Below are 60948 nucleotides of genomic sequence, written 5' to 3'. Positions count from 1 at the left end.
TCCATCATGCCCCATTGCCTATTTGTCTCTCCCCCTCCATCACCCACCATCATTCACTCACTCCCCCTCCTATTATTTTCTTATGCATTCTCTTGGCTTGTCTCCAAATTTCAAAAAAAAAAAAAAAAATCATTATCGTCTTATATTTATAAGATGGTTCTCTTCTTATTTATTTGGATTTGAAAATCCTATTCAAAATGACTGAAATTGAGATCTTATACTGAATTAATTTAAGGGTAGCTTGAACTGATTTTCTAAAGGGTAAAAAGTAAGCTATTTAAGAAAAACAAACACAGGAGATAGGGGAGGAAGGAACAAAAAGTTTATTTTCTACTCTGGGAAAGAGTCCAGGAGTTTGAAAAGGGCGAAGTGGGTGCAGAGAAATCACCTCATCATCATAGCAACCTATGAATTTATATCATCCAATAAATTTGACATTTTCAGGTTTCACTTCACCGAATCAGATTATAAATTTGATATATACTTTCATATCAATCAATACATCATGTCACAAAAATAAACACTGCCCTTATTTTCCTTTTCCTTTCCCTTTGAAACCAAAAAGTTCACATCAATACATTATGTCACAAAAACAAAATCAAATAATTAGAGAGAGAGAGAGAGAGAGAGAGAGGAGTGAAGAGTGGTTGCAATGGAGGTGTGTTCCACCACATGCTATCTTATAAATGGAGGCCAGATTAGCATCATACTCCGAATGATGAATCAAGTTGGCCTCTGAAATATTTTTTCCTTTCCAGCTCCCAGAGACTATGAGCTGTAATCATCACTCTTTGACCATTCACTTTGTTGGGGACTGGGGGTGGCTGTGAGTGCCTTTTCTCGTATCACTTCTACATTATTATAATTGGAGGGGGAGAAATTCGTATATTTTGAACAGAATAAAGAGGACAAAAAAGGGGTCTGGTGGGGTGGACCCCAAACTTGAAGACCACTTGCCCAAAACTCAACCTATTCCCCACCTGGATGCATGATCCAAGTGGAGCCCGTATTAGAAATTTCTAAGCATTTGCAGATTCTGAAAATGAGATAATGACAGCAATTCCACTACAAAAGCAGTGAGAAATTGAAACAAACCAAATCCCAAGCTTACTTGCGGGCAGTCTGGAAAACAAACTGGTGGCCAAAGCAGACTCTTTTGGTTCCATTTGAATTACAATTCCAAATATTTGAGATCCAGCCCATGTACCTGCCAGCAGAAGAATGCATGGATAATAACCAAAAAAACATAAACCATGTTCAGAAAATGTCTGGGCTAATTATCCGTACAATGGAGATGTTTTCATAACAAAGAATATATAATATAACAGTGTTGGAAAAATGTGGTCGACTCTTCCTTTCTAAGAAAAGTTTCCTCTACAGTAACACAAGCCCCTTCATGTGGCTCCATACAAATAGTTTACACACCAAATTGGCATCCATTACAACAAGCAGAGCCTCAGAAAGGAATTTGAACTTCCAAGAGGCTGAAGGTGAACATAGTTTACAGCCAAGTGAATTTCTGCCATCTGCTGCTACTTGACCTGGCTTCTTTTTTAAGGTCGACAGTGTGCTGTGATACTGACACACCTCTACGACTTCAGAATATACTCACTGTTCACGATTTGGCGAAGAATTTGCTATGAAGTTTATTTGCTGAACATGACGTCATTTGGATGCAGGGCCCACTTTGCACACCTCTACATTGAAGCCATAGTCCATTAAAAGCAGCAGCCATGCTCGCTGCTGTTCAGACAGTCGGTCTCTGGGGCCTTTGACTTCAACTAGCTTGGCTTCACCTTTGTAATCTTCATGGAAGCGCCATAGCAACAGGTCTGGCATTCCACTGGACCAGCTCCGATAATCTTGAGCCAAATGTCGGCAGATGGAGGCCAAACAAGGGCCCCCAATGCAAGTAACAGCTGCACGAAGCTCAGACAAGGAATGACGATCCCAATTGACTCCTCTGCAAGCTACTCCAACATGCGATTCCCATGAAGTGATGAGGATTTCCTCAGCCATGTCGCTATTAATTTTCTCCAGGTGGGATTCTATGAGACTCTTCCTCATTACATAAAAGTTCTGTGTCTCCAAATCCAGTGGAGCAGTCTGCAAAACAGAACTTTTATTTTCAAACTGTATTGATAAAGGCAAAATAAAGATTAAATGCTCTACAGATGGTAATTAGAAACACAACAATACATATCAAATTAATTGAATTCAAAGAATAAAAAAAAGAATAAAGAAAAAGGTCCGTACATTTGGAAGGCTAATTCAAGGTCATACATTTAATTTCAGGGGATAAAATGTGCAGCTCCTCAAACAATCCTATGTTCATAAGAAAGTTTCTTATTTTTATTTGCAGTACGCTTCCAAACATTTAGGTTGGAAAAATCGACATTGCTATGACATTCAATTTCTACAGATGGGTTGATTTCTAAGTCAAATTTTCAATGCAAAAAGTACAAATGGAGTTTTAAGAATGGGGAAGAGCCCTTGACCAACAACAGATTCTCAATCACAGTTACTAGAATATGAATATTTTTGAAGCCTAAATCTGTACCCATGACAAGAAGCTTCACATTTTTGAAGCACCCATGTAATATAGATGTTCAGAGACATCCTACCATCCCATCAAGTCTTACAACATCTTAAAATGAAGATGATTGAAGGTGGATTAGAGCAAGATGGCATCTCCAACTCTCAGGGTTATCCTAAAGTTGAGGTCATTGCAGTATATTTGAATCGATCTGCCAAAAGAATGACATTATTAATTTTTTTAATCTATGTTTCCACTCCGTGCAGTTGTTAGCTCCTTCCTGGGTTCCATGTCAGTTAATTTGGAAATAAATTGATATGTTGAAGTATTCCAATCACTATGCTGTTGAAAAATAAGTGTTCACATGTGTGCTCATGGTTGTGTTTATTATTTGAATATGGAAATCTCTTTCTAAATTCTGTCCTATAAAATGATCTTGACCCCTACTCTTCCAAGAAGAGTTTCTAAACCTATATCTTTCCGAGCTTGCACTGCTTCACTGCGCAATAAGTCATGCCTTATATCATTTTGCAGACTAGGACCCAAGCAGCTGAAAAGCTGTGCTAAATAGGACCTTTGTCCATGAGTAACTTCTTAGCAAGTAGCTTCTGTCATTATGTTTTTCTTAGACTATTTCCTATCAGGTAACTTGCTGCCTTTTTATCCCTTAAATAGTCATGCATTCAGTTTATATACATATATATATAGCCATACCTTCTCTTTTCAAGACAATAACTGGAGAAAAATGATACCAGCCCTGTTAGTGCTTTCATTTTTCTACATATCCTATCTTGTGGTGAGACACTATAAAACCCTAAAATGTGACTTTTTGTCTTGGTCTAGCGAGGGGAAACACCTTAACCTACTGACTGACATAGGACCTTTGAGTACTTCAAAGGTGAAATGCCATGAATTACCTTGTGATAGACGCCAAAGCCTACAACTCACTCAAAGCTAGAAGGGGACTGTAAAGTCGAAAGAATTACTATTTAGGGGTATTATAAACTTTTCATCATACTTCATCATGTAGGGAGTAGGGATCACAACATGGTGGGAGTCACCTCCATCCTGACCCACCCTGATTATTTAAATTAATTCCCATACTTGTTCCGAAAAAAAAAAAAGAAAAAAAAAAACTTAAATGGGGCAAGTAAGGAAATTTCTCATACCTCCCTTCGCCCTACCCCATTAATTTCTTTTATTTTATTTTTCAAATTTATTAAATAAATGTAATTTCTAAATAAATATAATATATTTTTATAAGAAATAAATTCTTCGTATTTCATGTGTTAAAAAAGGAGAAAAATGAAAAAAATTAAATTAAATTATTTTTTATTCAATCATATATATTTGGGTTGGAGTGGGACAAAGCAATACCTGAATCCACCAAGGGTTTAAAAAATATTTCAAACCTGTCACTAATCCATTTAAGCTTCTCCTAAACCCCCACTATTAGGGGTAGGCAAGTACTTGAAAAAACTCATCCCATTATCATCCCTAGTAGAGAGTTCGGTAATAAGACCACAAAACCACAAAACCACAAAACCAATTCAACATGATAATCATACACATTATGTAAATTGATTAATGTTTTATTAAAAACAAACTCAAAACCAAAGAATGTTTCTAGTTCGTCTGTAGAATTAGAGATCAGCTTAGATGCTGTTACTAAAAATCAGCTTCCCACAATGACCTTCTCATTGAACCAAGAGTTAGTGTTAAGAAGTTCCATCCTCAGAAAATAATAATGCTTTCATTCTGGCAGGTCAATCAAATTCATTTAGTATACAATCAAATGTGCACCCGACCTAATTTACATGCATAAAATCATATTCACAATATAGCTACTACTAAGCAACACTGAGCATCAACTTTTTAACAGAAGATTCAGATAACATTTTTTTTTTGATAGGAAGAAGATTCAGATAACGTGAGAACAGCAATAATTATCTAAATAAGCCATACCTGAAACCTGGTGTGGAAGACATTTGGTACATCAGCAAAAATAATATCCCACATCAGAAGGCCAAATATGGTCAACCAAATGCCACTCTCTGTATGAACACCCTGCCAACCACCTCCTTCCCCAGCATAATACTGCAGAGCAAGTTGCTCTACTCCACATTGCTCTCCATCTTCACCATAAAAACGGCTTTTCATCCCAGTTTCACAATTCAAAGGTCTACCTTGAACATGAACCTAACTTAATAGCCAGAAAAGGGGAAAGCACAGTCATTATATAAGACAAAATTCATGTCTGAATATAATTAAACCAATATTTATGATATGCATCAAAGATCATAAAGTTTAAAAAGCATGTTAGCTCGAAAGCATCAATCAAGCAATTACTTCAACGATCTTCCTCTTGATGGCCTCTGAATAGCAAGGAGTTTTCCAGCGCCTTGGTGGTTTTCCCAAGCGAAGAACTCGCCTTTGTAGTGCCATTCTTGAACCAGCACGAACCCATGGATCTAGCAATCCATCTTCAGCAACTGAAAGGCTCTCATTGAGACGTCCTAAATGCTCCAAATCAACTGACAACCTCAAGGTCCAATATCCTCTTCTTCCATCGCAAGTAAAACCATCCAGCAGACGCTTCAGTAAATGTACTGCATCATCGTACCTTAGCACAGCAATTTGATAATTTTAGACCATAAATAACACAGCTGGCTGTACACAATGCAAAGACACATCAGTTTAAGATCTTAGCGTGTCTCAAACTACTGATCAACCACCACCTTCAAATGCTTGTCAGCTTAGACTAGCAAATGAGACTATGTTCACTGGGTACAATAATTTATTTTTTAAAGAGTAAGGCAGAAAAGAATATATTTAATGTATGATTTGGAAGTTATAAGTCTTCAAGCATATTTCAGGTCTACCAGTAAATCACACGCAGCTTTGCTCACAGTCAATTAACATCAAAGAATGAACAACATAATGCATTTTTTATGAATGCAACAAATTGGACTACACCAGAAAAGCAACATTAGCAGCATTGTCAGAAGAAAAAAATTGCAGTTTTGTTTTTTATTTTATTTTTGTACTTTTTTTTAATGAAATTGATTTTGTCATTCCAAAAACAAGCATTTCATGGATCAATTAAAAACTGCCTTCCTTGAGCGGGATAGTGGTCCTTCAAAGCTCAATGCATTTTTTTCACTTTTTAAGGAAACTGACAATGTTATAAATAGAGGAAAAGACACCAAAATGAATGAGAAAAGATCCTTGGACGAAAGCATAAAAATAAACAACAATAATTACCATGACATCAATAGACCCAACCAAAGAAACCCATTGCAGAAGCTCCCCTCTAGGACAAGAATTAGCCTCTGAATCCTGATTAGTGATCTAGGTTTCTAATGAGAAGAAACTAAAGCATTTGACAACTCCAAAAATGCATCCTATCCACTGATGGTTCTCCAATTCTCTCTCCCTAGCTTGGAAGCCCAAGAGATGACCACTAAATAATCTCCTTCTGGCATAAGGTTTCTTCATACTAGCAAACAAAGTTAACAAATTTGTTTTCATAGCCATCCCAAAAACGATGAATTCAAGAACCATATGTCTCTAAGGTTGCACCTATGCCCATTTGACCTGGTACTAGACAAACACCAGTCACAATCAAGTTTAAGGAACCTCTCAGTCAAGGAACCATTGACATCTAATTTATGCTCTCCACAAGTTTGCTGAATATGTTGCCTTCCAATCCAAAGGAATAATGCTTAAAGGTATGCTAGCAAACTCCTTGGCGATAGAACCTCAAAGAGAAGTTATGATGCGAACTCTTTTCCAAAAATTGTCAATAAGGTTCATCCTACCTTCTTAAAGATTCTGAGTTTTCTCTTCATCCAAATAACCTTCGAAGTAGCTAGCACATACTTAAATCACTTTGCTTTTAGCCAAACTGCTAAAAGTAGACAAACAAAATGGAAGGAACGTCTTTTGGAGGGGCCCAAGAAATATCATAATTGAATAAGTACTCAAAACCTGAAGAGAGTATTTGGAAAATTTTATAAAAAAATCTATCCAACGAGAGTATAAGGGTGCAACAATGGAACTAAGCCATAGTCTTGAACAGGTTCTCCATTCATCTGGCATTTTCTTAGTCTTCATAATCTTGTCAAACCATTTAGTGAACATAATACACACTAACCTTGTTCATAGGATTTCGAAGCTTGGAAAGGGATACCATTAGATCCTATAGCATCTTTTATCTTTTTAGGAGCTTTTCAGACTTCTGATACCTTTTGTAAAATACCTATAACTTCAACACAATGTAATAAAATCAAGTCAAAAATTGCAATTTTAGTGCAAGGTTTATGAAAGTGATTCTGTCATCTTATTTTAATCTCATCCTCCTTCACTAAATCTCAGATACTTGTGCTTATTATTCAACATGATTCATGCCCTTAGCCTAGGTCTAGCAAGTGCATATTCATCTTTCTCAGTATCCTTTTTAACTAATTTATCTCATGCCCTCACTGATATCTCTTTTTTACCTTGCTTTTCAAATCATTCATGTCTTTCAAGACTTCACCATTGTTACATCTTTCAAACTCTTATAATGGACTCTTTCATGCAGTAATCACTTGCCAAGGACTATTTTCTCCTTTCAAGTTCCATCACTCATTTAATGGACAGATTGTTTTTCTTTCTCTTCCATTGTGTCCCATACATTTATGGTAAAGCTCTAACTTAATGACTTCTCAAACCTAGCATTTCCATTAAGTTTGACGCAACTGTCCACATGCCAAAATCCTACTTTCTTCAAGATGTAGGATAAACAAACAATTAAACACAAATGCAAATTTTAGTGGAGAAAAAAGGTTTACTTGTACCAATCCATGAGTTTCAACGCATTTCCAGCCCTCTTGAAAAGTTTTAGTATTTCTTTGTGTGCCATGAATCCACAATATTTATCCCACTGTTAGTGATCAACATTGATATGTTGTAAGTGTTAACATGTTTGAAACATAAAACATATTAAAGGTGAAGGTAATGGGAGAAACATACCAAAACAAAAGAAAAAAAAAAGTCAAAAGATTCACACGAAGATTAGCTTGTACTTTGCAACACAAGCATCCTGAAAGGCAATGGACAGTAAACACTATTTCTTATAGGAAAATGCGCATGAAAGTATTGTAAAACATGATAAACCAATCATTATCAGTTTATCTTATTACCACCATTCATATTATTAAGATGAGATATTTGATAGCATAAGGATCTAATTGATGTTTAAACTAGCCTACAATATAGCAAGCATTGAGTTTAGGATAAAAGTGCTCTCATTCACATTCTCCTAAAATTATAACCTACATACCTGCGCTCACGCTCGAGAAAGGAAATTCCCAACAAGACCACTTTCGAGTATACCCATGATGCTGAAAGGCATGAAAGGAATGTAGCTGCTGATTCAGAAGCTGAAGATTGAGTTGACTTTGAACAGGAAATGAATAGGCGGGAGTTGGATATACTAATGCATCTTAACACCAATCCACTGTTCTTGTCATCAAGAGCTTCATCCATTATTTGTGCAACTTCAATGGCCTGTAAGAAGCAATATCCACATATGATAAAGACAATAAAGAGCACATAGTATTTCTACATAGAAACAAACCAACACCTCTTCATAAGCAAGCAGATCATTCAAGCCTGGGAAGATCTGATCAGAAATTATGCAGTTATAAGTTGGATACTTGACTATTCCCAAATCAACTAGTAGAAATGCTGATAGATCCTGCTCTCCATTAAGGAAGAAGAGCCTCTGCATTAAACAACAAAATTCACACAGTATTTTAGATGTAAATAAAATAAAAATTACATGAAAAGCAGCAGAAGCCATGATATCACCAGAGCACGCCAGACAAGGGACTCGGCTTTACAAGAAATCCGAACACACGTTCCTGTTTTGTTCAAAATTGCTCTTTGTAGGAGTGGGCTGCATGACCAATAGCAGGAAACTAAGAACAAAAGAGACAAAAGTAATAAACCAGGACTTGCAATAAATTGAATCTGCACCAGAAAATCATTTATACCATAATCCATCTTCATAAGAAGAAAGAAGTGAGGCAATAAGATCCTGCTTTCTTGTACCATGATGGCAATGCTGAAGCTTTAATAGAACATAGAAAATTGTATAGGAGGCTCATCAGATAAAAAGGAAAGAAACAAAAACCATATTGCCACTTTCAAAGAGCAGACCAAGTTCTTAATAAAAATCAATTGAACTAAAAGAAATGAAATTGCAGCTTAATGTATGAAAAAGGTACATTTAAGCTCATTATAAGTGCTTCTGCAATTCCTTAAAAAGGGGTAAGACAGAACTTTCAGTGAGATGGGCCTGTTTTGCTTATCCTGCACATGAAGGTGGGAAGATTAGGAAAACATGGATGCAGGAAGCTGACAAGCATTGTGGTGGCAACCTAGCCTTGGCAAAACCTAGGTGATGGGTATCAAGATCACTCATTTCAAGTCTATTCTAGATGTAGATGTAGAAGATGAGAAGCATTCCTATTTGCAGTCAAATTGGGATTCCTGTGTTCTTTAATTAGGATTTCTATTCATAATCAACTTTTTAATTTCATTATAACTCTTATCAATTTAGCTTAGTATTTCAACTAGGATCAAAATCCTACTTACTTTAGGATTAGTATCTTCAATTACTTATAGTAGAGTTGATTATAACAACATGGATTATTATTAGTGTTGAGAACTATTCAGAAATTGTGTCTTTTCTCTCTCTCCTTATTCCCCCATAGCCTCTCACCTAATTTCTCCTTTTCTTTTTATCTAATTCCTTTCTTAGTCAATTTCTTTTCTATATAAAAGAAAAAAGCGCTTCTTTTGTCCTACATAACTAGGCCATTGATTGGCTCACTAGGACCCTTGGAGCTTGCATCAAAGGTCACCAGCAAATGATTTCCTGTTTGTTTTCATGGAAAGGGAGAAGTTAAAAATTTATTAACAACAGTCTTGTGATCTCTTTGTATTGCTCCGACCATTGATATTGTTGGAACTGAACACAAGCCTAAATGCTAAACTTAAAATGCAAGATTAATTAAGGGGTAATTCTCTATTCCACCAATTTTTTCCAAGCATTAGACATGAAGCAGCTTTTGGATTAGCAAGTTCTCTCACACTCCTGCATATGGTCAAAGATGAATGTCCCAACTAAAGAACTCGAAATTAATATTTCTCATGGGAATCTTCAACAAAATGCAATGCACTGTTCTATCTGATAAATTAAAAAAAAAAAAAACCCACAATATAAGTGGCATGACAAAACTAATAAATATTCCCACATACGAAACAACTAATGAAGCATATCTTTGCAACTTAAAACAAGTTATATTATTCCACAAATCCAGAACTGCTATAAGAAAAAACTGTCACCCAAAATTCATGTAGTATGACTTCATTCAGTCAAGACAAAAGAGAAACCCCAACATCCCCAACAAAATTTAAATATATAAAATAGAATGATCACCCAGACTCTAGTAATCTGCTTGACTACAATCATGTTGAAACACAGAGTTCTTTGAACCTTCAATCAGTGCACTAAATGTAAAGAATCATTTCATTAAAGAAATCAAGTTCAGCTTATAAATGGCAGAATTGATGACTGCAAAAACTGAAAACTTTGCTTTCAGAGAAGAATTTTTTTTTTTAAAAAAAAAGGTATAGCATCGATTGTGAATGAAATTTCACTGATGTACATCAACAGTTTCACACAAAGAGGTACCTGATATAGAGGCCAAATGATACCTAGTCAATAGCGAACAATTGGAGAAAGAACTTCCTTAAGTTCATCATCGCACAATGAAAGTTACACGTATCTAAACGTACTTATAGAGCACTAAGAAAATGTTTGGCCCGTATCTGTCCACATAGTAGGTCTTTTACTATGTAGTCACCAGAAGCCATGTCATCATTTTAGGAGCATAAACCAAGGATGCAACCAAATTTAGAAGGAACCACCCATAATGCTCCAAAAAGTACACACAATCAGATAGTATCTATAGAAAGCATCCCAGGAACACCAATAACTTTGGTTTCTACACCAATAGGAAATCATAGATAGCATAAATAATACGCCACTCTGCTCGTGCAACCAAAAAAAAATGAAAGTTCAAGTTTCTGTAAGGCTTTGGTAAATTAATCCAAAGTACTTAAATATGCTTCCAAAAATAAAATAAAAAATGATACTACAAGAAAAATGAAAGATGGCCCTCATAAGTAAACTCATCTAGGCATTATACTAATTATTTGGGGTAAGCTGCATACATTTACTTTCACTTTCAAATTTTATTTGCTCCGGCTGATGATTCTGTGGAGGCTCCTATCCTGACATAACCATTTCTAACCAAACTTAGACAGGATATGCAAGGGAACTTCATATAAGCAAGCAACCTATGAAATGATAAAAAGTGCAAAAGAAGGGAAAAAAACTGCAGCGGCAAAATCAAAATAATAGTATTCAGAAAGAAAAAATAAACAAGACTTTAGCATTCAAGACCTACTAAGCCCTAACCTTGCAGCTGCTAGATTCTATATCTCTGCCAATTTCCTTGGAAGTAAATACACAAACTAAGCATAGAAAACTGATCTAGTATAGTAAACCTACATAATGACCCTATAGATTTTCAATAAGTCCATAAAAATATTATCCATAGGAAAACGCACTAAAAGGGAAAATGTTATTAAACATGTTGACAATGAAAAAGTTATATTTCGAAATTTATAATCACTTCATATGTGTTCAACACATTAAGTTGCTCAACACATTACTTTGATGGTAGTCTTCCAAAAATTGTTTTAAACTAGAGAAAATGGTACATTTTTAGAAAAAAAATGCAAACCTTCATGACTGCAGATGAAATTTCACGTAGCTCAGAAACAGTGAGCAAATTCAAAACCTCCTTCATGTCACCATTATCATGTAGCTCAATCATGGACTGAGAGGAACAAATATAACCTGCATCTATATCATGCCAAAAAAGTTTGGCCTTCTAAAGTCAACTAGGAAAAATTGACACAAAAAGGTACTAAAAGAACAACCAAGTAATATAATCAAATTACCAGAAAGTCCCCTGACAGCTTGTTTAGAATCCAATACTTCTGGGTAGGAAATATTACACATCCGAAACCATGGCCCTGATGCAACACAACCAATTTAATAGAACTTCTAATTGTTGATGAGCAGAACTCTGACATTATTATTAAGCTAGTGTTAGCAAATCAATATTAATCCTATTTTTCAAGCATCAAAACATACATAAACGGTGTACTCTATCTTACTTCTCTCTGGAAGATAGTTTCCTTGGATTTTAGTGGCATTCCTGTAAAGCTTGATTCTGCTTGAATTGGAAGAGGTTTGCAAAGGCAGGAAGATTCAGGTAGAGATTTTGGCAGTATGGCAACCCCCTTCATTGGGAAGACTTGTATTTACTAAGAATTCCCTTGTGGATTCCTATTCAAAGAAGATGATGTTCCTTCCACCTTTTACCAACCTTTTCACCACTACATTAGTTCTTATCAGAGCTGAACAGAGATGGCTGAGCTGAGGCATATGATTAAAGATTTGTCATGGGCTATGCAAAAGCATTGGCAAAGCAGAACTAGCAGATGCCTATTTGGGAATTACAAAAAGGCAATTGTAATCTGAAATGCCACAAAATAGACTTCAGGATGAAAAGCTGGAAAGAGATAGCTCTGTGGATTGGAGTTTTCCTCCAACAAATGATGAATGCCCTAATTTAAGCAGATAAGTTACATTCGTCTTGATCATGAAATTATCAAACGTTTGAATGCTCATTGAGCGTTTGACAAATGCCTTAAGAGTTAGGAAAAACTGTTTAAGAGTTGGTGGTCAAAATTTAATGGTCTAGTAGGAAGCCTAAGTTCACTGAATGCCCAAAGACAAGAAGTTAAACCATGATAAGTTTCTTTGTATATATGATAAATAATTTCAGAATAATGATATTCCTGTAATTCGCATGGCTGTAAGCCCTGAATAATTCCATTTCTATAAATATAAAGTGTAGTTCAACAACACTTAGAAGGATTTATAGATAGGAATTAGTTTGAAAGTAGAAGTACACTGATGTAACTCATTCAGAAAAGCTATACAACAACATAAATCATGATGCTAATTCATACTGAAACAATACTATTCACATGGCCAAGTGAAGGTGAATAACTCACAAATTTATGTTTCAATGTGCGATTCTAGCCTTGGTCAAGGAGGTTGGAATATTAGATTCTCCAGAGATTCTAATGATTGGGAGTTGGATGCTATAGGAGAGTTGTTTCATATGCTGAGGGACTTGAGGATTTCTTTAGAAGAGGACTCAGTGATATGGAAAGGAGGGGGTCACGGTTCTTTTCGGATTAGGGATGCTTATAAGCTGCTGGCAGCCCCTAGTGCCATCACCTTCCCGAAAAAGAGCATTTGGGTGGATAAGGTTCCAACCAAAGTTGCTTTTTTTGCTTGGGAGGCCACGTGGGAGAAGATCCTAACTTTGGATAGGCTCCAAAGACGGGGTTGGCACCTTCCTAATCGTTGTTTTTTGTGTGATTGTGAAGAGGAAAATGTAAATCATATTCTTTTACACTGTATAGTGATCAGGGTCCTCTGGGAGATCGTTCTTGCCTTGTTTGGGACTCATTAGGTGTTCCCAGAGACAGTCAAAGAGGTGTTACTTAGTTGGAGGGGCCCCTTTGTGGGGAAAAAGAGGAAAAAGATTTGGAATTTCATCCCGTTGTGTATTTTTTGGACGGTATGGAAGGAAAGAAATAGATTAGCCTTTAGGGGGGGCTCTTTAGCTATATAGAAGTTGAAAAATTCTTTTGTATGTAATTTGTGGAGTTGGGCTAGGGTGTATATGGGAGAGGAGTCCTCTTCGCTTTTAGGTTTTTTGGAATGGCTTGCCGTTCCTTAAGGGGTGGTGAGGTTTTTGTTCATGTGTTTTTGTTTCTAGGCTACTGTGTATACTACCTGTATGTTTTGTGACTTTCCACCCTTTAATATATTTGCGCTCATTTATCAAAAAAAAAGTGATAGATTTATCTTAAGAGAGTTAATGCTAATGCATAATAAATGTATTCATGCAGAACAGTGAAGAAAGAAAAGGTTAAAAGAATTGCTTGGAAAGTCATATAGACTCAAGATCTCTTCTAACCTTGAGAGTTTGAAGCAAGAGCATCCAAGGGACTTGCCAAGGCCAACCAAGCCAAAAAATCAACTTAGCTTTGATTTTCTTCTACTTTAGCTTTATAGAAAGCCATTGACTCATTAACAACCATCTTTTTGAGTGGGCGTGCAAGAGTCAAGTTGAATGGGTGGCTAGCACCGTAAGGCATTAGTTATATATCATTCAACAAGATTATTATTTTTTCATTCAATAAGATTATTATTTTTATTTTTAGATATCTCATGTGGATCAGGAAGATGGTGCTTTTTTTGCCTTTCTCCCACGAGTGAAAGGGTCTCTATCACCCCAAATCTCAGACAATGAGGGGACTTCCCATATTAATTCAGATGGACACGAGAATATGGATGGATCATTTTGCCTCATCCTGTTTAGAATATTGTTACAGGCAGTGAAGAATACTGAGCTCTATGGGATAGAAAAAGGGATTCGGTTGACCTAAATGGGGAGAAAAGGAGATCAGGCTTACCTTGGTACCAATGAAACAAGTGTGATCAATTGAGTGTGTTTTCTGTGGGGAAAAGGAATAAACTGAAGGGTGTAGGCCAGGCCCAGAAAAGATCAGTCAACAGAGCTAGAGATCAGCTCTATGGTTAAAGGATAGACCCCAATACCAAAGCAGGCCAAAAGGGAGAGATGGGTAGTAATAAGTCACAATGGCCAAGGTTAACTGTTCCAAGGATAGAGTGTAGGGAGAGGAAGATCAAACTTTTCTAGATGTGAGTAACAACCTACCAAAGATTTTGGAATCTAGCTTTATTTTTTAGTTGAGCAAAAGGAAGATCAACTCAGTTTGAGCAATAATCTTCCAATTAATCTCAGCAGGGCCACGCTCCACCAGTTCTATGGCAAAATCATTCTCCTTTCCCCACAAAGGGAACACCCATGAGAGGTGGAGGGGGCTTCTCCTATGTTCCTAAGTAAAGGATTAGTCTGTTCCTGGTAGCTTCAGTATCCCAGGTAGTTGTCTTACAAATCAGAATACAGTAATTGAAGTGGTCATCAACAGTATAGAGTCCCTAAAACACATTAACCTTTTTAAAAAAAAATAAAAAAATCAATCATTGATTTTATACCATGGCATTGCAACTATCAGTATAAATCATCTCAGAGCAAGTAAATGTTTTTCAAAAATTCAAGGTTCTTAGCTAGCGAGCATGAAGTAACTAAATGGCTAAATATCTAGTAGTGCATCCCGACATTATACCAGGCAAATGCAATAGAAGCCAATACCCTAACAGGTTCAGTTACTACTATCTTCCTTGTACAGGAATAACACTCTCAATTCTAAATTGGTAGGAAACGGGAAGTAATAGTGGAATACAGTCAAAAGAAAGGTAACTAGACCATCTAAGCACATAAAAAGACAAAACCCGATCTGGCAATTGAAAGGGAAAAATCACCTTTTCTTGTATATAATCGAACAAAAATTCTCTGACAGTCATCTGAGAGTGAAGTGAAAGATCCTGCCAAATAATAACAAGGATGACATCATTATAACCTGTCAAAAGGATTAAAAGTAGAACTATGGACAAGTAGTGGAATTGGTACCCAGGAAGATTTTCTCGTCATCTGTGAAGAGGTGTAAATTACTTGCTAAAACCTCCTGAATTAAAAAACAAAAGTTCCGCTGATATTTTGCAATGCTGGGTGGACAAGTTTTTGCAGACTCAACAGTCTGAAGAACACGTTTCCATAAGAATCTGAAAGCCTCTAGATCATCAAATTCTTTTTCACCACATGGTATCATTATTTGGTTCACAATCTGGATCGGAACAACATCAAGAGAATGTTTTGGAACAGAAGTAACACATCCCTGCAACACAATCTCAAGTATAAGACAATGTGAGATAAAATTTAACAATTCAAAGGTTTTTGACTCTTCATCATCATTTAATTATATTTTTTGTTAGAGCAAGATATATATTGTGGGTCTAAATTTTAACAGCTTGAGTTTGTAGTAAAGTTGGTAATTTGACTTCGTATCAAGATCTGGCTAACTGCAGGCCAGGTGCAAGCTATTTATCTTTCTAATCATAAGTGATAAATCATCTATTTGTCCATGATCACAAATTTGTGATTTTGCAGAACATCATTAATCAATCTAACAATGGTCACTCACTGTTAGAGGCCTTAACGGCATGAATAGGCATTTCTTCAATCTAACAATGGTCACTTGCTGTTAGTGATGTCCACTGCTTGTATATGCAATTCTTTGAATGAAGCCTCTATCAAACAATGTATTTGCAAACATTTTTTTGGTATTTCATGGACTATTAGAAGAGTGTTTTTCTTCATAGATCAAATTAGTTTGAAATTAATGGTAAAAAATATTCTGCAGCAAGATAAATAAATAAATAAAAACAAAAAATAAACAAGGAACTTTTAGCAAAACACCACAAATCCAGCAAAAACAAAATAAAAAAAAAATTATGCAAGAATAAGTGAAAAAGATCCACAAGCTTTATTTTCTTTAACCTTTTTGTGAGAATATTCATAAAATTTTGGTTCTAAGCTTCAACTTCCCTCTCAGTTAGAAATGATATATAAATAAACAAAATATCTAAGATGCTGCTTCAAATGGATCAGACATGGAAAAATACACTCCTGTTAGCATGCGAGTGTACAGAGAGTAAGCATATGGATCTGAGAGCAACCAAAGAAAATTAAGATGATATGACAAATGGAAATTCAAATAAAAAGGAACAATCTTCTTGGTATAATTTGTTTCAGAAAAAGACCATGCAAGCATATGTTTTTTTTTTTTTTTTTCGCATGAATGAGCAACTACACCATCCACCTTCAGATGCCCACTCATACCCATACAGGGAAATCATTAAGAAAGAAATACATGCATATAGAAACATAAGCCAGCAATCAAAAGCACATAGAAGTTCAGCAAGTTCAATTCCTTCCATTTAAAAAGCTACAATACCTCAAAGTTCATGCAGTATTTCTCAATCAAAGGAGAGAGGTATTGAGCTAACTCTCGAGGAAGAAAACCAAGCACTTTACTGCATCCTGAAGCTGTAGAAAGGACCTGACTCAAGAGGACCACACAATCCCTTTAAAAGTGAGTGGAGTGAAAAGTAAAATTCAAAGTAAACAAAAGAAAATAGGAGACAAACCTTAATAGCATTGGGGTCCTTAACATTATCAGGGTCTCTCAGAAGAGAGATGCTAGCCCCAATATTTAACTCCTCTTCATCACTAAACTTGCGACCAACAATAAAAGTTTCAAGAGTCACCCCAGATAGGTTGTCCATAGCTACAGCTATATCATGTTTAGGTATCTCATCTTTAGGGAGCAATGAAGGGGAATTGGAACTGGTATCATAGCTGGTCGTATCATCATTGATTAAATTTTCGGCTGAACTATCTATGTAATTACACATGACAGAATCTAAGTGAATGTCCAATTTGAATTGTTTATTATCATTTTCCTCAAATGCACCCAAATAGGAAAATTTAGGAGTGGTACTCCGTACAAGATTGTTATCAGGAGTCTTCAGAACCACACTGTTCTCCAAGTGTTTTGATTCACCGGAGTCAAGTTTATCCATTGATCTTGAGCAGAAGTTTAATTGAAGAAGAGTGCGTTGGGTCAACTTCCGCTTGGTTCCTCTAGCTAGACATGCATCTGGAAGCCATCAAGCAAAACCATAAGCATCTAACTAGCCCATGATAAAAAATAAAAAAAAACAAAAGTTTTGTTTTGAGGTGAAACAAAGTGTAAGCCTTAACTTAAACAAAATAAATAAATAAATAACAATGAAAAAGAAAAAATTCCCAAAAAATCAGAAAAATAGTAAGAAAATCACATAAAAAATTGAATAAGAAGAAAACCATACAATTCATGATGATCAAATTAATTATTTGTCTTGTTTATAGTTTCTAATTCAGTTCATCTTTCTCTATTCTACAATCCAACTTTTCTCATGGCTTCATCAAATAATCTTTAGCACTAGTGTCACCATCAATAGTAGAATCCTTTAAGGCGTCACATCCAATTGGTCTATTAATCCACCAATTGGTGTAATATTTTTGCCTTTATTTATCAATAATAACATAATGACTATATATGAGCTCGGCCACGGTAAATCCTTTGTTAAAAGGTTTAACTCTAGTCTTGGACCCAAAACAAAACTTATTAAATCTATACCAAAACCTCACAAAAGCACAACTCGTTAAAACCATCAAATATTGAGATTTAAACTTCTTATAAACCATTTACAAAAATCCCATAAAGACTCTAAACCTATTAAAAGCCTTTGAATATTTGATGCTTAAGCCTCAATAGCCTCAAAGCTATAAGCCTCAACATGATGAGGCATAAGCCTCAATTACCCTTTATTGAGGTTGCATCCTCAAGGCTAATTTGCATAGCCTCACCCTAGGAAGAGAAAACACTGGATGGAAGCAGAAAGAGGGCTAATTTGTGTTTGGGTGTTTACAGAAGCTTAAGTTGAGAAGAGAAGAAAAATATAAAAAAAATTCTATTAAGAAAAAAAATCACTTTTTCCTTAAAGAGAAATCTGTCTTAAAAAAATCTTTGAGTTAAAAAAAAAATACTTTTAATAGGCCATATACAAATATAAACTCTTGTATTTTTATTTTTAAAAATAAAAACTCCAATAAAAAATACAAACTCTTATATAAAAAGAAAAAAGTTACCTTGTATTCTTAGAAACTCTACTCAAAATTTTAAATTTTTGAGAAGTGAAAAGTTTTTACTTAGATTTTAAAATTTTAAAAAAGTGTTTTCAAGTATACAAGATATCTACCCACTTTTGTATAAGAATTCCAATTTACATAAGACTTTCTATTTTTTTAAAATCAAAAATAAAGAATGTATCCAAACAGGCACTAAGTTGCTTGGTTTCTGCATAAAAGATTGGTATCTTTCCTTATTTACATTTCTACAATTTAGTTAACTTGAGAGTATAAATTCACTGAATAGGCAAAACAAAATAAAGAAAGGCTTATGGGCATAGCAACAAGGCCAAATATGCCTTCTCACAAGCTGGTGAGGCTTCTGGAAAATATAACAAAGCCTTCAAGTAAGACACATTGTCTAGAATTGAACAAAGTTAGAAGAGCATCCGCTTCCTCATGTTCCAAATAACAAATAAATCTAACATTTAGAATTATAATTTCATCTCTGCCCCCATCTTTTCTCAGCAACCAAAGTGATCAATTCAGTTAATATAATCCATCATTTCCATTGAAAACGTAGCCAATGAGAATCAAGTATACTATGCAAAACAAATCAATAAACAAATAATTACCTAGATGAGAATTTATCATGTAATCTTCACCACGAATAGTGCTTCCACAAACAGGGCAAGGAACCCAATCAACCTTAGACGACGTCGTTTCACCCGAAACGCCCGCTGTTCGCTCCAACATTCCGTCATTTTCATCTCCGCTGAGAGACAAGGTACTCTGGCCATAAGCAAGCAAACAAAACCTCCAAGAATCAGTAAACAATTCAAAATTGCCCCGTATGGTTGCTGAGAAATAGGTCGAAGAAATGCAAAGTTTTTATTCCAGTGAGCTTCCGAGATTTTCCCGGGAACCAAGCAAGGGAAACAAGGAAAATGAGATGGAGATGAAAGAACCTCGATTGGAGCTGAGAGAAGAGATTGACGGTTGGGGAGGAACCTCCTCCGTTTTCCGATCAATCGGATCAAGCTCTCTCGTCCGGTCAACATGGTTGACGGCGATGATGAGCTTTGACGGTCAGGATCTGCCCTAATTTCTGCTTTCGTCCTCATCAATGTTATCATATATATATGGATTTTTTGAACAAGAAATAGAAATGATGAAATCGGATATGCCGTCCCGCCAAGACGAGGAGGCATCTAGCGTGGGAGGGCCCTATCCCTATGATAGGGCTTGGCCACTTATGAGGCTCCACGTCATCTCACTTCAAGTTATGATCATTAGGGTTATTTGGTTAAATGGGTTGAAATAACAACCATATTAGAAGTAAACCATCCCTCAAAAAACATAAAAAAATTGACCTTATGATAAAAATGTCCCTTTTGCTTCATTTGCTCTTCTCTTTCCTCCACAAGTCCTAGATAATTTCCCATCTATCATTCCCAACCCTAAAAGACTTCTCACTTCTCATCCCTTCTTTCATTTTCAAATCCTAAAAAGCTTCTTATTCTTTTTTTGTGAAGTCATCTCCTATTTTATCTCCAAGTAGAAAACAAAAAATGATTTTATCGAAGAGTGATAAGTCGAAGAGGTTTAAAATGGTGGCGAGAAAACAAAAATTTCAATTGCGAATAGAAAAATAAAGTAAAGTTACTGAAAAATAATCTCAATTGCCAACGAAAGAGGAAAGTGAATCCACAAAGCTCGTGAGTGGTCTTTACATTTTATAAAATTTGAAATTTTTAATAATGTTATAGAATAATGTTAGAGTAGGATTAGGTTTGTTACTTAATGTTTTAAAAAATTTGGGAATCATTGAAGTGTATTCAAAATAATAAAGTATATATTTATAATTTTTTTTAGTTCTCCATTATTGTCAATTATGTATTTGGAGTGAATAAAAAATATATAACAATCCCATGCAATGACATGTGATTAAGGACATGTTTTCAAATAATTTATAAAAATTTAGGGATTTTTCTTTTTTAATTTTTAGGAATATTATGCAATGGTGTTTGACTAGGGTTAGGTTTGCTACTTTATGTTTTTACAAATTTGGGAACTTCTAGAGTGTGTTGAAAATAATAAATCGCATATTATTTTTTTTATTATTATTATCAATCTTGTATTTAGAGTGAATTAGATATATTCAATATACTGATATTTGATTAGGGTTAAGTTTCTAGAAAATTTATGAAATTGTTAGGTCTTTTTGTATTTTTAGGGATATTATGCAATAGTGTTTAAGTAAGGTTAAGTTTGTTACTTGATGCTTTTAAAAATCTGGGAGCTATTGAAGTGTATTCAAAATAATAAATTATATATTTATAAATTTGTTTAGTTCTCTATTATTGTCACTTATATATTTGGAGTGAATAAAATATACAACAATTCCATGTAATGGTATATGATTAAGGATAAGTTTTTAGAGAATTTATGAAATTTTAGTGATTTTTTTACTTTTTGGGGATGTTATGTAATAGTGTTTGAGTAGGGTTAGGTTTGTTACTTGATGCTTTTAAAAATTTGGGAACATTTGGAGTATGTTCAAAATAATAAATTGTTATTAGGTTGATATGTTATTGTACAACATTTACAATTTTGTATTAAATGTTTAGTAGCTTCATTTTGTTTAATTTATATACCACTACTACTACTACCTTGATATGTTTTATAGTTAAAATACTTGAAGAAGAGCAGTTCCTATCGAAGGCTACATGTTTGTCGTACCTTACTGTAATAGGAAATATTTAAAAAAAAATAGCAATTAGAGATGCTCAAGAATCCTTGCTTTGGGCATTTTTTGGTTATGTCATAACTTAAATTTTCAACTCAAGTTGTGCACCACATGCTATTATGTCAGTCTTGCAAAAGAAGGATGACGAAATGTGAGTTTTAATAAAGTCGAAGGGATTAAGATCTAATCAAGATGAGTTTGGATTTTCATTAGTGGTTTAAGTTTTAGTCTCATGCCTTAACATGGTCAAGAAGTAAAAGAAAAAGCTTAAAAATCTTAAAGATGAAGACATGATCAAGTTAGTTTTATTGTACTTTCTTGAGCATGTTCTACTTGGAAAGAAGGAAGAAAAATGTAATAAACATGCAATGAGTTAGTCTTGTTAATAGTTTGGAAGTTTTTAATAAATATTAATGGGGTAGTATTTGTTATAAAAGAACTCTTATTGGGTTGCAACGAGCTTTAGAGAATCAAGTGATAAAATTGCAAGGTAAGAAGCAATAAAAAGGAAAGATACCACAATAAGCATACAATCTAGTTGGATTTTCATATATTTTCCAAGTTTAGGCATATTAGGCAATTTCAATTATCGAAATGAAATATGTTAATCGTGTTGCTAATTGTTGTCCACAGATATTAAATTTGAGTATTATTTCCACACCAAGGTTCACTGAGCCCTAATGTGTTTTTTTGAACTCCAATATGATTTAATTGTGTCGTTATATATGTACTTATTATCTAGTAAGTAAATGTTCTTGTTGTCTTTGTTTTTACTTATTATTATATTGACATAAAATCAAATAATATAATTATTTATTTTTTGTATATATTGTCTAACATATTGATATCACTTTTTACTTTCTCTGTAAGTAGACAATAGAAAAGCTACATGCATTTTCTCAAAATTTTACCACCACCAACATCTTGTTTTGGGTATGTATAATTTCTTCTTATTGTTAGTTTTCATATTATTAGATAATTATGCTATTTTAACAATTCTTTTTTGTCTCTTCTTATATAACAAATGTTAAAGTAAGGTGGAAAAAATATGCCAAAAAATAAAATCAATTTCAGATGCAAGCAAATGATGTTCTTATTGATTATGCTAATGAGTTTTATCCAGTTCCTTCCATGAAATGATTTGAGGTGTACATCGTCTATGTCCCTATTAATGTTTAAAGTATGTGTTGGGTATTGAGAGTAGTTCACCTTACTCAAAAGAGAATATGTGTCAACTCATTGATAGAGATTAATAGTGATGATTGATTGAAAGGCGCCGTCATACCTTTAGCTAGGTTATTACTGCATATATCACATGTCGTAGCATATTATGGGGAGAATGGTGATCCTAAGGGTGACCAACATTGGGACATTGAACAATTGCATGATGTTCCTTAGCAAAAATATGAGTAAATAAACATATATCTAAACATTCATCTTATGCTTTTACCTTTATATCTTATATAATAAATTTCTTATAATGATCTTAAATTTGATTATTTGTGTTTCATGCAGTGGAGATTGGTGGAATGTTCGAAATAAAATATGCAGAATACTTGATGCATAATCATCCATTCAGCTCACTAACCGATGCCCCATATGGATTGGTTTCAAGAGAAAATGACAATTGAACTGTTCTACTTCAAAAATTTGTCTATGTAGTGGGTTTGAATTTGACTATGTAGTGGGTTCACATGTTGTTGAGGGTTAATTGTTAGTTTGGATGAATTTTATTTCATGCTTAAAGTTTTTTTTTTTTTTTTTAATGTAGTTTGCTACGTTAAAAGCATATTTTGAATTGACGTGAACATTTTAATTATAATATGATACATTTTTTTATTAACACTTTATGTATTGTTGAGAGATACATAACCAAAAGTTACGTGAACAATTTGATTTACATAACTTAATTCAATAGTTCTTTAAAAATAAATCTTAACTATAAGTCCAAGTGAAATTTTAGACCTCAAAACTTAACTATAGTTTAGTTTAAGTGAACATCTTGATTTTGAGAAAAGAGCTTAATGAGGTAATTTTTTGAAAATGAAAATCATAAGGAAGTCAAAGTAAAGGATTTAATTCACAATTTAATATAGGTAAAGTTATCACAATCAAATAAAGGTAAGGATTTTTAAGTGACCATTTAACCATATAGGTAAACATTCTAATTTTAGAAAACTTACCTAATAGTTATTTACAAATGAAACTTAACCAACTAAAGTGTAAGCTCTTTTTAAATGAAAACCAATCATAGGTTAGTTAAATGTCACATGAACATTTTGATTGACAACTTAAATGGAGTTTAAGTACTTAGTTAATGCAACTAAACCATAGTTAAGTTTGGATGAAATTATGACGGTGTATTTAACCCTAGTTAAGTTCTTTGTTAATGTAACTCAACTATAGTTAAGCTCAAGTGAAAATTGTGACATGAACTTAATCATAGTTAAGTTCTTTGATAGTGCAACTCAACCATGATTAAGTTCAAGTGAAAATTATGACTGTGAACTTAGCCGTAGTTAAGTTCTTTATAAATGCAACCCAACCATAGTTAAGTTCAAGTTAAGTCATTTGTACATGTAACTCAATCATAGTTAAATTTAGGTGAAAACGAAACCATCTTCAATATTCATGATGCTATAAATTTCCATCATTTGAGCTACTTTGCTAGTTGAATCTATTGTCATATGAATAAAGTTTTTCAACTCTTTTGAACTAATTTTCACTTTTCTAAACTCCTTTTTCATAACTAATAGTGGAGTCTCAATTTTTTACTTGTAACGGTGAAGTGAGGTTTTACATTTCCTTATTATAAAGGAAACAAAAATAAATAAAATAAAATGATGATAAAAAAAAATAATATTGCTTACTTACAACTCTTAATATATTTTCATGACAAAATAATAAAGAGTAGGTGAAAGAACAACGAAAACTTTTGTTTTCTTTAATTTTTTTTTTTTAGAGGAACAAAGAGAAGGAGCAAAAAGATATCAAAATAAAAAAACTAAAAGATAATCTATAAAATATAGGGAAAGTTGTTTTGGAGGGAAATAAAATAAAGGGCATTTTTGTCCAACTCAAGTCATTTTTTATGCTTTTTTGAGGGATGAGTTATTTTTGCAGATATGAATGTTATTTTAACCCCTTTTAACCAAATAACCCTAATAATTTAGTTTGGTACAGTTTTATTTCACTCCTTAAAAGTAAATCTGAACAAAACCTAGCTTAAAGAAAGCTTTTATGAAAATTTTCCTTCAATCCAAACAACGCTCAATAAATCAGTTGATATTTTCCTCTGCAAAAAAGTTGTAGCAAATTTCAAACTCTACTCTTCATAATTTGGGCAAAATTTTTTTATTTCATTGATAAGGAACTTTACTGCATTCTTACATGGTTTGTTGAAAGAGCATAAAAATATACATTTCGATCATCATAAATGTTTTCAAAAAACAATTCTTAATTATTTTAGAGAGTAAAATTCCGTTTGAAAACTCAAATCAAATTCTTCTCTATGCACTTGTACAATACGTGATAGTTTCAAAGTATTTTTCATATTTTTAATTCGAAAAAAAAAACACCTACAAATTGTTCTAAAAAACAACCAATTTTCAGAACAAATTCTCAAAAACTATTTTCAACTGTTTTGTATTCTAAATAACAGAAAAGTGCTTCAAGAAAGGTATACAAAAAGGGCCTAATTCTTTTGGGAAGATATTTACATTGTTCATGCACGGCATCATCACCAAGGTTCAGAAGGTCCCTTTTCCTCATCATTAACAACATGAGCATCTGCAGTCCAAAAGTTTACACCCACCCTGCTGAGATCATATTCATCATCCTCCTCCTCATTATCACTGCCAAAATCTTCATAATCACCGTCAATATCTTCAAAATCCAACAGACTGTCAAAACCATCCTTGGTGTCGTCATCAATATGATCATCAATGGTATCATCATAGCCACCAACCTCATTGTTGATGCTTTGGTTTCTTCTCTCTCGCCTCATCTTCTTCCCTTCCCTGACCAACCCCATCAACTGCTCTTTTATCACTGAGGTTTCATCCTTCTCTAGAAGGGTTCCCTTATCATTATAGCCCTCCACCAAGAACACGGAGTCCCTTTCTCCCTTTAGACTTACATAGAACAGCTCTGGATGTCTCACCAGCATTCCCCTCAACTTGTTGGGCAGCCCGAAATCCTTCCGGAAATGTGTCAAGTGGTCTACCAGAGTCCTCTTCTCCACCATCATCCCCAACACTTCCCTTACCACACCACAAGCCCTCTTCTCTGCTTCAATGGACTCCTTTGGGAACTCCCCTACTGAAGTTTTGTAAGGGCACACATCTGGCAATTCTTGGAGCTTGATCAAAAAATCCCGATGACGTCTCTTTAAATTCAACCCCTTTCGGAGTCTCAAATGCTTGAATTTTAAGGGCCTGTCCACTATCAACCCAAGTGACTGAACTTCAGGAGAAGGCAAAGGATTGGCCAAGTGGGGGTCCCATGAGACAAGCTCTAGGGCTCGGCCATAAGAAGTGTCAACAGTCTTGAATTTATCCGGGTGGTCATTGCATAGGCGTGATCTAAAATTAGGGGGGAGGCCAAGATCCGGGGCAAGGTGAACCAGCTTTGTTAAGAGGAGCCGGCGGTGAGAGGAGAGCATGAGAAGTTTCTGGAGTTTGGTGGCCAAGGTGACGGACATGGCCGATTTAAGATTGCATTCTTGAGCAGCAAGGGATGCTGCAGCTGGGGTTAGACGGACACAAAGCTGTGTGCATGATTTTGTTGCATTGAATGGCGTCGGTGGTGTTGGGATCCTGAAGAGTTCAAAAATGGAAGGATAACGATAGATCATTGAGAGCAGAGACCGAGGCTTTGAGAGGGATAGGTATGAACGACATTTGGAAAGAATGTGAATTGGCATGTAGTGTTTTGGTTTAGAAAGAAGTAATGTTTTGAGCTTTTGAATGAAACGAAGTTTGTTTTGCTTCACAATGTTCTTGTCTAGTGATGGACTACGAACAATTTTCAAAGATGAGCAAGAAACTGAGATAGAGAGGTTTTTAGGTTTTCTGTTTTTGCTATCATTTCTATTAATGGTATAGGGTATCCACTGAGGGTTTAAAGGGAGGAAGTTGGAGTTCAGGAAAATGGTGTGCTTATCTTTCTGGGATGAGACAGGCAGCGATAATGCCATTTTTCAGTTTCCAATAGCAATTACAAGCTAGGAACCAATGCCAAGTTAGCAGATGATTTATGTATGAAAAATGGAATACGGTATGTAAAATTCCCACTCTTCACCATTAGACAATAACATAAAATTGGTCCTTTCGAATTGCTGATGAGAAGCAGGACTCACTGACAGGCACGACTGCTACTCATATCCGTTAGAACCAATAATTGCACAGGCATGCTGTGCTATATCTACAGAAAATGGAGTTCATGTTAGATGCACAGGGATTTCAGGAGAGAAACATTGACTATTGTTTTAGGCTGGAAATATAATCAAACAGTATGTGAACAAGTGGAAGTACCAGCTCACTTGGGAAGTTGAAATATATGAATGAAATAAGACCAGAATTCGCTAAATATAGTCAGGTAGAACAATAAAAAGTGGGTGTTCAGGGCCTCAAATCTAAAAACTTCCTTCAAATTCATAAAATCCAAAATGCAGGGAAACAGTAAAGGTACCACATTGAGAGAGAAGACTGGGTCTCTTGATGAAAATGCACATCACGATACCATGTTTGCAAATTATCCTAGAACTGATTTAACAACAGACCTCTTGAAAGTAAAATGGAAAATGGATACCTACATCAGGATATGCCCAACAGAATTACCATGATGAAACATGACTCTTCAAGACATAACAGCATGAACAGATGAAAGAGTTGCAAATAGTTAATCGATTGAAAAGACTATTTTAGATTCTTAGCTTTCATAGCAATAATAGAAAATATAAATAAATACAGGCAGTGACTCATTTTTGTTCAACTGGCCAGATCAAGAATTTTAGGGTTGCAACACAAAAAAGAATGCCATGTTTAGTGATGCAGTGTTCAAGTTTAATAATTCTTTTCGCCGAAGAAAAGAATTCTGCAGAAACCCAAAAAACTTGATTTTAGAACTGTTTTAGAGCTGGAAAAAAACTACAAATCTTAGTAGGATATGTAGTGCACGATGGGTGGCAGTGACGGATGTTGGGTCTGTTGAGGCAGAAGTTTTGGCTCAGAAGAAAATGATAATACTACTGATTAATAATTATGATTCTCCTAAGGAGATAAAAATATCCACCATTGAAGTAATTTTCAAAAGTGGGGGCAAATTACTCATGCAGCTGAGGCACAACCTGTGCTTATAGCCTCTTGCATCATAGACTCTATCTCCTATGGCTCTGAACTGAGAGCCACTCCTTTGCTTGATTTTCAAAAAACTCAATGTTAAAACCAGCTTGCCTTGTTTTATCAAACTCAGCAGGTGAACATATGGTGGGCTAACCCTGGCATCTAGTAAAATACACATGGAGCTTCGGAGTAAATTTTGGTCCCCATTGGGACTTGAACCTCCCATAAACCCTCCCCAACCCTTTTACCACTTGAGCCAGGCTTCAAGGGCATGGAGCTTCTGATAATATACCCAAAGGGCAGCCAAAACCACTCCTTCATTCTACACTATAGGCTTTCTTGACTATAATCATCTCTGTTTGAAAGATTGAATAAGTGTCTTTCCCTTTATTCACGATATATCATAGAACTGTTGCCACAAAGATGCAATATTCACAATGCATTCACTTGCATCAAGTGTCATGAGAAAACAAAATTTTCAAGATTTGCAGATTGACCAACATGGGAAAGCAACTTTGCTATCTAACTCAGCAAATAGAACCCTACATTTCCAAACACATCAATTCATAGCAACATCTATCAAAAGACCAAAATCTTACCGACAAACCCATCTCAATGGTCCATTCTCAAATTCAATTTGTATGCTCTCCTGGCCTAATTTCTTGATTAAAACACATCACACAATGGTTGAGTAACCAACTTTCTTGAGGTTTTTCATTTGTAGCCAAGACATATGTACTTGCTTATCCTTTTTCTTAAAAGTAAATATTTTTTTTGGACCAAATGTATATGAAGTTATGATATTGTAAAGAACCACAGCCAACTTTCTGATTCCAAAAGTTCCCTAATGTCCGATTTCATCATTAGAAGGAAACACATAAATCCCAATAAAAGTCCTCCATTTCTCATCTAATATGGAGTGGGAACTTTCACCACTTTTTGGTGCTGACCCCAACAGAACTTTGAAATGAACAAGCTTAGTTAACTACACAAATTCTTTTAAAATTTTAAACCATAGACTACATGCTTCTTGGAACTGGGCTTTGGTCCCTTTTCATATCTAAAAAACAGGAAATAAATCCTGAAAGCAGAAAAGAAGAAGAAGAAGAAGAAGAAGAAGAAGAAGGGGGAGGAGAACTGGAGGATAAGAAATAAGGGATTACCAGAATCAGAGTGGGGGAGGCACAGAGCAGATGGCTGTGGAGATTGAGAGGGGGCTTGAAGGCTGAGGGCTGAGCAGCCGTTTGGTGGCTGAGGAAAAAGGAAAGGAAAATGCCCCTTCTCTCTAAACATGAGCGTAATCTACTGCGCCTGTGTTAAACGGTAAAATAACCTGTAGATTAATGGGTTATTCGATTAAAATTCCAATTGTAAACTCACTTTTAGAATTCTAAACTCTTATCTTTTTTTATCACATTTTGATAAAAATATCCTTATTTGATTTTTATAAAAATAATTATTTTTTAAATCTACATATAAATACTTAAAATAATTAAAAATATTTATGTCAAAATTAGATACTTCAAACAAAAACACAAAAAACATTAAATTCATAAATACTAGTTATTTCATACTTTTAATAAATTAATTTTAAATTAAATTCAATAATTCTCTTTGACTTTTATTAAATAATAATAATAATAATAATAATAATAAAATAACTAAAGAAAATAAAATGTGTTCTTTCACATAAGTATAGAAAATAAAAATAAAACTTTAAGTAATTTTTAAATAAAATAAAAACTTTTGTTAATTTTTAAGTAATTTTATTTAAAAAGTTTTATATTAAAGTTAAAAAAAATGTTACTTCTCTTCTAAATTATATGTTTATTTGTAATAAATGATCTCATATTTAATAAAAAAATTATAGCATAAAATTTATCAAGTTTTGAGCAAAAATAGTTTATTTGAAGAAAAAAAAAATTCCAACCAAGTAGATCCCCTCCCAAAATAATCTGATCTTTAAACGAGTGTTTCTCATCCATACGGGTCTGCACATTATAAAACCATATTTTATAACTATCGTCTTGGATTTTTCTTATATTGATCAAATCCGTACTTACCAATTAGGGTTTTATATTTAAAAAGAAATTATAATTATAATTATTAACTATGGTTATGTGTGTAAAAAAAAATCTGAGGCTACTTGGATGTTTATATGGCCAAGATACATTAATTTGGAAATTATTTTGATAAAAAAAATCTAATGAAGGATTTTTTTTCAAATATATTATTTTTTGCTCAAATCCCATATATCTATTTCAAAACTATAAATTTAGGGTTTGTTTGAGCATGTGATTTAAAAATGGTTTTCTACTTTTAAAAATAGAAAACTATTTTAAAAAATTTATAATACTGTTTGGTTGTTGTTTTCTAGAAACAATTTTTAAAAAATAAAGTGAAATAGAGAACAATTTTTAAAGAATAAATAGAGTAGATTTCACCAGTTTTTTTTTTTTTTTAAATGAGTTTGTGTTTCCTAAAACTTGTTTTTAAAAACTCTTTTTAACTTAAAGAATAAAAAACATTTTTTAAAAACAAGTTTTAGAAAAACATGACTAAACAAACCCTTAGCTTTCGAGAACAACTTTAACTGAAGTATATATAAAAAACATTATCTTAAATGGTTAAGCACCACAAAACAAGTGAAAGATGACCATTAAAAATGAATTATATCCACTTAGGTTTTCTTAAACTTTGACCTAGAGTTAGTAATGGAGCTTTAAAAAGTGGTATTAGATAAGAAAGTTTACAAATTTTGATACTCAAGTGAAATGAGACATCACCTACTTATAGTCACCCAAAATAATGTTTTCATCACCTACTTATAGTCACCTAAAATAATGCTATGAGGATCTAGTATAACTTTCGCTAATCTTGGAGAAGCTAGGATTTTTTAATCCTATCAAGCCTTGGACCTAATTTTGTGTTTTGGTTGCAATCGTGTTTTTCCAAGGCTTGATACGCATAATTGCAACTCATGTTAAAAAACCTATATGTCACTTAAAATCGTTATTACTTGAACTCATGCTTTTTTATAAATACTTGGTCGATTTTAAAGGGTCTATATATCTTATTGGGTTTGTCAAAGATGAAATTTAAAGTTTGATTGAGGGACTAATCGATCAGTATTAAAGAGATCGACTATTGTGAAAAACCACAAGAAAGAATTATAATAGGAAAAGAAAATAAGAGAATGAAAATAGAAAACACACAATGTACACGTCGATTTATGTGATTTAATTAAAGCCTACATCCACAGGTAAAGACAAAGAAGAACTTTCATTATTGTTAAAAGAGATTACAACCTTAGAGCTCCCAAATGCTAATATCCCAATTACACCAAAAAAGAAATTCACTCTCTAAGTCAAAATCCTTTCCTATATATTTTCCACTATTGTTGAACAAGATTACAATCATGGAACTATTAAATCCCAAAGTCTCGATTACACCCAAAAAGAAATTCACTCTTCAAATCAAAATCTCTTTCTATATATTTTCCTAATAACATAGGAAAATTCCATAAAGGAATCTGATTGTATAATTATTATAGATACCTATTATTAAAAAAAGATATTAGGAAGATATTTATTGAATAAAGTAATTATATATTATCAAAGATACCTATTCCTACAAGAAGATGTCACAATAAGATATTTTCTTTATGATAATAGGAAACTCTCTTACATAAATATATTCTATTAGTAAAATATTTATGACTTTCCAATTAACTCAAAATATAATTTGAAACACTTTCCAACAATCTTCACCTAGACATAAATTCCTAAGATTCAAATAAACTAAAAAATCTTTCATGTTACTTTGTTTCCATACCCTTAAGGGACTTTCAAATACTATCAACACCAATTAAGTTCAAACAATGTCCAACCTTAACTATAGGAAGGAGTTCAGTCATCATATCTACAAGATTATCCATTGTAGGGATTTTTTTCACTACAATAGTATTATGTGCAGTCACATTCTTAATAAAATGTATTTTGACATTAATATGTTTGATCTTCTTTGACTCATTTGAGTTTAGGGTGAGTATCTCTACCATGCATCATGATATCCATAAAGTGATTATAAGAATTCAGTATCAAAATTATGACTTGGTCTTCATCATAAATTGTAATGTCAATATCTCTTAAATCCATGATAGTTTTATTAAGCTCATTAATGTGGTTTTTAATGAATGTACATTCTTTTATCTAAAGAGTAAACAATCATTTCTTTCAAATATAAATGATTTTTAAGAGACTTTGTCATAGACATTTTAACTTCAACCACAACTTGACGGTCGTATCCTCTTTCACAACCTTAAGTACTTCATTACCCAAGCATAATAAAATATTACTATGTGCTTTCTCTATAAGTTCATCATTCTCTTCATCAAACATTATTGTTGGTAAAGCTTTTTTACATTTCAATGCTTTAGACAATCCTTGTTGAACTAATAAGGCACATATTTTAATGCACTATAAACCGAAATCATTTCTTCTATCAAACTGCTTTACCTCAAACTTTGTCGTTATTCCAAGTCTAATAACCTCTGCTTTAATACCAATTTGTTGTGAAAAATCACAAGAAAAAAATAATAGAGAGAAGAAAATAAGATAATTAAAACAAAAAACACACAATGCACACGGCAATTTATGTGGTTTGGCTTAAAGATTACATCCATGAGTGAAGATAAAGGACTTCTACTATTGTTGAAATAACTATTTCAGAGCTCTCAAATCCCAAAGTCTCAATTACACCCCAAAAGAGACTAACTCTCTAAGTCAAAATCTCTTTCTATACATTTTTCTAATTACAGAGGAAGATTTCATATAGGAAACTATTGTATAATTGTCAAGGATATTTATTTCTAAAAGAAGACTTTATGTTAGTATATTTCTTTTATCATAATGAGAAACTCCTTTATATGAATATATTTAATTAGAAAATTATTAATAACTTTTCAATTGACTCAAAATAGAGTTTGAAGCACTTTGCAACACCAACTCATCATGTCGATTATGCTAAGTACATGCTTTGGTTAAATATGTGTACATTTTGTAGGATTTCAAACTCAAACCAAAATCACAATAACGTTAACATAGGTATATATAGGAACCGTCCACTTCCCTTCAAAAGAGAGTTGTCAAAAATAAAATATGCGCAACTGAAGGTTTGATGGTGATGGAAAAATCTCATTGAAAAATGGGATGTCATTGTTGGAAATGGAGATAAGGTTATTAAGAAAAATGAAATCTCATTGAAAAAAAAGAGAGTAACAACTTGCCAATGACGGAAAAATCTTACTGAAAATTAAATGCTATTGCTAGAAAGTTTTACTTTTTAATTCTCCTTTTTTTTTTTTAGAAAATAATTCTTTCCCGATCTCTTTTTCCATAATATACATATTTTTTTTTTTTGGAATTTTCCCTTACTAAAATTTTATTTTTTAATATTTATTTAATGGTCTAGATTTAATCATACCATGAAGGTGGGATTAAAAATTTGGAATTGATACCTTCAAATTTTCCTCAATTTATTCATGCATGCCTCTTTTACCTTAGAGGAATTTTATTTGTCCTCTTTCATTTTTTTTTTTTAACCCAAATAACCTTACTCATATTTTATAAAATACATATATTTTTTATTTCTTTAAAATTCTTTTATTTTGATATTTTGACTATATTTTCATTAATAGTATATACTTTATATTTACACTTATATTTTAGCTCCATCATTTTTTTTATAATTATTTTCCTTTTCTTTTTTGGCCTACTAATGCATCCATTTTTCGTAATTCCACATGTCTGAAGATAATTGATTCACGACTTCATAATATAATGACTCAATTTATATCATAAACTTCTTATGAAAAACTAAACATATGAAGAGTACATTTGGTATTGATTCTAGAAAGTGTTTTTAGTATTTTTAATACTTGAAAGTTTAAATGCACTCAAAAACTCTTTTTTTACTCAAAATATTTTGATTTTTTCGGAATTTGTTGTGAAAACATATTTTTTAAGATTGTTTTTGAAAATGTTGTCAAACAAATTCGTAGAAAGAGTATTGGCAGACATCCAGGGCATCCTACGTAGGAATATTGTACTCAAAACATCCAACTGAGAGACTAAACTCCATATTCTCTATTCGTCCTGCATTGACCTAAACATTGCTGCTGCTTTAATCATCCTACAAATATGTTGATCTTAGAAAAAGGGAAGAAAAAGGTGTTAAATACTAGTTATGGCATCATCTGAAACTAAAGTCTATTTCCCAGAATCCAAACACAAAACCATAGATGAATTATGCATCTCTTTCCTCTCACAGCTGCTTCTGTAATCTCCATGCTTCTTTCCACTTCTTAAATTTATTTGTTAATCCTTTGGCCACAAGGTGCATGCCCCATTCTTCATGGACTTCCTATATTCTTTCAGCTTGAGCTGCATCTTTGAAAATTAGGTTTGACATAGAATTAGTTCGCTGTAGATTTGGCTGCTGAGCTTCCTGGATCCTGTCGTACAAGAACAATTATTTTGTTAGATTAAGAATGATCCAAATCAAACCATGTATGAAGATGGCTTCAACCATGTTCAGCTTTGAGCTTTTCAATGATCTGAGCTGCAAGTTTCAACCGTCCGTTATATAGTCTACAAGGGTAGCCTTTTTGAGTATGGCTATATTAGAATTTGTTGTACCTTTTCCATAGTATAAATTTTCCTAATAGATAATGATGTTAGGTAGTCATATGATGTTCACCATAGGTGGAAATATACCATTAATGTCTGATAATATATATTAAATAAATCTTGTTAGGGTGCAACAATGCAACTCATAAGCTGCACGAGAGGTCACACAAATGATTGTGATATTGAATGCCATAAAAGGTTTGGCTAACCTTCATTGGACTCCAATAGACTTTCAGATGAGATGGTCAAATTTCAATTCAAGCATTGGTATCAAGGATGGATTGTTGGGGTGTGCATCAAATGTGCTCTTAAACCTGAGGAGGACTTACTCAAATGATGGTGATGTCAAATGTCATAGAAAAGTTTTACCTACCTTCATTGGATACTAATTGGTTTTCTGATGAAAAGGTCAAAGGACATATACTATTCCATGTGTTTGGCTGCAGCATTGATATAATATTGAAGCTAACAGGATACTGATCAATATAATAACAACCTCATTTGCATCAAAAGAAAAGCAATATATGTGGTAATGGAGACATACATTGTAAGCTCTAATGCTTGCCTTCAGAGGGGATAAACAATTTTACAGTAGGTTCTTAAAAGAAGATCTAGCAAAAAGAAATAATCTATCTCGGATAAAGGCATCAATTTTGTTGAACACAAATTTGTGATCATGTTAGCCAGACTTCCAGTTTAATTAATTACCTGATACTTCGTTGAATTACGAATTTTCCTAAAGCTTAAACTGTCAATGCTCTTAACAACTTTGTCCCTTAAATTTTAATCCACACTAGTCCATGTACTAAATGACAAGTTAGTTTCTTTAAATTGTCCAACTAAAGATTATTTGACATATGAACATTTGAAGATTGAAGCTGATTTAGTTTTTGTAACTAACTATAGTTGATGAAGTCTTATGAATCCAGGAAAAAACATTTTCCTACAATAAAAATTCCATTATTTTTTCATACAAAAATTAAGAAGGATATAAACAAGATCTATCCTATGTATCCATCAGCTTCCACTGTTTTTATTTGCTTTGCTTTGTTACTATTTTTAGTTTTCAATTTTCAGTTCACTTTCAATTTATAAGTTTACTAAAGACCCATGTTCATATAACATAACCACATTCTTCTACCACACCTATGTAGTAAAATATCATATGATAAACCTTTAAATGAGTTTCATGTTGAATCTTCAGTATGCTTCGGGTTCTTTTGGCTTCATCAATCTTGATATTTATAATTTATCTCATCTCTAATTCAAAAGTTCTGCTGACATTGTGAAGGCCTTCAAATTTATTAGATAATAAATTTTTTTTTCTCCGTTCTTTAAAAAGATTTTTTTTATGGCGCATTTTTGCTTCTACAAATATTTTTCGGGATATTTTACATCATCTTGATGATACTTAAAACATACATGGCATAGGCTAGGTGATAGAGGTGTTGATTTGAACTTCGTGTATTATCCAGTTGAACGACAACCTAAGGATGAACTTGAATAGATGACAGCAATACAATAATGCAGTTCCTAGTTTATCATTGTAATTCCTATTTTCAAAGTAAAAATCTCACAATGCAACATGAACATTGGAAAATGGCCTCTGTCTTTCTGCTGTCACATAAAATGACAGAAATGATGATGATGAAATAACTACAGTAAAAGCAAAAGAACATGAACAAAACAACAAGAGTAAATTGAAGTCAGGAGATGATAGAGCATGTTACATGTACACAAGGATCCAAGCATTTCAAAATTCACTCTAAAGCTGGATGAAATTGTACTATCTAGACTGTAACAAATGTATAGCTGACATCATACAAAACATTTTCTAGCTAGTTTTATGAACAAAAAAAAGAGGAAAATTTTCTTTTAAAAAAAGTGCATCTTTCTTTATAGTCTTCTAAGAAACAAAACAAGTAGTATCCCATTATGTTTTATTTTTGGAAGAGATAGGTTTATGTTTTTTTGATCAGAAAGGAATAGGTTTATATTGAAAGCAAGTATGAAAAAGATTTAGAAGACAAAAAGAGTAATCAAGCTTACACACAGTATTGATATTTATTTTCACCAAGCCTGCCGAGATATTTTTATGACTTTGAATTTAAAATGATATTCTTCCACTAAAATCACAATTCAGAATTGTAGTCTTGAAAGATATGATCAAATGTGGCAAGGCTTTGAGTGTATATTGAAAAAAAAAAAAAAAAAACCTAAAACAATCCATATAAAAATTCAATAACATTAAGCCAGTGCCAATATCATTATGTGAAAATTCAAAAGAATGCCAGACCAAAGAAAACGAAAACCTTAAACATTGGGAATGCATCAAAGTAGAAACCAGTTAAAAGAAATCTGAAAGAGTAAGTAGTTAGTTTATTTTTTATTTTTTCATTTTTCTAATTTGTTAGTCGGTTAAGAAACAATTCGGCCAGCTGAAAGTGTGTATAAACAATGACATTATCTATGAAAAACAGGCGGTTTAGACTGAGTCTGGTTTAATCAGACGATCTGGTTAGTCTGAATTCTTTAAGAAGTGTTCAAAACTCTTTCACAAGCAATTCCTAGCAATTTCAAATCATTCCAGCTCATTGATAATGCAAAGATTCATCAAACAGAAATTCATAATCATGAAATGAATTTTCTAAAACAAAAAACAACACAATTACTATTCCAGAACAGTAACTTCGCTTAAAAAGCAAGGTTTGATGCGCAGGTACCAGGAGTTTATTCATTCACTGCTGAAGGTGTCTACCACAAAAAGCCTATTTGGGATAGCATTTGACTTTTGCATTTAGAGTAGAAGTGGAAATTGACATAGTTGTGTTTGCTAGGTGATTGAATTTTATGTTCAGGAATTGTACTTTAAGAATGCTGCTATTAAAAATATGGATAATTTTGATATTTTTAAAGATTTTAATTAAATAAAAATCTATTTCTTGTATTGCATTTATGGAAAAGCATGAGTCTCCTTGCTTCTAGAGGTGGATAAATTATGTTAGGAAATGTGGGGCCTATGATTGAGACCTTTGTTCTAACACTCTTAAAAGTTGCGTTAGAAGTCGACACTGCTTTTAGCATTTAAAAAGCTCTCTCAAAAAGGGTTTAATTTGCTTTCTTGGATGTGCTTAATAAAGAACAAAAGAAAGGCTTGGTGGAGAGAAGATCCATATCATAACTGGTAAAACTTTCACTTAATTTTAGAAAGCAATGCATGATAGCTAGGATAAAGAACAAAAATGCTAAAGCATATTCCTACATTTGGTTTTTGACAGAAAGTAATCAAGAAAGAAGCGTGGTACAGTATGAAAGCGAAAGTTCATAACTTAGGCCTCTGCATTTATGAAGTTATGAATCACCCTCATCACCACTAATGCTACTCCAGCCAACACCTTGCAACTTGCACTGTCCACCTGGGCTGGCTCACAGATCAACTCATTGTGGGAATCCTATGAGGCACATTTACATGACATTTTTGCAAAACATCCTTATTCTGTTTGACACTAAACAGGTAAGATTTGGATGAAAATCAACAAAAACCTGTTAAGAAATCCATCTTAAACAAATATTGGCACCTACTGAATCTTGGGATGACCATCACCACTAGTGTCCCTCCGCCTCCTAGGCATCACCATTGCAGCATCCAGAAATGGCACCTCAACTAACCCCACACTGCACCCCTAGCTACAACGCAGCTAGCACATTGCAACAACTCCTAAGATCCCATTGTCACAACTGCAATATTGGTGCTGCTGCAAATGGGAGCAACAAATGCACTATCTTTTCATCAGTGCCTCAACACAAGCACAGACTTTTTTTTTCCTTCCATTTTCTCTTCTGTCCTTAGCCAACATGAAAAAGGAAATAAATCATGTAATTTTCTTTCCTTTTCTACGCTTTCTTTCTCCAAACCAAAAATAGTGGTGAGGATGATGGTTGCATCTTGGATGCACCAAGGAGGGAATGTAGGAATAAAAAAATTAAGATTTATATCTTTTATTCCATGGCTTGGAACCTGAAAAAACTAGGACCTCTATTTAACTGAGCTCGATACAAGTACAACTATCTGGTTGACTTGGAGCTGAGTATTTGATTCTTTTCAGAAACAAGATGACATAGAACATAGTTCCAAATTCACTTTTTCCTTTCTTTTTCCTTGGTTTTATCAGCAGCCAAATGGGAAGCTAGTGTGCTGATAAGGACAATCAGAAAGAATGGAACCTCAGAGTAATCATGTTTGTTGTGATGGACTTGAAACAATGTATGATGTATGCTTCTGCATTTCCATTTTCCCCCTTAAACACTCATGCTTTGAAGAAATTCTTGAATAGCATTCCCTCACTCAAATATTTTGACAGTTTTCTAAGGCTTGGAGTAGCCCAAACCATATGATCCTTAAACCCAAGAATGTGAGACAGGAATTCATCCGATAATTCTATTATGAATTGAATACAAGTGGAAAAGCAGAGTTAATTTACAGAGGTCTGAAAATTCCATCTAAGTTTTCTTATGAACACAGATAAAAATTGGATTGAATATGTCAGTATAGTCTGGGAGTGTGAGTTTTCCTAGTCTGCTTGGAAGTGGTCCATTAAAACACGATTGAAGACATCAAACACTTCTTTGGAAGCTGCTGTTTTCGAAGTTTATATATCCATCAGATAATTCGATTTTCTCTTCTTTCATCGTAATTCATACAAAAATGTAAAGAAGTGACTACCGCATCTCTATGATGAGACAACTAATTTTTCAGGCAAAATAAGAAATATCAAATATTGGACAGTTATGAAAGTCATTTAGGTAGGGTTATTACTGATGATTCCATGATCTATGATACTGGAAATTGAGATAGTATTTTGAATAACTACAAGGATTTATAGCTTCTGAAACAAGATTCCATGAGCTATATAAACCCCAAAGATTTTGTGCATCTCAATGCAACCTCATTGATAACTCTAGGTCTTCCTCAACCCCCCATTTGTTTATGAGAAAATGGAGAAGAGAAGAAATAAAAATTTCAACTAATGTGTTTATGTTGTCTTTCTTTCATGAAAATGATAGAAGTCAATTTTAACTAGCCAAATCATTGTCTTTAGCTTTGCTGAAGAGTTTTTGGTTTTATTGGCCCCTAAATAATGAGAACTTTTAAGTCTAATCAATTTTCTTTCTTATTCCCTAAATTTCTCCGCAAGCACATGGAGCTAAACTGCAAAAGCTCACAGAAATGGAACTTAGGAACTGGTATGCATGTAATTATTCTATCCACATAAGCATTGGAATGCCTTTCCCCAATTCAATTGCTTTTATATGTACTTGTGATTTTCACAAACAATCTAGTCAAGAATGCATTAAAAAATCTCAAATTACAAAGGCTTTCACTCTTGACACTTTCCCATCCTCATGCTGCAAAACTATTCATTCTTGAGAGTGCCCCAACTTCATCTATCCAAAAGCTGCTAAACTTCAGATCATTATCCCAAATATATGATGAGATAATGATGGGCTTTTGTTTCAACAATTCTTTAAACTAAATCATCCAGATCTTTTAATTTCCTGGTCATTCAGCAAATGTCTTGGTATCCACTGCTGATGCATTTAATAAATGTTATATCTTCTTTTCCTGGCACTGTCGAGTTTCTGGAAATCTTTCTTACCATCCCTTGTACCTAGTCCACCGTAGAAGTCATCATACACTTCAAATTTAATGTAGGTTATCGTACTCAGACCTCTTAGTGTCTATATAACTCTTTCCTACTACTGCTTTTTGAGGTCATGACCAATAACCATTTGAACGCTATTCCACCTCCTAGTTTCATTACAAAATGGCCTTTCTCTCACTATTATCTAAATATCTCTTTCCCAATTGTTTGCTTTTTTTTTTCCTATTCCATATAGAATCAATTTCTTTCTCTCAAATTCCTTTTTCCTTATATTTTATGCTCAAAAGGAACTGAATTTTATCTTCTAATGTTGACCTCATCATCGAGGATTATCCTCTCTCTTTATTTCCTGTTATGAACATCTAATAGTATTGTCCTTTCTTATGCATCCACACCTCCTTTTGATACAACCCTGTAAACCTTACATCTTATTTGCTTTATCCTTGTAGCGAGTTGAGATTCTACTAGGATCCGATAAAATTCATCTTTTAAAGGACATTAACCATTCATCTCTTCCATCAAAAGTATGTACCTTTTGCAAGATCATATGCCATTGGCACTAACTTAGAGCTGCATGTACCAGTTCATTCCTTCAAATCTATATTTCTCCACTATTCTTAAAAAGCAATATCCAGGAACAAGATTGATACTGCTCCTCAACTTGCATACTGCTCTATTAATGATCTTGAAAAATTAGGCATTTATCATATCCCATTTTTTTAACTGTCATGATAAGATTCCCAAAAAATATAAAAAAATTGTGTCCATAAGCAGGAAAAACATAAACAACAATTGTCACTCTGTCAAAAACCATTAGTCATCTTTTCTCCAACAGCTCATTAATGTTTGAGCGTACTAACTCTGCAAGAAGCCATTAATATTTGTGGTTATGTTTTAGCTGTTACCTGATGCTAGCAGCATGGGAAGCAGAAAGGGAGGGCAAGATGCAACACTGAAAAATAACAAATTTGTTCAAGATTTTATTTTTTCATTTAGAAGGAAACATTGTTCAAGATTTATATTCTTCTTCGTGGGTTCACAGTGCAATATGTAGGAGAGAATGAATTATAACCGTGGAAAAGGATAAGGAAAGAGCAAGAAGGTTGGGCTATTTTTGCACTCCACCTTGTGAGTACATGAAATAATGAAAAATGTTATAGGTAGGCAGGGATTTGCTAAGTATAGATGTACATAAGAAAAAAATGGGATGGATATTTTCACTATGAAACTTTCAACAAAGCACCCTTCAAGAGTTTATGTAGCCTTTCAAATAGGAATGGTGAAGCAGAAGCAAGTTCCCTACTCCAAACAGTTCCATTAAGCCTCTAACAATAATCAGATTAAAGTTTCTGGTTTTGCAGCACTTTGTACAGGAACTTAAGGAAAATTTGGACAAGAAATAATGAGATATTAAGCAGGATACAGATGAATGTTGTGCATTTAGTCTTCATTCTTATAAAAACTTGTGCACATATATTCACTAAATTGTGAACATGCCAAACAATCAAAGCAATAACAAAGGAACAGAAACTTAAAATCATTACTGAAAAGAATCACTAATATCTCAAATAAAGCAATAACAAAGCAACAGACAGAATCATAAAATCATTACTGAAAAGAATCACTTTAGTGAGATATTGAAGTTGATACGAATGAATGTCATGATTTTAGCCTCCATCTTTGGTGAAAATTTGTGCATCTATACCCATGAGCTTGTGAATATGGAAAACAATCAAAACCAATAACATAGGAACAGAAACATAAAGTAATTATCCTTCTGAGGGTTACAAACTAGACAGCCGTTAATGACAAAGAAAATTACATGGATGATTGGCAGGTTTAAACAGGAAATGGATGTTGTTCCCTTAAAAAGGTTTAAAAATAAATTAGAAAAAGGAACTGGATATTTCAATCAACTTGAACACCACAAACCAGAAATCTAGAAGATGGGATAAAAAATGCTGAAAACTAAGTTGTCCCAAAGTGATGCAGTTGGAATAAATAAGTGAAAACCAACTCAAGTTCAAGAACAGGAGAAAATGACTATATATCTAACAATAATATACTGAATATTAATCACATCTTCCATAAAAGGAATCGGCTACTGAGATATTAGAAAAGTTTGCTCTATTTCAGAAAGTTCTTATGCGTTCAATCTTATAGCATGCTTGCTTTTCTATCTGTAATTTTACCTTTTTTTTTTTTATAAATAGTGAATAATACTAACAATTTTACCAGAAACTGAATAAACAAGAAGCATACCTTTATGTCAGCTACTTTAGACAACTTGAATTTTTTGTCCCATGACTTAGGTTTGCATCTGCTGAACTTGAACTTTACTTCTCGCTTTCTTTTGCTTGATAACATTTCATCTGCAGCTGCATCATGATTGCTTTGATACTTCTTCTCTGAGCAGTCCTCAGTTAGTTCCAGTTTGCAACCATGATCAACATGAGTCATTTGCACGTTTTCTTCACCAAAAATCTCCTGGGGTGTCACTGAATCACAGCCCAACCTGTAACTCTTCTCCAGGTCCTCTAAAGTGCGATGCTTTGCCACAGCACAGATTTCAACCATTGATCGTTTCTTAAGTTTCCTCTTACGTTTTCTTTGTTTGTGCCTGAACCTCTTAGGGGAAGTCAGTGCTTCAGTGCTGTGGCCATCTTGGGAATGCAAACTTGGTGCAGTAGTTGATGATTGAATTCCCACAACTACGGGCTCAAGAACAGTATCAGGACTAAGTTGGTTGTCTTCTCCGCACTTGAACCTACTGTTAGAGAGAGACTGGCAGACTTCCCTGGAAACTCCTGCAACTGATTCATCAAAGTATAAATTGCAACTAGCTTTGTTAATTTTATCCTCACTGGTATTCATAACAGTGTTTTGGGTGGAAACAACATTTCCTTCCTCTACTTGAGAACAGCTTAAATCCTTATTGATGCTTGTCACATTATTCTGGACTGAAACATCAGTAGCTTTCTCTTCTTGAGAACAACTTAAACCCACATCTTTTCTGAGTGATTGATCCTTAGTTGGATCATGGGATTCAAGGGGTGGCAACACATTGATGATGCCATGCTTTAGACAGGTTTTTAGATATCTCTCTGGAAATGGCCAATTGAGAGAAATATCCCTTTCACGAGTGGCATGGACATATTGCCTGCAATAGAAACATGTTATTTAGAATTGAGAAACAATTCCTTCTCTGGATAAAGATCCTAGCTAAGGTTTTGCTTCTTCAGAATTTTTGACCCAGATAATTTATAAAAAGCCCAATATCACACATAAAATCATGATAGAACTGGTCCAGCAGCTAGTGAAAAGAGAAAAAAGAAACCCAAACTGAAAAGAAATACAATCAAGATGAGATTGGGGCGTCTAGCATTGCAAATGCAAGCTGTTATGGAAGGGGCATCTGACATTGAAAGGGAACAAAGGAAAGGGATATAAATAAGTACAACAAACAGAGTTCAGGAATTAACCTGCATACTGAAGAAATTAATTGAGATATCAATCCAATAATTGCATAAAATGATAACCGAATATCGACTAAAGTATTGTTTTTAATACTCAATCCAATATGGATGCCATGAGTAAACATCCGCATAAATAATACAATGCATCAGAAGCAGAATGTAGAAGTCTTTCTCTTATATATTAACCCACCATAAATTATTCCAAAATCCAAATTTCCTCTCAGCTAAAGATTAAGGATGAAACAATATCCACTACGTGAACGAAAGGACCAAAATGAGCTAAAACGAAAAGGACTTTCAAGTAAATAAAGGCAACAAAATGCAATACAGTATCATCCAAGGATAGTGCATGTGATGAAGCACCATATTGAATACAATGTGATAATGAAATAAAGCTCAGAGGATATTTTTGGAGAGTCTATGATCATAAAAGGTTGAAAATAAATGTTTGCAAGGATCTATCACCTCAAAGAGAATGGCTTAACATTTGGGTCACTGGCATTATCACTGGGGCCTATTTCTTGGTCCAGAGAATGCACAACCTCCAGTGGGTTATGTAGCTGATGAGACTGCATATCACCCAAATAACTTGTGTTTCAATCAATCTGCGAGAACAAAAAAACCCAGTCACAATTGCAATTACTTCGTGCTTTGAAGCAAAGATCAGACCAAAAAATCCATAAAATCACAACCTATGAACCGGAATCCAAGACCCCAGAAGCAAAAGAAACAGAATCAGATGTCAGAAAGCCCAGAATCACCAACTAGAGAGAAGAACCGTTCAGAACCCACATGGAAAAACGCAAGAAATGTAAGGGAAATGCAACAGTTTCAGATTCCTTTCAGGAGAGGAAGAGAAGGGTTGAGAGAGAGACCTCGGAAGAATTGCACCACAAAGCTGAGAGTTGGCGAGGGCAAGCCCACGTGGGCCTCAACAACCGAGGGCAAGGTGAAGAAAAACGCTTCAAGATGATGAAGAATGGAATTGAGATTTGGATAAGATGGGAAAATGCAGAGAAAATAGTATTAGAGAGAATTAAGAAGAGCCAAAGGCAAAGACAAAGAATGCAGTAACATCCATGAAAAGCGAGAAATGAAAGAGGTATATGGGCGGTGGAAGAAGAAGTGGCGAGGCACTTGGTGCTTCTGCAGTGTTTTTCTCCCTTTGGGCTGGTGATTTGAGCGCTCCCCTCGAAAATTTTCTATTAATGGCCACAAAAACCTCGATGGAAGACTGGATTTCCATGTTTTTACCTCTTTGCTTTATAATTTCTTTTTATTATCCCTTGCGTCCAGGACAGGGGCTTCTACGGTGCTACCTCACTCTGCCTTTTGTATTTGTAACCAATGGGTAAATAAAACTGATGTCATTTTAATTATTATTTTTAAACATATAAGTTTATAATATTTGAACCCACCATATATATATTTCTCATTTTTAATAATTTTTATAAATTCAAAAATATTTTTTTCCTTAAAAGAAAAATATGATTATGAGTTAAGTATGCATTTCTATGAACTTGAAGATAATTATTTATTTATCTTTTTATATACTACGAGTTTGTTGAAAAGGTATTTCGATAATTTTGAGAAAGAAGATTTTTATAATATTTTTATAATATATTATAAAAATGCTTCTGGAAAACATTTATTATTATTATTATTATTATTATTATTATTATTTTTGAGTTTGAAGAAGGTATGAAAGCCTTTTAATGAATACAAGGAGAATTTTTTGTTTTTTTTATTTATAATAAATAGAGAAAATATAATCTTCTTGGGAAATATTTAATTTAGTATGGAAAAGGATCATAATAAATGAGAAAATAACCTAATTTGTTTAAGGATGGAAGTGTAGAAGTTTAATTTGCTTTCTATTTTTTATCACAAACAATTAGGTTATGGGAGGTTAATTAAATCAAATGTATGGATCAAATTTTAGAGCTATTGAATGTTGTTAAATTTTCCTTAAGTGGGTGAAGTGAAAATTTTCAAGGACTTAAATAATTTATAGCCCATTTTGGGTCTTCAAGCCCACATTTCCACCTTCTTTTGGGCTCAATTTTAGAGGCCCATGTAGAAGTCCTTGTGGTCTTCCTTCTACGGGTGATTTGTACAAAAATGACCCTAGGCCTCTTTAGAAGCTTTCTTTCGTAGATCCTTTTCACACTGAGCTCCCAATGATCAAAATATGAAAAATTATAACACCATAAGTAGTTAGATTTTACAAAAATATCTAAAAATAAAAAATAAAAATATTAATAAATCGAAAATTGATTATGCACGAACACGACTCAAATACATATTAAAGTCATAAAAAATCAAATATTTTAAAAATTACATAAAAACTAATAAATTTTAAGATGATGTCGGGAAAATTCATGATATTATATATATGAGCTTCTTTTAATCTAAACATTCGAGTAAATATTTTATCTTCTCCATGTTAGGGAATCTAAATCAAACCCAGATTAAAATCTGGATCTTAAATATTAAGAGCAGACAGTGCGGGTCAATTAAATTTTTATATAGCCACTGGCTCTCGACGTGACTCCAAAGCATCAAAACCTCAACTTCACTTCCATTTCACGTACCTTTCAAGTCTACTCCTGTTTTTCACATTAGTTTATCATCCAAAAACCTTTACCATCCATTAATCTCTACTCCCAAATCCTTCCATGGCTTCCTCTCAAATTCAACAATCACCACTTCCCACCACCACAATCACCATTGAGTCCATTGAATCGTCTCTTCAAAATCTCATCAAGAACTGGCAGAGGAGGCAGAGATGGCAGCGATGGCAGCATGTGTTCAGCTCTAGACAACAAAATGATCTTGGTCACCATAAGAGAGCTCCATGGAGAATCCACCTTGCCAGTTTCCTAGAGTCAACCCCTGTCCATGTTTTCTCTATTTGTTTGCTTCTCACAGACCTCATATTTACTGTCCTTGAACTTTCCTCCTCTCTACTGTCCTGCTCTACCAAGGAGAACAAGAAGGGAGAAACTTGGTACCATTGGGTTGGGATTGGCTTACTTGGCCTGCTTTGTATAAAGAGCATTGCACTGGCTATAGCGCTTGGGTTTTCGTTCTTTTGGCGACCCGGGTATGTGGTTGATGGCGCAGTTGTGATCGGGGCATTGTTCTTGGAAGCCTTTCTGGAGGGGAAAGGAGGAGGGTTGCTTGTGGTGGTGAGCTTGTGGAGGGTGGTGAGGGTGGTGGAGAGCGTGTTCGAGCTGAGTGATGAGGCCATTGAAGCACAGATTGAAGCGGTTTTACGCGAGTTTGAGGCACTAAGGGGTGAGAACAGAAGACTATTAGAAGTGATCGGTGAGAAGGACAAATTGATTGAGAAGCTCCAAGAAGAACTCGATCACTGCAAACAGGCTTGTAATTAATCCTTTATCAGTCTAGTAACTTACATTGTATTTGCTGATAATTATGCAGCCTGGATTAGTTGCTCTTCCAAGCCAACATTGAAAGAGTTGCATGCAGCAAAATTACTTGGTTTTCTAAAGTATATATGTACTCTATCATTCCTTGTATTGTCTTTTAATTTCGTTTCCAGGGAGTTTTGCTTGGTAATTGGCATTGGTCTTGCAAGGAAAGTCCATGTGAACAGGAAGAAAACATATACAACTCAGAAGAGAGAAAAAAAAAAATGGTTGGTTTGTAATAAGTATGGCTATCCTAAAGCTAAAGCAAAATACGGTTGAGGAAATTTTTAACTTCCACATGTTTCTCCATGTGTCCAGGAAGAAACCAAACATAGACAACTCAGAAGAAAAAAAAATGGTTTGTATAAGTATGGCTATCCTAAAGCAAGATATGGTTGAAGAATTTTAAACTTCCACATGTTGCTCAACGGACAATGAAATTGCATATATTTTATCGAGAAAGTGTTGGTGCATCCATTCTTTTATATTCATTTGCTTGCTTGTTGAAGAGATCGAAAAAGAAGTTTATTTAAAAACAAACTCAACTCAACTTGGTAGATTCTCTATCGACATATAATAAACAATTCATGATAAGTACATGACATGCTAAAAACTAAGCAATATAGCCACACAAAAGCAAAAATGGCTAAGTAACTTGGTGGCAACCAATTGAACATATGCTAATTTGTCTAACTGATCCAACCAAGCCATTGGAGGGCCTTTGACATAGTACTATTTGAAGGAAAATGACAATCAAGAGAAACCCTTGAGTAACTCTCCTTCAACAAAGAGAATCCACTTTTGGGTTCTTCACAACCCCAATGAAATAGGTAGACATTAGCATAACGTGATTGATTACTCTTCTTTTATGATTGTTTGATTCTTATAAAGGTGAAGGGCACTGAGAGGGCCGGAAATGATGAGGGAAGGAAAATACATGGAAAAGAATTCTTAAATTTCAAGGAATGTTCAGTCCATGCCTTCAAATTAATTGTACAAGTTTTCTCCAATTTTTTCATTTGCCTTTTTCCTCTCCCTCATTGTTCCAACAGGTAAATGGCCGCCGTAAGTCAAGAAGAAAACTAGACCCGGCGAAGTGTCTGAATCTTTCAAAGCCTGCTCATCTTTAGAGTCATGCATAACACATAAGGTCTTTCAAAGAGCCTAATGCCGGTCAAGGAGAAAATGGGGGGTGGGATGTGAACTGCCTTTTAAATTAAGACTTCTGGAGATGCTAAGCTAACAAAACATTAAATATATGGGACCCAAAAACTCATACATAGATGTAAAGAATTACCTAATGGAAATATATGAATACAAGAAAGGAAATATAAGTAGATGAATTTCAAAATTTGGGGGTTTCAACACGGAAAGAGAATCTCACAGGAAAATGTCAAATTTCCTCCTCAAACCTCACCCAGTATCACCTGCTGGTTGTTTTTTTTTTTTTTTAAAAAAAAACATGGTTGACTTTGAATTTTGAATGCTATTGTCTTGCTGTTTAATGGAAAAGAAAAAAACAGAGACTGATTATATTGACTGGCAACTATATATATGTATATATATAGCACCAAAGCTTGATCAAATAGAGAACAAGAAGCAAATGGGGAGTTTCTTGAGGATTGCAGCTTTCTATGCTTTGCTTGTAGTTTTTATTGTGCTATCAATGAATTCATGGTCTCTCATGGTAGAAGCAAGAATTCCCGACTTCTCAGCTATTCAAGGTACACGAATTTCTCCCTCCATCCCTCTCCCTCTCCCTCTCCCTCTCTCTTTCAAAATATTGCAAGTACTTATTTTACTTCATTTTGATGTTCTTTCCATTTTTCACTCCCTAAGCACTCCTTAAAGTCTCTCAACTCTCCCTCTCTCTCTAAAAATATTGAAGGTACTTATTTTACTTCATTTTTATGTTCTTTCCATTTTTCACTCCCTAAGCACTCCTTAAAGTCTCTCAAGTCCAAGTAATGGAACGAAAACGAGCTCGAGATAAATGGTTGTTTAAAGAGGCCAATGATTCATTATGAGTTTGATTTGATTCAATGGTGGACATGTCTCTCCACCACAAAATCACTAGCTGTATTTGATTAGGGTAATGCTAATTACACTACTTCTTTCTAATCGCTACTTTATTTTTTTGGGCTCTGAATGACAGAGAATCTCCTGCGCCGAAGTACCAAGGAAGCTACTCCAACTGTGGGATCTCCGGCCGCAAATACTGAAAAAATTGTTCATTGATGACCATCTTTCTGCATGAACTTCTGGCTCTTGCTCATTCTTCCAAAATAAATGGTTAAAAAGAGAGAAGGAAAAATGAAAATATGTAGATGTGGTATACAAAGACAAATTATGAATAAGCTAGGAAGTTTATAATTTTGCTGTTTGTATGATATTCATTCAAGAATACCAGGAAATGAAATAGCTTAACTCGTTTTCTTGTTTCTGTCATGGCTATGATAAGCATCTAAAGTATCTTAATTAAGTATCAATTATTTATGGATCAAAGCAATACTAGGTAGAAATATGGATCAAAGCAATACTAGGTAGAAATAGGGTACTTGATAAAACTTAATATTTATTAGTTAATGACTTAAATTAATTTAAAAAATTTATAAATAAGTTGTTTACTTAAAACTTATTACTTAATTCTTACTTTTTAAATATTAAGGTTGTTTGATAAAATTAATTTAAAATTTATTGTAAATCATCAAATTGACATATTTATCATCATAAATTATAACTAGGACAAGTGAGGTTGAGTAATAATGGAAATTGTGGAATAACAAAAAAGATTGTTGAGGTAATTAGCACAAATGAGGGTAAAAAAAATAAAATGAAGATATAGACTTAATAATAAGTTAATTATTTTTACTTACTACTTAAAATTGTTAGTAATTTTAAGATATATTATTAAGTTATTTTATCAAATGTATTTAATTTATTTAATAACTTAAATTAAATTATTAAGTCACTTTAAGTTATTAAGTTGATTTACCTAATACGCACTTAATTTTATAAGAAAATAGAGAAAATAAAATATATGCCAATAAATTGCTCTTCAAACCGGTTTAGTCATTCATAGGTTGGGTTAATCTTTAGATTTTATTTTTTTCTTCAACCAAAAACAACTTAGCCAAGGATGTATAATCACTTCTCTATCTGGCTAACAAGAAAATCCAAAGAGAAAGTAGAAGAAAGAAAGGATATTGAGAAAAAAAATGCAAACTATTGATCAATGGTTCAATTTGTGAAAGAGAAAATGATATGTTTATTGAATCCAAATCCAATATTATCATTAAGCTTTTAGAAAAATTGATAGTTTAAAATTTATCAAATTTATTTGAATTATTTATTTAATTGTGTTAAAATGATCCACACAATCCATTTATGATCCATTTAAATTATATAAATTTGTTAATTTTATATTTTTAAAATTAGGAAAAAGAAAAAAGGTTTTCTTTTTAACTGTAAATATCACATAATTTAAAAATTAAATAATTGAAATTTTATGTTTTTTTTTTTGATAAATATCACGAATATATTAAAGGGCAAAGGCCACCAAGCATACAGGACGTATACAAATCTGCCTCAAAACGAGAGCACAAAAAAACAAGCACCCTTACCCTCCCTTAAGTGGCCGCTAGCCACTCCAAAAAACCTAAGAGTGAAGAGGACTCCTCTCCAATATACACCCTAGCTCAACTCCACAAGGTACAAACAAAAGAATTTTTGAGTTTCTGTATATTTAACACCCCTCGCTTGAAAGCTAACCTATTCATTTCCTTCCATACCGTCCAAAAAATACACAACGGGATATAATTCCAAAATTTTTTCCTCTTTTTCCCCATAAAGGGGCCCCTCCAACTGAATAACGCCTCCTTCACCAACTCTGGGAACACCCACTGAACCCCCACAAGGGCAAAAATAATTTTCCATAAGGCCCTTACCACTATACAATGTAAAAGAATGTGATTTACACTCTCCTCTTCACAACCACACAAAAAACATCGGTTAGGAAACTGCCAGCCTCGTTTTTGAAGCCTATCCAGGGTGAGAATCTTCCCCCATGCGGCTTCCCAAGCAAAAAAAGCCGCTTTGGTTGGGACCTTGTCCACCCAAACGCCTCTATACAGAAAGTTGCAAGCATTGATAACAAACAACCCATTGTAGGCATCCTTCACCCCATACTTCCCATGGCCCCCCCCCCCCCCCCCCCCCCTTTCCAAAGCACCACGTCCTCCTCTGAAGATAGCTTGAAGTCCCTGAGCATAAAAAGCAATCCTCTAATCAAGTCCAGCTCCCAATCATTAAAGTCTCTATGAAATCTAAGATTCCAACCTCCTGAACCACTGCTATGATCCCACATCTCATTAACCGTTGCATTCCTGTTGACCGCCATCTCATAAAGCTGGGGAAAAGAATGGGACAACCTCTCATTCCCACACCACTGGTCAGACCAGAATTTTACACTAGTCCCTTTCCCTACCTTAAACTCTGTATTCTCCCAACACCACTTAGCTTCCTTCATAATCTCCTTCCAAACCCCCACTCCATAATTACCACGGGCTTCTTTAGTTCTCCACCCAAATTCTTCTTGACCATATTTCACCCCAATCATTAACCTCCAGAGATTCTCCTTTTCAACGGCAAATCTCCAAACCCATTTATCCAACAAAGCTTTATTCAGGGAGTCAATCTTCCGAATGCCAAGGTCACCCTTCTCTCTTTGAGTGCACACCACCTCCCAATTAATTAAATGGACCTTCCTCTCCAAGCTGCCCCTTCCCTAAAGAAAGTCTCTTTGTAATTTTTCGAGTCTCTTTACAACACTTTTCGGCATTCGGAAAAGGGACATATTGTAAATAGGAAGGCTGGCCATAGTACACTTGATTAAGGTGATACGCCCTCCCTTTGAAATATAATGTCTTTTCCACTAGGCTAATCTCTTTCTCATTCTCTCCTCCACCCCATCCCAAATGGAGACAGCTTTGTGATGAGCTCCAAGGGGTAGCCCTAAGTAAACAGTGGGCAGCAGTCCCACTTTACAACCAAGTTCCACAGCCAGCTCCTCAATATCCTCCACCTCACCAACTGGAATTAGGACACTTTTATCAAGATTAATTCTAAGACCGGAAGCCGCCTCAAACCAAGCCAAAATCCAGCTTAGAGAGGACAATTGCTCTTTGCTAGCTTCACAAAAGATGATCGTGTCATCAGCAAAGAGCAGGTGGGAAACTATCATCTCCTCTTCCTCTCTCCCCCGAATTCTGCAGCCTAATAAGAAGCCCTCTTCAACCGCCCTTCTAATTAGATTACTAAGAACTCCCATCCCCAACACAAAAAGATACGGGGAGAGGGGATCTCCCTGTCTTAACCCCTTAGAATTCGAGAAGAAACCAGCCAACACCCCATTGATCATGACTGAAAATTTGGCGGTAGAGATGCACCACCAAATCCACTCCACCCACTGCGACCCAAAACCCATTTTGACCAGAACTTTCATGAGAAAGTTCCAATTAATGCTGTCATAAGCTTTCTGAATGTCTAATTTACAGATCAGCCCTTTCTCGTTCCTCTTGTGCCAAAAATCGATCACCTCATTGGCAATAAGAGACGCATCCAAGATCTGCTTGCCCCTCACAAAGGCGTTTTGGTCCCCGGACACCACCTTATCTAACACCTTCTTTAGCCTATTCACCAACACCTTAGCCAAAAGCTTGTACACACTCCCTAACAAGCCGATTGGCCGGAAGTCACCCAAATCTTCGACCCCTCCTTTCTTAGGAATGAGGACTATAAAGGTGGAGTTAAGACTACTAGCAAAAGAACGCTGGTCATAGAATTCTCTAAACAATTCCATAATCTCCTCCTTCACTAACTCCCAGCTTGATTGCCAAAAAGCAATTGTGAACCCATCCGGGCCCGGAGCTTTATCCCCATTCATACCCATTAAGGCTGCATAAATTTCCTCTTCAGTAAATTGCACCTCCAGAGTTTCCGCTTCACTAGAACTTAGACATTTAAAATGCAGCCCCTCAATATCTGCCCTCCAGCTTGGTTCTTCAGAAAGCACCTGCTGAAAAGCATTCACTATTCCCTCCCTCATCTCCTGCTCCTCCGTCATCCAAACTCCATTAATTTTTATTCTATCTAGAGAGTTATTCCTTCGGTGAGCATTAGCCATTCTATGGAAGAATCCAGTGTTTCTATCTTCCTCCTTAAGCCACAATTCCCTTGACAATTGTCTCCAATGGGTCTCCTCCAGTAAGACCCATTTTTTAAAGGAATCCTTGGCTTCTTCTTTCAGTTCAGTTTCACCTTCAGACAAACTCCTTTCCTTTTCCACCCCGTCCCAAAATTCCACTTGTTGCAGGGCTGAGTTCTTGTTAGCTTCCAGCCTACCAAGCACCTCTCTATTCCACACACTTTAATCTTATGCTTCAGCACCTTCATTTTAGTGGCTAGTCTGACACTGGCTCTCCCTCTAACCTCAACTCCCTGCCACCAACCCCTAAGAAGATCCGTGAATCCGTCAGCTTTAAGCCACATATTTTCAAACCTAAACGGGGACGGACCTCTCCTTAACCCTCCCCCCATCAACACAATAGGAAAATGATCTGAGGTCGGTCTGGGCAACCTACATTGCACGACCTCACTGAAGTGGTCAAGCCAACCTCTGGGTCACCAGGAACCTATCCAATCTGGCCCACGCCTGATTATTCCTCCCCCCACTCCAAGTAAGCATCTGTCCTTGTAATGGAAGATCAATGAGATCTAGCTCATCAACAACTTGAGCAAACCTTCTCATTGCACTCGTTAATCTCCCCTGAAATTTTATGTATTTTAAAGTTACTAAAGTAAAAATTATTTAAATTAAAAATTAAACAAAGTTCTAAACATGTGTAAAATTAAAATTTCAATTTATCTTCAATCTTATTGGATATATTTTAATGATCGATTAAATAATTAAATCAATTAAGAATTATAAAAATAAAAATTAAAAAATTAACAATAACTAAAAATATATTTAAAATAAGATTTTGTAAATTTTAAATTTTAAAAGGGCTAAAAGGATTATGTTAGTGTAAGTCATTCAAATATGATTATTAAACTGCCCATCTCATGTTTAGATATTGAGTGAATTTTTATTTTTTACCTTAACATTGATCCATTATTACCACTTTATGTTCACTCTTCGCTCTCTTTAAATTTTCTGTATTTTTTAAGTGAATAATTATTCTCCAATTTTCCATTTGGTTTTCCTTTCAATATTTTCCTCTTCCAGCTTGTTCCATGATGTAAACACAACCTTAAACATTATGATGCAAATTTCTTGGCCATATAGATAAATAGTGTTGATGGAGATCAAATTAAAGCACAAGACATGATGAAGTGTCTTTAGAGTCATAAGGCCTTTCAAAGAACTTAATGCCCGCCAAGGAGGACTTGGGACATGTGAAATGTGTGAATTTTTCAAACATATCCATGGGATTTTTCTTTTATAATAAAAATGTTCTTTTTAAAAAATATCATTAAAATATAATTATTTAAAAAATAAATACAAAAATACAGTACTTTTAACATTTATTTTATTTATACTAAACTCGTTTTTTCAAAAAATAAAATTTATTTTTTACACTGAATTTGTATTTTCAAAAGACGATTTCATTTTTTATATTGAATTTATCTTGTGAAAAGAAGAGTTCTATTTTTACCTTAAAACGTTTTATATTGAACTTATTTATTTCAAAAAACGAATTCACCTTTTTTACATTAAATTTGTTTTTAGAAAAGACGAGTTTAGTTTTATACTAAACTTATCTTTTCAAAAGATGAGTTCACAATTTTTTTACATTGAACTCATTTTTTTATAAGATGAATTTTACTCGAAATTAGAAAGTGTTGTGAATTTAGAATTATTTTTTATGTTATGATATATATATATATATATATATATATTTAAATACACCACTCTCATAGAAAAACCCATATCCATGCACACATGAGATGTTTAGTATTTGCCATAATGGTAAGACATATTGTCTTAATAGCAGGATGTTGATGCTTTTTAAGCCTCATTGTTGTCTTATAATGATGCTTTTAGGAATCTTCTTTTTTACTACTAGTGTTAAAATATATGGTGGGAAATATTGATGCTTTATAAGTGTTATCTTTTCCTAATATTAATGCTTAAAAAACTACATTAACACTTTTTAGAAGAGTCGAGAGATATTAAATTATTTTTTTAAGAAAATAATTATGGTATGTTTCTTGTTTGAACTTTGTGTCATATTCTAAAAATTTATCAAATTTATTCTTCTTTACATGTTCAATTATTTTAACCAAAAACAAAATCCAAAATGAAAAAGCAATATTCATGGTATAATATTACTAATTATCCGGTCTTAGAAAATTGATTAAAACTTATGAAACGTGTAATTTATAAAATCCATGTCAAATTATATATACAAATTGGCCAATTTATGACTCTAAAATGTCAATATTGCAAAAAAGAAAAAGGAATGTTGAAGAGGAAATTAGCAAAACCACATCTATGAAGCTTGAGCTGTTCATCCATTCATCCAAGCCCACTAGTGTTCTAATTATATTTCTAAAATACATATTACCACTCAACATAAAGCATCACTAGAAATTCCCCATATTACATCTTGATGTAATTTCATAAGGTAAAAGAGTGTAATTGACTCTTTTTAGTAAAGTGTTGAGTCATTTTCAAAATTGGATTCTATGAGAGGAAGTATTTTTCCTGGGTTTAAGTGGTTACCCATATTTTTATTAACACAAGGTTTTGAAGTTTTATAAAAATTTAATCATTTATGTGGATAAGGACATTTTGATAAAAGTGTGGGATTGCACATAAATTTATGATTAATTATTTTAGATTTTTCTAAATTGAGCTAATTAATTAATTGAAACTCATTAAGGCTAACTAATCAATTAAGACCCAATCGGTTACATTAAATGGTTCAAGCCTAAGTTAGACCAAAGTCACTTAAACCTATAAGAAAGTCTACATAAACTCTTTAGGTTTTTGGGTCTAGTGTATCTCTCTTTGTCTCTTTCACTCTCTCTTTTCAATGTGTGTAGCCACTCTACATAAGTTTCGTGGATCTAGGAAAAAGTCATTGGGCGAAAGATTACAAGATTTTCAAGTTGCATAAATTAGAATATGATTTAGGTTATGTAAGTCCTAAAAACTACCTATTTATTAAATGAGTTATACAAATTAATATGAATTTTGTCTAAACACGATTATAGTACTCAACCTAAACTTAGGAAAAATGTGTTGGGTTCAAGTCATCTCTACAAATCTAGCTCTAATGGAGTCTAGAGAAAAATGAGAATGAAAGTAATGCATAATAGAGTTTTAGAAAGAAAAGATGTACTAGAAGAAAATGCTACTATACTTCTACAACTGAGAGCTGTTATGACATCTATACAAAAGGAATGATCAAGATTGGTCACAATCTCTCCACAACATAAAGTAACAGCATATGAACTAACTGATAACTAGAAACAACTACCAACCTGAAAAACACATGAACTACAACATAGTTAGAATAGCTGTGGGAGCGATGGGAAGGTTGGCTTGGACAAGTGAGTGAGGGGTTGTGATATCGACTTTGTAAGAGTTACGTTATACTTGGCTCAAAGGATGGCAAGCTGTGAGGCTTTTGGGATAGTTGCTTTAGCGTGTGGCATTTCCATGAAGCTGACTTGTGTGTTCCTTATCTTTTTGTGTTTTGAGAGGTGGCTTGGGCCATGTGTGGGTGCCATCGACAGTGATGGTGGGTGTATGGTTTTGGTCAAGGTGGCTTCGTTTCGTGGTATTCAAAATGGAGATGCCTGATACAGTGAGGATGTTTTAGATAAAAATTCGTCTGCATCATGGTGTTTTGAGGGGTATGTTTTGTTGGCATTCTTGTTTTGGATTGTTGAAGTTCATTTTACACAGCTTTTAATCGACTTTTTCCACTTTTATCAAAATAACCCACTTTTGGAGTCCTTATCCATCTCCGACGAATAGGATAATTTTCCCTTCTTCAAAATCTATATAAAACCAATTACAAATATTTCCTAGTTCCAATAATTTCATCTTTCGCGCAAGCCCTTGCGTCATGGTTTTTAGACTTAAAAGAGTTACATTTCAAACATCTGCCCTACTATCATTTGACTAGCAACCTTTTGGTCTCTTTCCGCAACCATTCTCTTGTCGGGACTCGGAGATAAATACGGGAAACAGAAAACCCAGACAGCACCACGTTTGGCAAAGAGTGCGTAGTGGTGGGAAGAATGAGTACGGTGAAGAGAATCAAGCTGGGCTCACAGGGTCTGGTGGTTTCGGCACAGGGACTAGGATGCCTGGGCATGTCCGCCTTCTATGGCCCTCCAAAGCCAGACGAGGACATGATCCCCGTCATCCATCATGCCATCAACCGTGGCATCACCTTCCTCGATACCTCCGACGTGTACGGCCCCTTCATCAATGAAATCCTTCTCGGCAAGGTCCGTCCCTCAATTCTCTCCATGATTTTTTTGGTTCTGCTAAGTGTTAGCCGTTTGGTAGCTTAAGGTTTCATGGTGGGCGGGGGTGTTAGACAGGCTCTGAAGGGAGGAATGCGGGAGAGAGTTGAGCTGGCTACGAAATTCGGGGTCATAATCAAGGACGGAAAGTTTGAGGTGCGTGGGGACCCGGCGTATGTGAGGGCGGCGTGCGAGGGGAGCTTGAAGAGGCTGGAGGTTGACTGTATTGATCTCTATTACCAGCATCGCATCGACACTCGCCTGCCCATTGAAGTCACGGTTTGTGCCTTCTTCCCACTTTCTGTAGTTAGTTTTTGGCAGTTATTAGATTGATTTTGTTTGTTTAATTGAGGAAAAATTCTCTATCTAAAATTCTCTGTTTAGGACAAGCTTCCTTTTTTTTTTGGGTGCCTGTTCGTAATTATATTATTTACATGGTTTGAAAGATGGGAGAACTGAAGAAACTAGTTGAAGAGGGTAAGATAAAATACATAGGTCTGTCTGAGGCCTCTGCTTCAACAATCAGAAGAGCTCACGCTGTTCATCCCATAACAGCTGTGCAGTTGGAGTGGTCCTTGTGGGCACGAGATGCAGAGGAAGACATAATTCCTACTTGCAGGTGAGGCAGCCATGAGACTGAAAATTCTGTTTGTGGTGCATTTAAAAAATCTAAGTTTCTAGCTAATCCTTCTTATTTGCTCAGAGAACTCGGCATTGGGATTGTTGCATATAGTCCTCTAGGGCGTGGATTCCTTTCTTTAGGGGCCAGGGTGGCCGAGAACCTGTCAAATGATGACTACAGGAAGGTCCAATTTAATTTCATTGCATTTCAACCTTTCCTTGAATGTATGAAATTGCCTCATGGCATAACTTTTTGTCATGGCATTAGTAAGCAGGACTGTAGTCTGAATTACGTTGTTGTGTGATTACATCCTCTTTCATGTTGGGTTTCAAATTTTGTTCCTGAAGTTCATGTTTTGCATTGCAGACTCTACCACGATTCCAACCCGAGAATATTGAGCATAACAACATCCTTTTTGAGCGGGTTAAGGAAATTGCAACAAGGAAGGGATGCACTACATCACAGCTAGCTCTGGCCTGGGTCCATCACCAGGGGGATGACGTGTGTCCCATACCAGGAACTACCAAGATTGGGAACCTGGACCAGAACATTGGGGCCTTGTCACTCACACTAACACCAGAGGAAATGGCTGAACTGGAATCCATTGCTTCAGCAGTTGCCATTAAGGGTGACAGATTCCAGGGTACCTCACTTACCTGGAAGGCCTCAGATACTCCACTCCTTGCTTCCTGGAAAGCTTGAAGGACATTAATATATAATGAGTGGTTGATTGTGCTTGTGTTTGTTTGGAGTGTTCAAAAGCTATGCCGAGTTCCTAAACCTTGCTGCATCAGAGAGTGTATTTCTGATAAAGGAAATGTATTTTTCTGATTTCCAGAAGATCAGAATGGTAAAGTTTTAAGCTTAGGAGATGTTTGAAAGCCAATTGAATCTTTAAAAGAATTGCCATAATCTTGTATTACCGCAGAAATCTTGTAAGCTGATACCAGAAGTGGTTGTTCTATACCTTATGGACGTTATGTTAGGTTCTGGGAAAGAAAAAAATGAACTTTTGTCCCTAACCTTCTTTTATAAAAATATTATTTTATCCTAATTAAAACTATAAACTTTTGCTTCTAGGGTTAGGAAAGACCTGGGCAGGCCCTACTCTGGTAATGGAAACCATAAATCCAATTCCTTTTATGGCTCTCCCATCCACCAGCCTCTCTTCTCTTCCCAACATTCACTCAGTGCTGCAAAGCAATGTCCAAGAGAACCATCTTTCTCTTTACCTCTCATAACTAGCTGCCAAAAAGGAATCTGATGCACAAGTGGGTTAACATATCAGAAAGGTGTATCTAGAGGCCCACTTAATGGAGATAACAAGGAGCTATCAATAGCAAAGGAACCTCTACCAAGCTCTCAACTGATTGGGAGTGTTTACTTGTATTTTTATAAAATTTGGGATTTTTTCTGAAAACCTTATTTTTTTATTCATTTGCATGGAAAACAATAAAAAATTGGGATTAAAATTTTTGACATTGTTTTCAATGTTCCATTTTCATTGATTACAACTTTCGAATATTCCATTTACATTGATTACATATGAAAAACTCTTGTTTTCTCGCTCTAGCAATAAGGGTTAAGCTACTGACCTTTGATACCCTTATTGTACGAGTGATGATCTCTTTGTATGTAACCTAGTCATAACCTATGATATACCATTAGATTGGATCTGGTTCCATCCATTGACGAAAACCTAAGATCAACCACTTTTTATAAGTTCCATTATGTTGGACGCCTTATATAAAAGTTAGAGATTTTTTATTTGTATATAAAATAGTTATGAACTTGAACTATTTATTTAAAAGTGTTTATGATATGTTTTTCAATATTATTATATGATCCAATATGTGAAAATTAACAACTTTTCTTACAAACTTAGAATATGCACAGGAACATTTTATTAGTTTAATTAAATTTGTAATCACAATAAATACCATACATTCTTATTTTACTTTTTGTAAAAAAATATATATTTGATCTATGTATGCAATATATCTCCTTATTGGGCTTTCAAGCTCATCCTTTGTTGTTGATTATTATTATTATTATTATTATTTTAGTATTTTGATGTTAGTGAGGAGTGTCTTGGCTAGGTTGAGCAATCTATCATAAGTCTTTTTAAAATATTCAATTCACTTTGGTTAAGATGGATTTGAGACGTTTACAAAATGTTTAATGGAGTTACATTTGGAGGCTTATTCTTTATACAAAAGTTGCTTTTAGTATGATCCTACTATCATTTAAATATGTTCAAAGTAGTCAGTTAGATGACTAACTACAATTTATCCTGTTTTGACATCATTCACACATTGGGCTTTAGGGTTCCACATGTGAAATGATAGTGACACTCCTATAACCTTTAAGTTCGAGGTACCACACTGCCAATCTATCTCATTGTTTATTTATTGTATGCTACATGTATAAAACAATTATACTTAAAGGTGTCAAATGAGCCAAGTTGCTAGTTTGGCTTGTGGCTTGGCATGCCAAAAGGCTGGGTTGGGTTGGCACGACTCGGTCCTTTGGGCCATGTTGGGCTTAAGGAGATGGCCTGTTGTGCCACTGTGACGACCCACTTGGCCTGTTCAAATATCACTTTTTGCTTTTTTTTTTTTTACATATTAAATGTCTATAATACATCCCTTAACAATTATATAACAACTATTTTAAAGGGTAAAAAATAAATCAATAGCTATTTTTTTATTTTTTGTGTCAAATGTTATTACATATTCCAATAACTATATAACGACTAGTTTAAAGGATGAATAAATAAATAACTCACTATTACTATTTTTCATATTAAATGTTTATAATACCACTCTCAACAACTATATAACTAGTTTTAATAATAAATAAGTAAATAACTCACCAATGATTTTCTATAAACACCAATTCATTTAAATTCTTTCTCACACAGTTATCTATTTTCTCTTTTCACATTCTTTATAATTCCCTCTAACCTCTCTTTCTACAATCCTCCAATTTTAAATTATCTACAAGTTCTTCAATTCT

At 34.2% G+C, this 60948-nt stretch overlaps 5 protein-coding genes across 9 annotated transcripts; 2 read left to right on the top strand and 3 right to left on the bottom strand.

The window, feature by feature from the left end:
* Positions 1 to 1233: 1233 nt before the first annotated feature.
* LOC117914701 (fanconi-associated nuclease 1 homolog) lies at positions 1234 to 19593 on the bottom strand. Of its 3 annotated transcripts, none has more exons than XM_034830146.1 (15): positions 19374 to 19589; positions 19041 to 19197; positions 16881 to 17392; positions 16688 to 16792; positions 15304 to 15568; positions 15156 to 15218; positions 11621 to 11695; positions 11401 to 11522; positions 8578 to 8654; positions 8393 to 8480; positions 8166 to 8306; positions 7863 to 8089; positions 4886 to 5159; positions 4502 to 4735; positions 1234 to 2106 (listed from the first exon to the last, which is right to left on the bottom strand). In XM_034830146.1, exons 1-15 carry the CDS (start codon positions 19539 to 19541, stop codon positions 1666 to 1668), a joined length of 2949 nt encoding a protein of 982 aa, XP_034686037.1. In that variant the 5' UTR covers positions 19542 to 19589; the 3' UTR covers positions 1234 to 1665. The 3 variants fall into 3 exon arrangements, with proteins under 3 accessions (XP_034686037.1, XP_034686038.1, XP_034686039.1); XM_034830147.1 differs by having other exon boundaries at positions 8578 to 8648; XM_034830148.1 differs by lacking the exon at positions 1234 to 2106 and having other exon boundaries at positions 4627 to 4739; positions 19374 to 19593.
* A 5190-nt stretch (positions 19594 to 24783) lies between these two features.
* LOC117913773 (protein WHAT'S THIS FACTOR 1, chloroplastic) lies at positions 24784 to 28761 on the bottom strand. Its single transcript, XM_034828805.1, has 2 exons — positions 28662 to 28761; positions 24784 to 26578 (listed from the first exon to the last, which is right to left on the bottom strand). Exon 2 carries the CDS (start codon positions 26349 to 26351, stop codon positions 24894 to 24896), a length of 1458 nt encoding a protein of 485 aa, XP_034684696.1. The 5' UTR covers positions 26352 to 26578; positions 28662 to 28761; the 3' UTR covers positions 24784 to 24893.
* A 4854-nt stretch (positions 28762 to 33615) lies between these two features.
* LOC117913942 lies at positions 33616 to 44546 on the bottom strand. Of its 2 annotated transcripts, XM_034829075.1 has the most exons (5): positions 44202 to 44545; positions 44019 to 44090; positions 43792 to 43931; positions 42113 to 43010; positions 33616 to 34012 (listed from the first exon to the last, which is right to left on the bottom strand). In XM_034829075.1, exons 3-5 carry the CDS (start codon positions 43899 to 43901, stop codon positions 33974 to 33976), a joined length of 1047 nt encoding a protein of 348 aa, XP_034684966.1. In that variant the 5' UTR covers positions 43902 to 43931; positions 44019 to 44090; positions 44202 to 44545; the 3' UTR covers positions 33616 to 33973. The 2 variants fall into 2 exon arrangements, with proteins under 2 accessions (XP_034684966.1, XP_034684967.1); XM_034829076.1 differs by lacking the exon at positions 44019 to 44090 and having other exon boundaries at positions 44202 to 44546.
* A 1444-nt stretch (positions 44547 to 45990) lies between these two features.
* Positions 45991 to 46911, top strand: LOC117915101 (voltage-gated hydrogen channel 1). Its single transcript, XM_034830668.1, has one exon. The coding sequence runs from the start codon at positions 46005 to 46007 to the stop codon at positions 46722 to 46724; it is 720 nt and encodes a 239-aa protein (XP_034686559.1). The 5' UTR covers positions 45991 to 46004; the 3' UTR covers positions 46725 to 46911.
* A 10082-nt stretch (positions 46912 to 56993) lies between these two features.
* On the top strand, positions 56994 to 58941 carry LOC117914852 (probable aldo-keto reductase 2). 2 transcript variants are annotated; one of them, XM_034830358.1, is made up of 5 exons: positions 56994 to 57290; positions 57387 to 57587; positions 57755 to 57927; positions 58012 to 58114; positions 58297 to 58941. In XM_034830358.1, the coding sequence occupies exons 1-5, from the start codon at positions 57078 to 57080 to the stop codon at positions 58630 to 58632; spliced, it is 1026 nt and encodes a 341-aa protein (XP_034686249.1). In that variant the 5' UTR covers positions 56994 to 57077; the 3' UTR covers positions 58633 to 58941. The 2 variants fall into 2 exon arrangements, with proteins under 2 accessions (XP_034686249.1, XP_034686248.1); XM_034830357.1 differs by having other exon boundaries at positions 57128 to 57290; positions 57383 to 57587.
* The last annotated feature ends 2007 nt before the right edge of the window (positions 58942 to 60948 follow it).

Source organism: Vitis riparia, chromosome 5 (genome assembly GCF_004353265.1).
Source record: "Vitis riparia cultivar Riparia Gloire de Montpellier isolate 1030 chromosome 5, EGFV_Vit.rip_1.0, whole genome shotgun sequence".
In the NCBI taxonomy this organism is placed as follows: Eukaryota; Viridiplantae; Streptophyta; class Magnoliopsida; order Vitales; family Vitaceae; genus Vitis; species Vitis riparia.
The sequence above is the reverse complement of the archived record's forward strand: the minus strand, read 5'-3'. Positions and strand labels throughout refer to the sequence as shown.

What these genes read in the sequence shown, in the direction of transcription:
- LOC117914701 (XM_034830146.1), bottom strand. Translation starts at nt 19,541, where the DNA reads ATGATAACATTGATGAGGACGAAAGCAGAAATTAGGGCAGATCCTGAC. An exon ending in TTTCATCTGCAGTCATGAAG is followed by an intron (nt 8,655 to 11,400) that starts GTTTGCATTTTT and finishes GTTCTATTAAAG; the next exon opens with CTTCAGCATTGCCATCATGG. An exon ending in CCCTTGTCTGGCGTGCTCTG is followed by an intron (nt 8,307 to 8,392) that starts GTGATATCATGG and finishes TGTTTAATGCAG; the next exon opens with AGGCTCTTCTTCCTTAATGG.
- LOC117913773 (XM_034828805.1), bottom strand. Translation starts at nt 26,351, where the DNA reads ATGGCATTATCGCTGCCTGTCTCATCCCAGAAAGATAAGCACACCATT.
- LOC117913942 (XM_034829076.1), bottom strand. Translation starts at nt 43,901, where the DNA reads ATGCAGTCTCATCAGCTACATAACCCACTGGAGGTTGTGCATTCTCTG. An exon ending in GTTAAGCCATTCTCTTTGAG is followed by an intron (nt 43,011 to 43,791) that starts GTGATAGATCCT and finishes TTTCTATTGCAG; the next exon opens with GCAATATGTCCATGCCACTC. An exon ending in CTAAAGTAGCTGACATAAAG is followed by an intron (nt 34,013 to 42,112) that starts GTATGCTTCTTG and finishes CTTGTACGACAG; the next exon opens with GATCCAGGAAGCTCAGCAGC.
- LOC117915101 (XM_034830668.1), top strand. Translation starts at nt 46,005, where the DNA reads ATGGCTTCCTCTCAAATTCAACAATCACCACTTCCCACCACCACAATC.
- LOC117914852 (XM_034830358.1), top strand. Translation starts at nt 57,078, where the DNA reads ATGAGTACGGTGAAGAGAATCAAGCTGGGCTCACAGGGTCTGGTGGTT. An exon ending in ATGAAATCCTTCTCGGCAAG is followed by an intron (nt 57,291 to 57,386) that starts GTCCGTCCCTCA and finishes GGTGTTAGACAG; the next exon opens with GCTCTGAAGGGAGGAATGCG. An exon ending in GCCTGCCCATTGAAGTCACG is followed by an intron (nt 57,588 to 57,754) that starts GTTTGTGCCTTC and finishes ATGGTTTGAAAG; the next exon opens with ATGGGAGAACTGAAGAAACT.